We start from the raw sequence: 72,089 nt of genomic DNA on the forward strand, positions 1-72,089 counted from the left end.
ATAGTAAAGTTGGAAGGGGCCTACAAGGCCATCAAGTCCAACCCCCTGCTCAATGCAGGAATCCAAATCAAAGCATTCCCGACAGATGGCTGTCCAGCTGTCTCCTGAATGTCTCCAGTGTCAGAGAGCCCACTATCTCTCTAGGTAATTGGTTCCATTGTCATATGGCTCTAACAGTTAGGAAGTTTTTTCTGATGTCCAGTCAAAATCTGACTTCCTGCAACTTGAGCACATTATTCCATGTCCTGCACTCTGGGACGATCAAGAAGAGATCCCAGCCCTCCTCTATGTGACAACCTTTCATGTACTTGAAGAGTGCTAAGCCCCTTAAAGAGGGGGTTTCTTATTACCTTTTTACCACCATTTAGAAATGGTGTGGCACCAGTTGAATTCCCTCTCCCCTTGCTCTACTTTCAGTATCTCCTTAATTCAAGGGCCGTAGCTCACTGGTAGAGCATCTGCTTTGCATGCAGAAGGTCCCAGTTTCAATCCCTGGCATCTTCAGGTAGGGCTGGGAGAGACTCCTGCCTGAAACCCTGGAGGGCTGCTGCCCGTCAATGTAGCCAATACTGAGCTAGATGGACTGATGGTCTGATTCAATACCAGGCAGCTTCCTATGTTCCTGTACGGTGTATATTTTCAGGTGTCAACCCATTTTCATGGAGAGACATGTGGAGGTGATCTCAACAACATACACATTAGTGCTAAATTAATGTGCCTTTCTCTAGCCTGAAACCAAACAAAAAGCCAAAATAAAGCCATCAACCTGGCTTGTTAAACCAAAACTGTTCAATTGAAAACTAAGCCGCTGCCATCTCCTGCACTCAGTGAGAATGGACCACGAGCAGCGTACCTGAGATAGCCTGTTTCTATTGAGCCACGTTTAAGACCACTTCCTTGTTTTCCTGCCAACAGAAAAGCGAGGAAGGTGGATCACTCTCCTGTCAAGTCCACAAAACTTCTTGTGTGGCGCACTGACCTGAAGCTCCAGAGAACAGGGAGTTTGTTCTTGTCCATTACCCTGCGGTCATGTTAAAAAGCCATGCCACATGGCCAGGATTGTCTTGGACATGCTGCTGTACTTGCCCAAATGCTAATGGGCAGAGAGCATGCCTCCAAAACAGAAGCAGTGGGACTGGGAGCAGGGATGAGGGAGAAAGCTGATTCAGTTTGCATTTAAAGGCAAACCTAGCTAATTTACACTTTTTGAAACAACGTGCAAAATTGAAACACAGCCATTCTTCAAAATTAGCACTTCTCTGAATTTTACAGTGCAGTTCTCCAACCAAGTAATGTGTACAGAATGCATGTACTAGGGTAAATATGTATCTAAATGCATATATTAGAGAAAATAACAAACACAAATGCATTATATTGGGGGAAATCGCTTTGCAAAATGATGTACATTAGGCAAAATTGCATAGGCAAAGGTGTACATTAGGTAGGTATGGGCGAGAATTTTGATTCAATTTGCATTTCAAGCCAAATCTATCAAATTCTCACTTTCTTAAACAATATGAGAACCAAAACACAGCCATCCTTTGAAATTCGCACTTATTCAGTTTTTGTGATACAGCCAAACAATGTTTACAAAAATGTATATATTAGGAGAAAGTGCACATAAAAATGAATATATGAGTGAAAATGACATACAAAAATGTGTACGAGTCAAAACTGCCTATCAAAATGTGTTTATTAGGAGAAATTCACACTAAAATGCTGAAGAATTTTCAAGAGGATTTTTTTTAAATGCGAATTGCTGCAGAAATGTGGAGAACTGAATCTAAGACTGAAAAAAGGAGAAACGGAGAGAACTGAAACTGACTGATCTTTCCATCCCTAATATAGGTGAAATTTGTACTAAAATGCTGATGAATTTTCATAAGGACTTTCTTAAAAAAGCGCAAACTGCTATGGAAATTGAGAGAAGTGAACCGAACTGGGAGAAACCAAAATGGACAGATTTGCCCATCCCTAACTATGAGCCATGCGTACAAAGGCATGCCAGGGAAGCAGCCACCAACACTCGTGCACGCACACACTCCCAAGCTTCTGTGATTTGGCTTCCCTTCTAAGATCCTATTTTGGGTGATTTTCGTTCCCCAAAGAAAAGAAAAATCCAAAGAACTTGTTTATGTGTACAGTTTACTAGGGATTATAAAAGCAAGCTTGGGCAACAAAGCAATAAATGTAAGCCATGCATATTACAAGAGAGAACATGAATATTACCTTTGAAGATTGCATAAAGAGCCCCAAGGCTCTAACATTTAGCTGTTTACTTGGTTTGAGGACTCAATGAACAAAACTTTTTGATCACCTAAAAAAAGTGTGCCCGATTAATCAGACGGCATTTAAAAAAATAAACACCAGATCTATATACAAGAGCTTACAAAAAATGAGCAGGCACTATCAGAAGAGGACGCTGACACTTCACTCACATAAGCCAGACCATGACCTAGAATCCCCTGCGATACATAGGGTGGCAAACACTCAAGGCTTCCTTAGCAGACAAATCAATAAGAAATTGAGTGGCCATTGGCTAGATAGGCGGCCTATAAATTAAAGTTTATTATTATTATTATAAAAGTATTCCCTGAAGGGAGAAAGTCTGGTGCATTGTTTCCCAAGACCATACGTTGAAAGGACCCATTTCTGATGACAGTGCAATAGGGAGGAAACAGGACTCCTTCACTTCCTGAAAATAAAAGTCGTAAATCTGTTGCAGGAGTGGGAGAGCTGTGGGCCTCCAGGTATTGTTGGACGCCAACTCCCACCAGCTTCAGCCAGCATGGCCAATGACCAGGGATGATGGGAGTTGTAAGCCACTAACATCTGAAGAGCCACCAATTACACACTCTTGCTCTGACCAATGTATATAAACTGCAAAAGAGGTGAGACAAAGCAGCTATTTGTGTCAGAGGTAGGGATGGGTGAGAATTTTGATTCAGTTCACATTTCAAGCAGAATTTATCAAATTCGCAATTTCCAAAACAATATGAGAACCAAAACACAGCCATTCTTTGAAATTTTCGTTTATTAGAATTTTGGGATGCAGTTCACTAACTAAATAACATTTACAAAAATGCATATATTAGGAGAAAGTGTGCATTAAATGAATACATAAGTGAAAATAACATGCAAAAAGGCATTAAATAACAAGAAATGGCTTGCAAAAATGTGCACTTTTGTCAAAACTGCCTACAAGAATGTGTTTATTTGGAGAAATGTGCACTAAAATGGTGGAGGATTTTCATAAGGATTTTTTTTAAAAAAAATCACAGATCGCTGTACGAATGTAGAGAACTAAATTTAACATTTGAAAAATGAGAAACTGAAAGAACCAAAACAGACAGATCTTTCATCCCTAGTCAGAGGGGTATTATTATAAATTATGTCTGTACAGTGTGTAGCTTAACAGGAGCCTTACATTGTTACAATTTACGGGTGACACAATGAAATAAATGTTAAATAATATGACTATAACAATAATGGAAGCCATCCCATGAGAATATTTCTCCTGTGATTATTTAGCTGTTGTATTCCCCAGACACTGAAATCTTAAAAATGCCGAGCGTCACAGAGAGCATCAAGATTTATACAGCCACAAGAGTGGCTGCATACTATAGCCAGTGTGGATTTTTCGCATTCCGCAATGTTAAATTGAAAATACCCCCATGCCATTCTGATCCTTCCCATAAGCTCATTTCAAACAAGATCTTACAAAATTTACAGTCCTGAACTCAGAAACTCTTGCTTAACAACTCTCTAAATTTTCATTGTGATACACAAAACAGTCAGAGAGAATCGAGAGTTCAAAGCGTAAAAAGAGAGAGGGGAAAAACCAGACCCATTTTGGACTTTTCTGTCAGAGTTCTCATAATCTGTTGAAATTCATTAAAAACCAGACATGTTCACAGTAATCCTATTACTGACCTTGCCCCATACTCTGACCTTCATCTTCTGCAGTTTAAAAGTTTAAAAAAATGCCTGGCTGATTTTTAATTGATTTAAGAAATTTTGGCTTGAACTCAATGATAATGCCGGGCATGCTCAGTAAGAACCAACTCTCAGTGTTCTACAAGCCAGAGTCACAGCTGCTTGGCTTGGCTAATCAGGGGGCCACACCCGCACTAGACTTTGATTTCATGAGAGATAGTCATGGCTTCCCCGAAAGAATCCTGGGAAGTGTAGTTTGTGAAGGGTGCTGAGAGGAGACTCCTATTCCCCGACAGAGCTCCAGTGACCAGACTGGTTTAACAGTTAGCCACTCTGACTGAAGCTCTGTGAGTGGAACAGGGTGTCTCCTAGCAACTCTCAGCACCCTTCACTAACTACACTTCCCAGGATTCTTTGGGAGAAGCCATGACTGCCTACAGTGAAATAATAATCTGGTGTGGATGTGGCCAGGGACAGCTTTGGTTTAAATTTGGGTGGGAGGCTACATGTGGCTGCTGTAGAATAAAAAGGTGGGGAAAATGCTGAAAAGCAATGATACTGTTTGAAATGTTTTCCTTTTGGAAAGAAAAGGGGCTTCCCCTCTGCCCAGTGCCCACCCACCCACCCAAACTTCCCCTCCGCCTCCCCTCCCCTTCCTGCCCTCCCCCAGTTTCACCTATCCTAAGCATGATTGCACAGGAGTAAATCCCACTGAACTGAAAAAGCATGTAAATGATCAAACCTGCCCTCCCCTCATCCTCCCTCCTATCTCCTCCCTCTTGCCCCTTCCCTCCCCCTTCCTTCACTCCTCCCTCCCCCTCCCCCTCCCCTCCCCTCCCCTTCTTTCCCCCCCCTCCCCTCCCCCTCCCCCTCCCCCCCCTCCCCTCCACCCTCCCCCTCCTTCTCCCTCATGGTCAGTTTTACTTACCCTAGGACAACTAACCCTGGTAAACCAGGGTTCAAATCCCCACACAGCCATGAAGCTCACTGGGTGACCTTGGACCAGTCACTGCCTCTCAGCCTGAGAGGAAGGCAACAGTTAACCACCTCTGAATACCGCTTACCATGAAAACCCTATTCATAGGGTTGCCATAAGTTGGAATCAACTTAAAGGCAGTCCATTTCATTTTCAAGCATGATTGCACAGGAGTAAATCCCATTAAGCTCAATAAGTATGCAAATGATCAAAACTGCCCTCCCTTCCTTCTCCCTCCCATCACCTCTCTTTTGCCCCTTCCCTCCCCCGCCCTTCACTCCTCCCCCATCCCATTCCAATCCCCTCCTTTACCCTTCCATTCCTTCTGCTTCCCTCTCCCCCTGCACAGGAGTAAATCCCATTGAACTCAATAAGCATGCAAATGATCAGACTTGCCTTTCCTGTCCTTCCCCTCTCCTCTTCCTTGCTCCTCCCTTCTCCTCCCTTGCCCACTCCAGGCTTCCTTCCCCATGGTCAGTTTTACCTATCCTAGCTATGATTGCACAGGAGTGAATCCCACTGAACTCAATAAACATGCAAATGATCAAACCTGCCCTTCTCCTCCCCCTCTTGCCTGCTCCCCTCCCCCCCTCCCCTCCCCATCCCCTGTGGTCAGTTTCACCTATCCTAAGCATGGTTGCATGGGAGTAAATCCCACTCAACTCAATAAGCATGCAAATGATCAATCCATTCTCAGCAAACTTGCACAGAATCCCATTTCTTACCTGCCGGACTAAAAAGCAGGGAAATTCACTAATAGGCAAAAAACCTTGTGGTTTAAGAATGTACCTATAGCCAACAGATATTTCTATCAAACTTTAAAAAGCAGGGAAATTGTAGTGAATGCACCAGGGGAGCAGGAGACCTGACCTCCTCTCTGAGATATTGTACTACCCTACAAATTTGCCACCACTCACCGTATGCTCAGAGGCACATGTTACCAAATTCTTCCAAGCTACATAGCAAGTGGGTTGGACTGTGAAAGACTAAACCAAATTGTGTTTGCATTTTGACAACTTTGTAGGGCGGTCCAATATCTCAGAGAGGAGGTCAGGTCTCCTGTTCCCCTGGTGCATTCACTATAGCTGCCCAAATTCCCTGCTTTTTAAAGTTTGATAGAAATATCTGTGGGCTATAGGTTCATTCTTAAACTGCAAGGTTTTTTGCCTATTAGTGAATTATTTTATATTCAATGGTGGGTATTGTCATGGCCCCGTCAGAGGACTCCTCAGATAAGGACGACTCAGGAGTAACAGCAGCAGACCCAGGAGCAGCAGACTCAGAAGGAGACACGGACGAGCCTCCTGAGAATCCAGCTCCTTCTCCCCCTCAGCTGCAGAGCACCCCAGATACAGCAGAGACCCTGCAGCCAGACACAGACAGTGCACAGGATACTCCCCCCTCACCTGCAGAACGTAGACAGCAGAAGGTCAGGCAGAAGAGGGGCAGGCCTGTCTCCTTAAGGCCCAAACGCTGAGGGCTCACACCTGCTGTCAACCCTGCTCTTTATAAGGCACGCCTTGGCTGCAGCTTGTTGCTGACTGCAATGTCAGGCGTGGCTTGTGTGTTCCTAGTTACCTTGCAACCTCTTTTGGACTGACCCCTTGGCACTTGATCCCGGACCTCTACTGACCTTGCTTCTGGACTCCTGACTCGGCAAGTACGCTTTGGACAGGCCTGGCCCTTATCAGATCCCCACCTCCTAGACCTGGCAGATTTATGGCCAGACTGCCGGCTAAGGACTTTGCTTCCCTGCTAACCACCCAGGAATTTCCAGCCCCCACCGGCACTGCTGATGCAGTGTAGAGCTGACAGGTATCCAGAAGAGTTTAGGGAGAACTTCGATTTGTGCAAAGGAGCTGCTGTGGATTCTTTCAAATCCTCCTTGCGACACCTGGGAAGCCGGTCCTGACTACAGCATGATCTAAATGCAGAGGCTAAACTGATGTTATGCAGGGAACAGATGTACTGAAAGCCTGTATCCAAATCCCGGGGGGGGGGGTTGCTCACCTGGGATTTAACATTTTGTCTTCCCTTGCTCAATTCAATATCTGTTTATAACAGGGATACCCTACCCCACAAAAACTCTGAAATCCAACAGCATCCTCTGTTCCTGTCTATGAATAAAGTGGAACCTGCAGGAAAATGTTGTGGTGTATCCTCACCTCCTTGAGGGAGTGCTCAGGTTCAGAATTTTGGCCAGCTAGGCAAACCTTGCTGTTAGATACTATAAAACAGTGAGGCACTCAAGCAGGGCATTCTGCCAATACACCATGTTCACTTTTTCTTTTCCAGTTGTGATGGTCAACATTCTACAGCGATCAACACACTCAGTTCTCAAAGGTCTGCTTTTGGGGTGTGGGCTCTTGTTCTTTTTTGACTCCACGTGTTTCTAATGTTGCTTGTACTTTTGCAAACCTTCGGGGTCCCCTGAGCATGTTGATACTTCTCTCTTGATTCCCTGTGATCCCGTCTTCGCTACAATCCTGTTGGCAGCACTCACCATCTCAGTGCACTATTAAAGGGAGTGATAAGCTTAGTCTTTTTGCAAAGCCATTGAAATTAGGGGGGAGGAAAAATCCCGAATTTCCTCCAACATTTTGTTTAACCATAGCAGGTTTGAGAACCACACAGCACAGGTATGAAGACCATATCTCATTCTGACCCTTGTCAAATAGCCCCACTGGCCCAAACAGCATGTGAAAGGTTGAGCCCTGTGATTGGATCTTCTAATACTTTTTCTTTGGCTGAAAGCAGTCACTAGCAGGGGAGAGCAGGCAATGTGCATAAGGAAAGCCTTGCTGTTTCCCCAACTTAAATCCCCTCCCATCCCCAAATATGCTATTAGACAGGGCATCTGTCTTTTTCCCCCTGTGCAGGAGTTGGGCAGCTGAACTCAGAGAAATGTGAAATGGTACCCCAACTCCCACAGCACAGGGGCCCTCATCCGTATCACCTCCCCACAGCTGCTTTTACACAAAGAAAAAGACCCTGGGAGATCTGATCACAGATCTCTCTCTCTCATCATGTCCCATCTGGGACTTTGGCATATATATGTTATAATCCATTACCCAGTGATTCCCCTGGCCTCTTTCCCGATTCATTTATGTCTGGCCATTCTATTCCTTTTAAAATTATCTGAAGCCATACATCTTATATTTGTAATTAGAAACTAAGCACCAGATCTGTGCTTTTCTAACAGTGACACCTCAACAAATAAATAAATAAATAAAAATATACCATTTGGTGACATCTTATTCACTGAGCAACCACAGAAACAGTTCATTTACCTCATATTCAAATACGCAGGCAAACCGATATTATTGTGCAGAATTCTTTTTCCTCCCCTCCCCTCTTTCCCAGCTATTTAATTAAACTAATTTAGTGCATGAGGTGAGATTCTGGGGGTTTTCTCCACCCCCCTTTGGAAAATAATGAACGCATCTTTCTTTGGTGACAGCCTCTGTGGGGAATGTATTGCAGCACACGGATGGGGTTATTCATTAATACAGAATGCCTTCCTGAAGAAATCTCAGTCTACAAAATACTCAGCTGAAAGACTTCCCCGGCAATCATAAGGAGGGCTGACACCTAAAGGGGATGAGCTGCAAATTTTGTTGACTTGTGCTTGTTCTAGGTGATAAGAGTCGCAGAAGGCAGCATCAAAAACCAAAAGGAAGGGTGAAGAGTTTTCACTGTGTAAAGTTAACTCATTTCTCCATGTTTCCTGATCTTCACAGGAATGTGAATTGTCGTTGTTGCTGCTGCTGCTAATAACAATGACGATGATGTTATTCCTTATAGTAAAAAAACAAAAGGAGAAAATTCAGAAAAGGGATCCCAGATATATCCCTGATGAGACTGTCCCCCACATTGTCCACTCCCTACCCACCTCCATGATTATAATCAGGGATGAACTTTTTGATGGAGTTTTTAGTGTCCAAATTTAATATGAACTGCTTTATTTCTCCCTGCATCCTTCACTTTTCAACCTTCCTCTCCACTTACCCTCCTCGTTTACAAGCTCAGGATGGTATCACTTTATTCGGCTGTATGTGTGGATGACTTCTGCTAGCTCAAGTACTTTTGGCTGCACATTGAAACTTCCCCTCCCTCCCCCTTCTCTGTGGGCCTCCCGTGCCCCTTAAGTCTGTTCTGGGTTTCCCCCCAACCCTCCAGAAAAGAACAGGAGAGCGAGGGAAAGCCCTATCACTCAAGCAGAAATCCTTCTGCTAGCAGAAGTACTCCATTGGATGCCACCCACAATATTTAAATGTGGAGGTTGGTCAGGCATACATATGCCAGCCCTCCCCCCCCAACATCCCCATGCATGTTGGCCACCATGCACATTGGCCCCAAACTTCTTTGAGTGGGGAAGGTCTGCAGGGAGCTTTTATTTGTGTTTGCTCAAAGCCTACATGTGATTGGGGACCCTGATAATATGTGAATCGGAATGCAGCTATCCTTTTGTTTTTGTACTTTTCACTTTTTATGACAGTTCTCAGCTCAAAAGAGTACCAAAATCAGGATTTTAGGTTAAAATACGTTCAAAAATGTGTATTTTAATGTGTACTAAAAAGCACATTTTAAGGTGAAATGTGTACAAACGTGTCTTTTGTGGGGAGGGATGCATTCAACAATAAGGCAAACTTTCATGTTTCATTTTCTTTTTCAATTGCAGAATGGTATGGAAATGAGACAGAACAGACTAATGAATGAACTGAAGCAGATCACAAATAGACTGATCCATCTATCCCTGGTATAGTGAGAGCAGAGGGGTGCAGGGAGAAAAGGGGGAGAAAAACTGAGAGTTGGTTAAAAAAGAAAACATTGAATTAAAATGGCAAGATTTCCCCCTCTACAGTTAATGTATCAATGTGGCTCTCTTGAGTAAGGGAAAATATAACAGTGGCCCTCAGGAAGATTTCAGTTATACATCCATGACCAACTCCAGAATGGAGGGGAAAATTCCTTCCCAGTTGTCACAAACCAACATTCTCTTTGCTATCTGTCCTCAAAAATGCCAGAGATAAAAGTTAGCTCCTTTCTGGGTGAGTGCAGGCTGGGGAAAGTAGCAGAACATATTGCTGAATAGATTTTTTTTTGGCTTTTTGGAAGCCTGTTAAATAAATCCCACCTAGCTGCCCTCATTGAAAAGAGGCAGATAGACACTTGTTGTTATGTGCCTTCAAGTCGACCACGACTTATGGCGACCCTATGAATCAGCGACCTCCAAGAGCATCTGTCATGAACCACCCTGTTCAGATCTTGTAAGTTCAAGTCTGTGGCTTCCTTGATGGAATCAATCCATCGCTTCCTTGGCCTTCCTCTTTTTCTATTCCCTTCTGTTTTCCCAGCATTATTGTCTTTTCTAGTGAATCATGTCTTCTCATGATGTGTCCAAAGTATGATCACCTCAGTTTCATCATTTTAGCTTCTAGTGACAGTTCTGGTTTAATTTGTTCCAACACCCAATTATTTGTGTTTTTTGCAGTCCATTGTATGCGCAAAGCTCTCTTCGAACACCACATTTCAAATCAGTTGATTTTTCTCTTATCCGCCTTTTTCACTGTCCAACTTTCACATCCATACATAGAGATCAGGAATACCATGGTCTGAATGATCCTGACTTTCGTGTTCAGTGATACATCTTTGCATTTGAGGACCTTTTCTAGTTCTCTCACTAGGGACTCTAAAGAGAGTGTTCTTTTGCATAACACTTGAAGGAAGCAAAAAGAAGACTTCTTTCAAGACTAGAAGCTTTTGGAACCCTCTCGCAGATACTGCTAAAAGAGGTTTGTTTTTGGTTTTTTTTAAGGGAAAAAAAAAAGCAATTTAGTCAGAGATTAGCACCGCAATCTCCCACAGCCTAATGATCACCTCAGCCTCTGGGTGAACTCAAATTGTCACTCTGAAGAAATGACAGCAAAAGAAACAACAAAAGTTTCCGAAAACAAAGTTTTGCTCTCTTAAAAAAGAGAATTTGACGATTAGGATTAGCCCTGATCAATACCCACAGAGGCTGCTACCTTCAAAGAAGAGAAGAATGTGGTTTAGGCCTCATATAAAAGAGCCAATACCAACGGCTGAAAGAGAATAGCTGTAGTGATTGGTTTGGTAGTGGTGGTTCCGCCCACACCCACCCCAGGCCTCCAGCCCTATTCACTTATCATTTGATCTTGCATGTGCAGGGCCAGACCAGGATATTTTGCTGCCTGGGGCAAAGGTCAACATGGTGCCTACAAAGATCTACTAGACTGGCAGTGGAACCTTACTTCAATACTGGCCATGAGATAGCATAGCACCCTTTGCTGCACCTGAGAGCAGAAGGCTAGTTGAGAGGACCCAGGACAGGCCACGGGGTACACACATCTCTGTCCTACAGCAGAGAGGAATAACTAGGAAGGTCAGGAGAAACAGCCATGGGGGTTACAGCCTTTGCTTCCCAGCATCTGCCTCCTAAGGTGGCTGCTTTGCTCTGCTTAATGGTATGGCCAGCCCTGTGTCTATGCTTCTGAATTCCAGTTGCTGGAAACCACAGGTGTGGAGAGTGCTTTTGTGCTCAGGTCCAGTTTGGAGGCTTCCGTTGGCCACTGTGAGAACAGGATGCTGGACTAGATGAGCTGCTGGCCGTATCCAGCCACCTCTTCCTATGTTCTTTAGGGCTGAATTCCAATTCAGATGATGCGGGTGAGGGAATGCTCAAAGGAAGTCTCTCTCTGCACCCAGATCTGGGCTCTCTGACTTGTGAACCCTACCACTCCCGCCACAGTATTTTCTTGGCATCACTTCTTTAGTTTGTTTTTTTGACAGGGGATTTTTTGCACATTTAAGAAAAAGGGATTAGTATTAGCTCAAGCAAGGTGATAATTAGAAATACTGTTTGCTTCAGTGCTAAAGAAACAAAAATCATACGTTCAAATCTACCCACATTCAAAATTATTAAAAACTGAATATAGGAAACAGTCTGAATTTTCATTCTTATTAGATTGTAATGCAGAGGGGAAGGGTTTAAACTGTCCTTCCTCACCTCCTGCAGTGACACAGCTCAAGATTCCCTGTGGCTGCTATTTACATAACTAAAAGGGCAGGTGAATTGCATCCGCGCAATTAACATCACATCTGGATTGCCTCTCCAGAGCTGGTGTCATCATGAAGCAGATAACGAGTGTGAGCTGTGAAGTGACTAATTCAAATCTCACCCCAGCCATGCTCACTAGATGGCCTTGGGTAAACTCCCTTTCTTTCAGCTTCAGCCTCTCTTCTGCAATGGGCATTGGAGTGCTCCCAGACTGCAAAAGAAAGGAAAAGTTCTCAGCACTGTTTCTGCTCTTTCCTTTGTTTTGCAGTCTAATATGCAGTTTAATATTTTCCAATGGGTTCTTCTTCAGGGGAATAACATGAAACAAACCCTGTTCAGTAGGCATGTGAGTTCTGGCTCTGCTCCTAGTACCAAGCCTTTCTTCACAGTTGTTGTAAACATTACTAAGATAGCATAGGCCAGCTTTCCTCAACCTGACACCTTCTAGGGCCACAGTCGCACTATACATTTATTCCACTATGATTCCATTTTAAGCAGTCATGGTTTCCTCCAAAGAATCCTGGGAAGGGTAGTTTGCGAAGGATGCTGAGAGCTATTAAAAGACCCCTATTGCCCTTACAGAGCTACAAGTCCCCAAATGGTTTAACAGTCAGTCCATCTTCCCAGAGAACTCTGAGAACTGGAACTCTATGAGGGAAATAGGAAACGCCTCTCAGCACCCTTTGCAAACTGCACTTCCCGTGATTCTTTGAGGGAAGCCATGACTGTTTAAAGTGGAATAATAGTGAAATAACTGTATGGTGTGAATGTGCCCTAGATCTTTTAGACTCCAACTCAGGGTTAATCAGAGTCATAGTCCAACAACATGAGGGCACCGGATTTTGGGAAGGCTGGGGTACACAAAGCACTTGGAACACTTGTGGTGCACTCTATAAATGCTAAGTACAATTATTAACCTGTCTTTATTTTCAGACTCCCTGAGAGAGAGATCTTTTTTCACTGAAACAGCCTTGCTTGCAGCTAATAAAAAAGAGGAAATTCATTATTCTAGATAAACATTTTTAGTATCTCAAAAATCATTGATAAAAAACTGATATTGTCCATTATATGACTATTTGCCCTACCTTTCCTCCAAGGAATTCAGGTATGGTTCTCCCTCTTCATTTTACCCTCAGAACAGCCCTGTGAGATAGATTTAGGCTGAGAGAAAGTGACTGGCCCAAGGGCACCCAGTGAGGTGAATGGCTAAGCAGAGGATTTGAACCTGTGTCTGACCACACCATTACCTTTATGATAACTCTCAGTATGAAATCCCCAATAAGTCATGTGTAGCACAACCTTCCCCAGCCTGATGCCCTCCAGATGTTTTGAAGTGCAATTCCCATAAGCTTCAGTCAACATGGTGGCTGGGTTTGATGGAAGTTATAGTCCAAAGCATCTGGGGGGCACCAAGCAGGGGAAGGCTAGTCTAGGATAAGTGTCTGAGACAAGGGGATTCAGATGTACCCCCATGCCTTCAAAGATAGCAGGAGGGGATTGCAGGAGTGTATGGGCAAATCCTGCTCTTCACCAGGAGCAAGCCAAGCAGCCACAACAGCGTCATTCTGTCCACAAGTTTGGCATGTCTATTTCAATATTCATCTGTAATTTAAAAAATAATCTGCACAAAAATCATATTTAAATACATAAAATAGGCATTTCTGAATGTACTTTCTTTCAACAGAACACGTTTCTAAATTATATTTAATCAAAAAATATGCACTTTATATGTATTTTTTTAAGCCAAAAATTATATCACTACAGTTAGAGAAATGATATCCAATGAAGGATATTCAATGAAGTGGCTCTGTTACTGCAAGGACTTCCACTTGTGCAACGGAACTTCCCATCTCCCTCCTCTCCCCATGTGCCCAGTGTGCCCTCCCCAAATCTGCCCTGGGGTTTTCTGATCAACACAAATGGTGTGGATCACATCAGTTTGTATTGGAATGTGCAAGAATTAATTCCTTAAGCGTTTCTATTTGTACCTGGAAAGTCATCTAAGAAATGGGTCATCTTGGTTTATAAAAACATTAAGCAGAAACCCATGATTTCAGAAGAAAACATTATTGATACCGCCAAACATTGACAAATGGACTAATCTGCTACATGACAAGGTTGGTTGGGTTGTCAGGTGGCTCTGTTACTAGTGTGTTATCAAATCACTGTATTTAATTATTTATTTTTAATATTCATTTTTACTTAGGACAAGTGAGCCAAGCTGAGGCACCACAGGAAGTCTCCAGTTTGATTGACATCTTGTTTCTGAAACAGGACTAACAAGATAATAGCCTCATCACCCAAATCAGTTGGGTGCCTCTCTGATTGCTTTAAGGTGGTGCTGGGGATCCTGTGACCCTCCAAAATATTGAACCACAACTCCCATCTTCCCTGATCAGAGACCATGCTGACTGGAGCTGATAGGAGTTGGAATCCAATAACATCTGGAAAACCACAACATTTCCCCATCCCTGATTGAAGCAACGAGGACAATTTCAGCAAAGTTTACAGTGGAAATTAGCACAACATTCCCCAGCTTTTCAGGCTATGCACACTAAAGAAAATGGAGGTAACTGTGAGCAAAGAAAGAGAAGGGGGGACTTTGGTCCAGCCTGACAATGGGGCAGGATTTCATCCTTATTTTGAGCTAATTTGGATGGAAAATGTTACACTTCAGAGGAGCAAAGTTTGCTTCTGGAGGAGCCAGGAAGTATTTCCGTTCTCCCCCCCCCCATTGGTTGGAGACCTTTTTAGAATTCAGCCCTGCTGAAATGGCCTCTCATGTGTTTCCCGTAGGAGGAGATGACTGTGATTCCAAGCTCAGAGTCCCAAGGGTGAGTTTACAGAAAACTTTCTGACAGGAAAAAAGGCTTCAAACAGTGACTTTTCCCCTGCCAGTCTCCCCTCCACACAGTAACATTTATATTTAGTCTTTTTTTGAAGTATTTTGTAAGATAGATAGGGCAGTGGTGACAGAGGAGGAGGGAGTGTGATGAAGAAGGCACAAGAATGAGGTAAGGCTCGAGATCTCAAGACTGCCAACTGAAGGAGAGAAATAGACCTGCTTTGTTACTGTTTGGTCTTCTCTTTGCCATTGTGCAAGAATGGAGAATGTATCCCAGTTTCTGCATCTTTTTTTTTTCAAGCTGGGGTAACTGGCATAGCTGTTGTTGCACCCATCTGTGTGCAACATCATTCAGCAGCCTTCACATGGGGACATTGGCTGCAACATTAGAATTGGTTCTGAGAGTCCCTTGCAACTTATGCTGAGGTTCACACAAAGAGAATACATTGCAAAATGATTTCTTTAATTTTTTAGGTGAAGGAATTAATTGCATGGCTCTACATTTCTCAAATCAGTGACTGGTGGATTTGCAACTTGGCTGCAGGACAATCATTTTTTCACACTTCCCTAAAGCAAATGGGCAGTTCCACTGAGAGCAAATGATTCATCTGACATAATGTGCTCCTGAGCCAGCTTCTCAGCATTCACACTGCTTAGGAACAAAATAACTCAGTGTCCCAATGGGAAGGCTTCATTCTGGGGCAACCAAGCACAACAAAGCTGTTTACCAGGTGGCACTGGGCCCTGCAGCAATTAAGACAATGCCCTTTTTGAACTGACCGTGGGGCTGCATATGACAAGAGAAAAGTGGCCTAAATAAGAATGTGACACATTCCATAGATTTTATAATACTTTGGATTGATTGATTGATTGATTGATTATTTTGCATTCCTTTGAATGTGCCTCTCCCTTTGTTTGCTTTTCTTCTACTTTCTGGGAGCACCTGCTCCCTTCTATCCCCAACAACCCAGGTTTCTGAATCTCTCCTGGTTGCCTTCAGAAATCTCACCTGGTCCTAAACACTCAAGAGCAATTCACATTCAGCGAAGTCCTTGAATTTGCAGTCTTGGAAAGTCAAGCTCAAAATTATTTTCAGGTGTGCACATTTTGTAATCACTGATCACATGGCATACATGCTCACCATCACCACCGCTACTACTACCAGCTTGTAGTATTTGTGGCCATTTCAACACAGTTACCTTTAATTTCAATAAACTGAGTGCAATCACAGAGAAAGATTCCCTCAAGGGTGTTTTGAATGTGCATGCCCCATCGCTCTCACAGTATGCTGGGAGGCGTCTGCATCGTTATGGAGTGCCCAGGAAGCAAAATGGATAAGTCATGCTATCCCTATTGAAGGTGAACTGGAAAGGGTGGTGGTGGCAGAGACAGCCACGAGAGATGACAATGGTAGAAGCAATGCACCCCCTTTCCTCACCTTGTTCCTTTTCTGTACACTGCAATCACTTCAAATGTGAATCTGCATCTTAAGCTTTAGGACCAGAGGCTTCCACACCGTTTAGCTCAAAGGTTTAGTTTCCCTGGCCTTATGCCGAGAATGGAGGAGCCTTCTTTTTTAACTGGAAAGCTGCATTCCCTTCTGGGCAACCTGCTGAGAGCCTCATGCCAGTGGTGGGGCTGGTGGGGCAAAGACAAAAGTCTCCGGTGTAAATTTTACCTTTGTGCAATAGGCTACATACTCACACACACCCCTCTCCATACACCATTCAGGCAAGCTGTCATGAGTCTCCCTGTGGTAAGGTCCTGGAGCGATGAGGGTGAAGAGGAAGAGACAATGGGACTTCAGGGAGGGCCTCAGTGACTAGCCTTCAGAGGGAGTGGAGGCAGACGGCTCTCGTGCCACTGACAGTGACAGCTCTGCCCCCATAGCTTCCACTACAACCAATGACGTGCTGCCCAACCAGGAGGCTGCCTCTTCGCCTTCCCTTCACCCCACTTCCTTGCTCACCCCACCGTTGCTGCTGTGCACCTCTGCACCTGAGGAGGGGAACCTTGCCAAAGTGTCTTCTCTGCCTTTGCCTTGGACATGTAGGCTACTGTATCAGCAGGTTCAACAGGTTCCCATAGTTCCCCTGAGGTGGAAAGCTCATGTGTCCGCGTACTCCCAGAGCGACACTTTCTCACGCAAGCAGAAGGTGCCTGCCCATACTTACTTAAGGGTTGTAAGGGGGCGTCTCTAATTGCTGTGACAATGTCTTAGTGCAGTGTAGTCATGCCTAGCTATGCCTAGTAGAGATGCTGAATCCTGTGTAACCTGTAAGCTGATTCATGAAGTGCTCTAAACTGAAATTTTCCATTAAACCTACTGAAGAAAAGCACAGCTTTGTGTCTGTGTCTGACTTTACAAGCAAGAGACTTTATCAGAGTTCAAGGGCACATTCCAGCCAGGTAAAACTATTCAAGGATGGTGTGAAGCAGGACTTGTGAGGGGTGTGGCCTGGGGATAGGAGGTGCAGCTGGAGAGACTTCCAAGGGCCAAACAGAGAGCCTATAAGGCCACATTCAGCACCCAGCCCTGAGGTTCCCCATCCTGGCCTATGTCATCTCTGCACTTATGTGATCTTGGCTTATTACCAGCTTGTTAACCAGCCCAACTACGCCCCTATCTGGACAGTGACGATCTCGCCTCAGTTGTTCACGCTCTGGTAACCTCTAGACTGGACTACTGTAATGCGCTCTACGTAGGGCTGCCCTTGAAGACCGGAAACTTCAGCTAGTGCAAAATGCGGCAGCAAGGTTGTTGACGAGGACCCACTGGTCTGCGCATATAACACCTGTCCTGGCCCGCCTGCACTGGCTGCCTATTTGTTTCCGCGCCAGATTCAAGGTGCTGGTTTTGACCTATAAAGCCTTATACGGTGTGGGACCACAATACCTTGTGGAACGCCTCTCCCGCTATGAACCTACCCGTTCACTTCGTTCAGTATCCAAGGCCCTCCTCCGGGTACCAACTCATCAGGATGCCCGGAGGATTGTTATTAGATCTAGGGCCTTTTCTGTGGTGGCCCCCGAACTGTGGAACAGCCTACCTGAGGAGATACGCCTGGCGCCTTCGGTACTTTATTTTAGGCGCCAGGTTAAGACCTGGCTATACTCCCAGGCATTTTAATGTTCAATGTGTTTCATTTAATGTTTTTCATTTAACTTGTTGCTGATTTTATTGTAATTTTATTGTAATATTGTATTTTAATCTTGTTTTGTTCACCGCCCAGAGAGCTACTCGCTATGGGCGGTTTAAAAATGAAATAAAATAAATAAATCAAATAAAATAAATTAAGCCAAAGTTTCCTGATTTGGCTGTAATAGGGAACTCTGGCATAATACATGTGAGAACCTTAGCTCCAAAGTGCAAGGGAAGGGAGGGTGCTAGGGAGAAGCATTTTGCCCCAATGTTCATTCCTGGCTTCCTGAACTGCTCACCATCAAGTGCAAGGTTATACAAAAGCCCGCAAAGTGGTTGAGATGTTGCATGCCAAAAAGAGGGAGTTCCAGAATCTGGGTTGGATGGGTATACAGGTGCCCCCCAGATAAGTAGCTCTCCTCCTCCTTGCTAGACCCCTATGGTGATTGCTTGCAGAAAAGGCACTTGTCACAGACAGATTATAACTGAACTGTAAACCTTACATTTAAAATAAGACTGGAACCCCAAGCATGTGTACTTGAAAGTTAACTCCATCAAAGTCAGCACAACTTAGTACAGAGGAAAATATGTTTATGGAGGAAGCATTAAGGTGAAACCTAACTCTTTCAGAAATTTACCATGTGGGACAAAGCTCCCCCTCCCCTCCAAATGCACTTTCCCTCTTCTGTGCCCTTCTCTGATTTTTTTCTGATGCCACCATTGATACTCAAACAGCTTGGCATACAATAATACACCAACATAATTATTTTCTCTGGAAAAAGCAGGAAAAATTTATACAACGGATGGTATTCAATTCAGTGAAAGTAGACCGACTGAAGTTAATAGACATTACTAACATAGGTTCATTCGTTTCTACTCTCAGTAAGACTTAGTCAAATACCACTGAAAGTACTAGATTAAAAACTCCAGTTCCATCAAGATTCCAGGTCAACTGAATTAGTTCAAAAATTCAGTAGCTGAAAGTAGTTGTCATAGCTGCTGAGTGAACTAAATGTTAATTAAGTTCATTTGGGGGTAGAACTTTCAACTATTTCTAGTTGATCTTCAAGTTTATTGTTTTACATGTGTTTTTTACACTTTGTTTGAGCATTTAAGTTTAAAGAACACAATTATTGGGGAAAATAAATTCAACAATTCACATTCCACTGTGTGTTTGTTTTGATGTCTTCTTAGTCATCTTAAGCACAGCAGCTTGTAACATTCTGAATCCTGAAAACAAATGCCATGGATCATTTGGATCAATTGGAATCAAACTGTGAACTAAACCTGAACAGAACTAGTTTATTTTGTAAAGGAACAAATGTGAAATGGAATTAATTCCTTTTGGAACATGTTGAACTTGAACTACAACAAGTTCCTTTTTAAGATGAACTGTCCAAGCTCTAGCTCAGAGGCAGTAAGTTTCATTCTTATCCTTACAGGAACAATGCCCTAGCTTTACACGCATTGTGTTACAGCTAGATATAGGCGGACCCACCTGATTCCATGAATCCAAGCCAAACAAGATCTGATGAACCTGCATTCCACCTGTAAGGTGGCTCTCTTTGCCTTAACAGCAGAAAAGATTAGGAAGAGAGAGTCAGACAAAATTGTCATAAACTGTCTTGGAGATTTAGAGTTTTAAGATGAAGCTAAATTTGCCTATGGTAATTTATCTGTATTACTCTGTAATGTTTGAAATATTACTTTCTGTACTCTTGTATATTTTAATATATTTGTCATGGTCTTCGGCTAGTACAATAAACTGATAATGATGATGATGATGATGTGAAGTTCACTAAAACTTCTCCCTGTTGTAGGAATAGCCCACACAATGCCCTCCAGAGGTTGCTGGACCACAATCCCATCATCTTTGACCATTGGCCATGCAGGCTGAGGGGAGCTGCCCCTTGGCTATCTCTGGTACAACAGACCCTCCAGTTCTTCTGACAAATTTACCAAAATCTGGCATTTTTCACAAAGAAGAGAGTCCAGCATTTTCAAAGGCTTTCCCAATGTTGTGGGCCAGTGCTGAGAATATGCAGGAGTCCCTACCTTGCATGGCACAATGACATCAATGCATCATGCTAGCATTGGGCACTGGTGTGTATTTCTGGCACAGTTTACATAACTGGGAAGCCTTCTGGACACACAACAAGACCCACCATAATCTAATGAACCAGGAATATAACCCAGTTTGTTCCTGCAATGGGTGATATATCAACCTTCACATTCCACCACAAGTTGAACTTTTGGATCGGAGAGTATTTTGGTCTCCAGTCCAAGAGTCCAACATTTCACAGGGGTCATCCATGATAACAGGGAGCTGTTCACCTAGCTCAGTTAACTACATTGACTGACAGCAGCTCTCCTGTTGTTCCCCACCCTACCTGAAATTGGCCAAGGATTGAACTTCAGACCTCTTTCAGGCAAAACATGTGCTCTACCACTGAACGACAGTCCTACCAAATTGGCTGGGTGCATCTTTTGATGGAGATGATCATCCCCACTGGGGATCACCAGCTATATATGTATTAGTTACTAGGGACTAGAACTGCATTGGAGTCTCAGATGAGCCTGGACTTCTATCCTAGAGAGAAAGAATAATAAAAAGATAACATCTGTATTGTAAGAAGTGCCATCCAAGACAATTCCCCTCAAACGGATGTGTCCCAGTGGCAAGAGAAAAGAGGCCCCTCTAACCTATAATCTACATCGGTTCACACCAAAAAATGCTTGTATGAATGGAGAATCCATAATTGACTGACTTCATAGGCAGCTCCTGTGCTGTTTTCTGTAGCAAACATGCAGCATGTGGACATCACATATGAGTGTTCATTTCTGTTTAAATACATGTAACTGCATACATGTGAAGCCTGGCTGATCGAAGTTTTCCTGAAACGTAAAGGGTGATGTTTAAAGATGTGTGTATACCTCTGTGTGATATTCACACATTATGTATTTGCTATGGGAAACAGCATTGTATCACTCGTGTTTCCTGTAGCAAACATAATGTGTGGAGCTGCCCTTGATCATGTTTGGCATGATGGGAAACCCAGTCCTCCTGAGATGTGTATTCGGCCATGCCTTTCAAGTGGTGGCTAGATCAGACAGGTAGCATCTTTGCCACTCTAGGTCTAAATCATCTAATTCTTTCCCTGATATTGTTTATAGGTGGAGTAGGCAGGCATAGGTACGTTTTCTTCACTTTTACATAAAGGGCATATGACATCTGGGATCACCTCTGAATACAAGTCTACCTATCCTTATTGCCAAGAATTCCACACACACACCAAATGGCAAAACAAAGAAATCTAAGCTGAGTCACAGAAGGAGCTGGCCATCTAGTACCCTTTTTATATTATGTTGACAGCTACTGGCAAAGTTGCCAGCAACCTAGTACACAAAATAAAACCACGTTCAATCACAAGGTCTGTTGGAAGTACATTGACTCAAGTAATGTTTGGCAAAAGGAGAAGTTGACAGACTTGGTACCAAGGAATGTTATTTCAAAGCAATCTGTGTTGTGATTTGCAAAGAAGTGGACATTAATGAAAAAGTAGTTGACAAGTTCATTTCAACGCAACTAAAATGCTTTGTAATTTTCTTTCTCTGCATTTTTTAAGTGAGCAATTAGTGTCAGAGAGAGAGAGAGGCATTGGTTATTGAAAACTCAAGGGGTGGTTGTAACGGGCTTTCATGCAGATGAAGTGAAAGATGATCAAGGGAGACAAATTTTGTGTATTTATTTTTGACACTTATTGACTGACCATTAACAACATCCTCTAGACAGTTTTCATGAAATGCAAAATAATAAAATAAATGACAGGGTTTTTAAAAAAACATTATATGTACATATTATTATTATTATTTTAATATATATATATATATATGTACATGTGTGTGTGTGTGTGTGTGTCATATGTATGTAGCACTGGCAGCATAAAAGCATTCTAAAACAGCATTTAAAACCCAGATAAGAAAAATAATTTGTTCCAAAAACTAAAATACACAGGCAGGGCAATCCTAACTGGGTTCAGGGGAAGGGAGCAACATGGTGGAACTGTCTCCACAACCTAACCCTGCCAGCTCATGCCAGCCAGGGCAGAAAGTGGGGACCTAATTCTTTTCTATCTTTTTTCAGTACTCCACTTCCAGGCTGACACAGCTGAGGGGCTGGGGGATTGGGTCCTTAGGGGGATTGGGCCATTAGGGGGATTGAAAGCCACTGCTGTCCCATTCCAAAACTCCCTTTTTTGCCTGCTACCAATGGTGTGAGAGGTGTTAGTGGTACTTTTCTGGATAAAGCTGGAGGCCTCCAGTGTGACAACCTTCCCGTTTCTGATGCTCCTCTCTGCTGGCAGAAGCTGGCAGCAAGGCACCTAAGTGCTACCCTAACCAGCACCAGTAGAGTAGTGGCAAATTCAGAAGTGCAGGGTCCTTTCATGTTAGTCACAGCCATGCCCCCTCCCCCCTTTTTGCTCCAGGGTTGAGAATAAGATCCTTGTGAATGCCTTTTCTCACAACAGCAGACACTCTTAGGAACCAATAAGCAGGAAAGAGGAGAGTGTTAGCTACTGAGAAGGATCTTTCACTCTGATTGGCTCCAATCAGCAGGAAAAAATAAGGAAGCATGTTAGAAGACTCTTCGCAGTGGCTAACACACTCCCCTTTCATGCTGATTGGCTCGTAGCATGCTGGAGATGTAGGGACCCTGCTGCGACCCTGCTCCTAAAAAAGTAAAGGGTCTAAGACCCCCTGATGAATACATCCCTGACCACTACCCTAGCCATCACATTGGGAAGGGTTAGTATTGTGCTCCAGACCAGGGGTTCCCTAACTGTAATCCATGCACCACTGCTGGTCCACAAGCTTCATTCAGCTTGATCACTGCCATATCTGTGGATTTGTGATTGAAGACAGGAGATGGCACATCCATTGCATTAAATGCTCATATTGGTTTTTGATTGCATTTTAAATGCTTCTTTTATTTCTTATATTGCATTGTATTGCAGTTTGAATTCTATGGAACACATAAAATACAATATATAAGAAATAAAAGAAACAAAAATACAATTTTTACTCAAACAGCATCTAGCACAGCACATTAGAATTGATACAACAGGCAGAAAAATCATTAATTGGTCCACCAAGACGACCAGCAATTTCCCAATGGTCTGTGGGGAAGAAAAAATTGGGAAGCACTGCTCTAGACATCTGTGGCTGGTGCCCTCTGGGACTGCTAGGGCGGAAGGCAGAGAGGCCGACAGCAGATGGCGCCAGAGCCAACCGCAGGCAGAGCTGACGGATTCTAGCTTTGTCCCCATCCTATTCCTTTCAGAGTCCTATAACAGCAACACTGAGAGTAAGGAGAAGGCAGATGACAGCCAGTGCCACATACTGGACTGGTTGTGAGTTGGAAGGCAGGAAGGTGGGAGCTGGCTCAAAGCAGACTGAGGTTGGTGGAGCTGTGCCCCATTTGCCCTAATGGACCAGCCTCCCACACCTCCAGAACGCGATGCTAAAGGGACTTGGGGAATAAGAAAGTCTGTACCCAGTGCTGTTGATGTTTGGCGGTTTCTTGCGTGAAACAACACGTTACGTTGGATGTAAGATGGTAAAGAAGCATCACAGAGGCTTGAGAAAGTTTTAAGAGTCTTTACTAAGACATTATGGCCAAAGGCATTTAAAGTAGATACATGTAGAGTTTCACCCCCCTTCAAGTTAGAACTAGGTAGAACTGCTTGCTTCAAAGACACACACAGAAGAAGGAAGAACTAACAGCATGCTGTCACAACTTTCCCAGCTATCTCCCGTTACCATGACAACCTGTCTGGCCTTGAATGTCTGCTCTCTCAGGCCAGGCATAGCTGATAACACAGAACCATTCCCATACATCTTGAAACATTTCAGACTTGATGAAAAAACACATTGGTAGTACGGCCTAGTAAGCCAACAGGTGCTGCCAAGCAGATCTCATGGTAAGTACAAAGTGAGTCTCTTTGCGGATGGCATTCCATAATCTGGACACCTTCACCGAAAAGGCCTTCTCCCTAGTTGCCATCCACATCACCTTTTTAGGCAGAGGAACATGAAGAAGAACCTCTGCGGACGTTCTTAAGTATGTATGCATATATGGGAACCTCCTAGCAAAAGGAAGATGTTTACTAGCGATAGTGAAAATGCAGAAACCGGTGGTGCCCAAATATTTCCTTTAGAGGCCATTCTATTCTCTTCCTCCTTGTCGCCAACTTAGCATGGAGCCTGCCCTTTAAGCTTCGCTCCCTTACAAGAGGCGGGCGCAATACCAGTGCAGGCAATTATCTCTTACTGCAGGCCAGGGGGAGGGGTCTGATCATAAGTGTCCTCATTAAACTGGCTGTGCTTACATGGGTACGGAGCCCAGAGCTGCCATTCAACAGGTTTTCCTCAGCCTCCTTCATCCCTTTGATCCCGCAGGGCTTTCTCTGGGCAGTAAAGGCTGAATTCAATCACAAACCTCCTGCTGGCTCTGGAAAGCTTTGGCAAAGAAGGAAGCTAAGATGGATGGCCTGCCTGGGGGGAGGGGGAGGGGGAGGGGGGAGAGAAGTTAAGAGTGGGAATGATGATTTCCTGGGTGATTGATTTAGCTAATTAGCACAAGTGTTTAAGAGGAGCGCAGAGTGAAGGTAGAGTGAAGGTGTGGGCTGGGAGAAAGAAGAGTACTTGTTTTTAGTGAAAGAGTGCAATGTTACGGGAGGGAGTTTATTGTTGCCTCAACTACTCTCCTTTCTATTAACTCTTAAGCTCTTTTGCCATTCAGTAGCTACGGTCATGAAGTCAGGAGTGGTGGATATGAAGAGATTGGTTATTGCATTATGCATTTATTAGCATCACTGATGTGCTGCCCCATAATTCTCTGAGCAGCTTACAATCAAAATGCTAAAATACAATCCAAACCATTCCTGGTTATTACAGGAATGATGACTACACAACTATCACTAGGCCCAGGCTAATTTAGAGAGGGCTTTCAGGTGAATTACTTGGTTCTTTGTCCAGTACCTCTCTTTCTAAGGGGTTTAAGCCAGACTCCATGGCAGACCACACACTCTGTATGCAAAAGGTCCCCAGTTCAATCCCTGGGATCTCCAAATAGAGCTGCGAGAGACTCCTGTCTGAAAACCTGAAGAGTTGCTGCCAGTCAGTGTAGATAATAATTAAATGGATGGACCAATGGTCTGACTTGCTATAAGGCAGCTTCCAATGTTCCTATGAAATGTACAGTGTGGTGTAGTGGTTAGAGTGTTGGACTATGACCTGGGAGACCAGGGTTCAAATCCCCACACAGTCATGAAGCTCACTGGGTGACCTTGGGCCAGTCACTGGCTTTCAGCCTCAGAGGAAGGCAACGGTAAAACCACCTCTGAATACCGCTTACCATGAAAACCTTATTCATACGGTTGCCATAAGTTGAGATCGACTTGAAGGCAGTCCACTTCCATTTTTCACATCCCATGCAATCAAAATGTGCCTTTTCCATTCCAGGGCAAAGTTCTTAGAAAACCAGATCAGGACATTTACAGCAAAAGCCCCCTGATATCACAAAAGCTGTTTCCACTCTCTACCCCCAATCTGGCATGGTTTTGCAACTGTTTTGAAAATGTGTCCCATTTAAAAATGGAAGTATAAACATATAAGTCAGGCACTTCAATACCTTGTATAAAGGTGAACAGTTCATCTGAAGCATGGGTGTGATAACTGACCCAGATTTCAGCTTGATGGGATGCATATCTGTCATACAAATTGTGAAGCTGAGCTCATATACAGGTGTGGGAGGGACAGATCCTGCTCTGACTTCTCTTTAATGTTACATCTTTCTTCACTCATTGTCTGTCATGGATAGTTTATGGTCTGGGAAAGACTGTCCAGAAGCTGACTGGCATCTCAGTGGCAGCTGTGGCAGGAAACAGATTTGACCCTGTTTTATACTAATCTTACACTGACGACAGCAGCAGCAGTATCTGCTGCCACATATTCCTCTGTCCATAAAACTCCAAAGCTCATCAACTGCCATTTAGAAAAGCTTATTTTCCAGAATCTCACAGTCACAGCCACAGCAAGATCTATTGCCATGAGTTCTACTAAGAAATCCCATAGGCCTTAGTTCAATGCCACACTGTGGCCTGTGGGTGCTCCTTCTCTCCAGGTTAGGATGGAAGGATCTGTCAATTTCTGTTCTTTTCATTTCTCATTTTTCCAACCTTAAATTCTGTTCTCTAGATTTCTGCAGCAATTTTCTATTAAAAAAAATCCTCATGAAAATTCATCAGAATTTTGACGTGAATCTCTCCTAATAAACACATCTTTGTATGCAGTTTTGACTAATGTACACATTTATGCAAGCCCTTTTCCGAATATAATGCATTTTTCTATGCTGTTTTTGTGGGTGGCAGCTATGAAAAAGACAAACTCCATGCTAGGGATCATTTGGAAAGGAACTGAAAATAAACTGGCTGATATACAAATCTATGCCATTATACAAATCTACGGTGTGACTGCATTTGGAATACAGTTCTGCATTGGTGTAGTTCTGGTCGCTTCACCTCAAAAATATATATTGTTGAGTTGGAAAAGGTTTAGAAAAGGGCAACCAAAATGATCAAGGGGATGGAGCGACTCTCTTATGAGGAGAGATTGCAACTTTTTTTTACAATAATTTTTATTCAAATTTTCATAAAACATAGAAAACAAAATCATAAAACATTCAAAGACAAAAAACAAAACAAAACAAAAATGATTAAACAAAAAAAATAAAATGTTGACTTCCCATTTGTCACATATCAAATCAGTTGTAGGTCTACAATATATAACAATCCTGTCTCTTAAATCATATTATAAAATCACTTTCCTCCAGTAGTTATCTTAATTAATCATCAAATCTCATAAACATTACTTTATTCTTTCCACAAAAAGTCAAAGAGAGGTTTCAATTCTTTAAGAAATATATCTATCAATTTTTCTCAAAATAAACATGTCAATTAATCCATCTCGTTAATAATTATAATAATCTTATTGTCATAACCATAGTCCAAATAAACATTTCGATTAATCCATCTCATCATAATCTGTTAGGTCCAATAATTTCAATAGCCATTATTCCATTATCCCTATTAGTTCCATCTTCCATCTTCAATAGTCCTGTTAAGTCCAGTAATTTCAGTGTCCAATCTTCCATTATCAGTATTCCATAATAATCTTGCTGTTGTAACCATAGTCATATAATAAGAGTCTGATGGGAATTTCCTGTATCCCAAATATTTTCTTGCCATCCATTCTGAATAAGTTGCTGAAATACTGTTGTAAAGTCATATCTGTGTTCTTCTTTTTTACAAAATGCACTGGCTCATCTCTTAAGAGTTTTTCCATTGTCACATGGCTGCAGTTAATTCCATAGATTTTCTCTATATCAAGCTCCATCACATCATTCCAGTCCAGAAGATTATCCAAGCCATTGATAACTTTATCTCTAATATCTTCATTAATTTCTTCAGAGATAACGTTAAATTCCAAACAGTAGATTTTATTTCCAAAATCCATAAATTCCAGATCTTTTTCCAATTCCACATTTGTTCCAATCTCCAGGGCTTGTATCTTCCCTTTATTTTTTCTTTTCTCATCTCTGATCTCATTCTCCTCTCTCACAGGATCCCCTATTTCTTTAAGCTCCTGCGTCATTTTGCTCAGTTCAATTTTCAGCTCCTTACTACCCTGTCGCAGGGTTTGTTGTCGTTATCTCAATCTCATCCATTATTTTCTGAAACATAGTTACTTCCAGATTCTCAGCCACTTTCTTGATTGCCATTTTTAAAACCACGAAAACAAAGCAAAACAAAAATAAAGAAGAACCACTTCTTATTTCAGCAACAATTGGGTTAATATTCCAGGCTTGATGACATCACAGTATAAACAGAGCAACCTGCCTTATCTCTCTATGTTCAAGAATGCAAAACAAATTTAGTTCCCAGCATCAAAACAGTTAGTGGCGTCGTGAAGAAGCAGATTCATCAAAATAAAATAGACCAAAAAGAGAATAGTCCCAGACAATATAATATTCCTCGGAGTAGAAATCAGGAATAGAAATCCCTCTTCTGTTTATTATCTTTAGAATGCACTTCCAGGACAGCTTTTTGCGACAGAAACAGAGATAAGCTGTTAATTTCGTGAATAACAGAAAAGAGTTATATCTCACCCAGAAGTTGTCCAAAGCCGATCAATCTGACAAATCTCCTTTTGCTGTAACAATTTAAACCAAGTAAAAAAAAATAATAGAAAGAAGGGTGCTTGCCTGTTAGTCCGTTCTCTCTTTAAAGAAAAGATAAACGTATCGCTTAAGCAGATAGAGCTTGTTAGGAAGTCCGTCCGGCATTGTTGGCTGGACCTTATCTCATAAATTAATGAAATCCAGTCCTCCCAACAAAAACAGGCTTTGAGGTTGATCTCTACGTTTCTCCCTGCCCGGGAGAAATTTCATCAGTCAAAAAAAAAAATGTTCTGACTGATTTATATCTGAATAAGCTTCTTTTGAGGCGGGAGCCCGTCCCAAAAGCAGGCACAAGCGAAGTCACCCTTCCCGGAAGTCCGAGAGATTGCAACATTTGAGGCTCTTTAGTTTAGACAAAAAAGCAAGAAAGGGGTGACCTGATAGAAGTGGATAAAATTATGTATGGCATGGAGAAAGTGGGTAGAGAAAAGATTTTCTCCCTCTCTCATAACACCAGAACTGGTGGACATCTAGTGAAGCTGAATGCTGGAAGGTTCAGGACCGACAAAAGAAAACACTACTTCACTCAGCACGTACTTAAACTATGAAATTCATTCTGACAAGATATAGTGATGACCACCAACTTGGATCGCTTTAACAGAGGATTAGACAAGTTCATGAAGAATAAGGCTATCAACGGCTACTGGTCATCATGGCTATGTTCTACTTGTACTGTTGGAGACAGTATGCCTGTGAACACCATTCCTGGAATTACAAGTAGGGAGAGTGCTATTGCACTCAGGTTCTCCTTGAGGGCTTCCCGTAGGCATCCAGTTGGCTACTGTGAGAACAGAAAGCTGCACTGGATGGTCCTTTGGCCTGAACCAGCAGGGCTCTTCTTGTGTTCTTTTGTCAGAAATCAGAAATTCAAAAAGGAGGGGTTTTTTCTCAAAAGTGGCAGCTAAGAAGATTTATTACAGCTGAACCTCTTTTGGAATATAGATTCCTTCTTCAGGAGCAATCTGAAGCATTCGAATTATGCAGAATAACTGAAGCAGCTTGCACAGATACTGGTATTTATCTGCCACCATGAGGAAGACACGAGTGTTCTTCTTTATAACAGATCACAACCTTTGAGAGCAATGTCCTCCTTCTTTTGCATTCTTTTGTCCAGGTTGGGCCTAAGGATGGGTAAGAATTTCACTAAAATCAAAGTTGGCACCGACTCCCCAATAGCCCACATGTTGTAGACTGATCCTGAAAGCTACGAGCTTCTGCATGTTTTCCTGTCAGCATTTTTTAAAAACAAACACCCACATACAATATACAGTAAAACACCATCCTGCTTTTTGCTTTGCTATCATGAAACTGACTAGCATTGTGTTTGCTTTGCTAATGAAATTGATTAGTCTGGCCTTTGCTTTGCTAAGGTGAAAGGGAGAGAGGGGGAGGACAGCAATCTCCAAGGAAAGGATTCTCAGGATGATGGGGAAAGGGTAGAAGAAGGGGAGAGAGAGAAAAGCCAAGGAATTCTCACTGTTCTGAAACAAGTGGGGGAGTTGTGGACAAAAGGAAAATGAGCCATAATGTTTTCATAAGGAAACAGCCCATTGTTTTTCTGCCCTTTCTGCAAAAGTTTGGCCTACCACAGAGGGAACCTGAGGCGCAGACAACTAACTGGTCTCACTAATTGTCCAACACAAGAAACCGCAGAGAAGAGCAGACAAGTTCAAGTTTCACGTGCTACCCTACATGGGCACAGGGTTGTCCCAGTAAGGGAGAACTAGGCTCCAGGAGGGATTAAGAGATTAATGCAAGGGTCAGGCTTTATTGCACTGGGCACAGGATGCAGACAAGGAGGAGAAACTGACTTAGCCTGGTCTTTACTTTGCTAACATGAAACTGACCAGACAGGCGATCTATAGCTTTACTCCCATGGCTAGGTGGGAGGGATAGGGGGGAGGATCTAGTACAATTCAGGAGGAGGAAAAGGCGAAGGGGGGGTAGCCACTTTCCTCTCCTTTGCTAGAAATAAAAATAAAAATATTGTTTGTGGGGAGGAAAAAATTGAACTGGTAAAAGCAGAAGACAGCAGAAAACAAATGAACACGGAAAGGAACCACCTGGCAATTTGACAGAATGCAATCGAAGCAGCACCAACAAGTAGATACCATGCCTAGCTGGGCCAGAATAGCCCACTGCTTGTGTCACTTATGGCCCAGATTTAAAGAACAACACCTGATTTAAAGACAACAACTGTATGTGTGTGTGTGTGTACGTGTGTGTGTGTATGATAGACAGAAAAATATAGATATCCTAGAAACTAATTAGCCAAACATTACAGCTGAAATACTGCCTGTCTATCAATGGGAAATGGAAGTGTCAGAGGATAGATATTAAAGGTGAAACTAGAAGCCATCTGAATTCTATGGCTTTTTGTACAATAATTTCACTTCCCTGCTAGACGAGTAAAATAGCTGTAAAATCCCTTAGAGTGACTCTCACACTTTCCTATATCTTGATGTTGGGTCCTTTCAATATATAGGGCAGGTTGCTTTTGCTTTCCCACCAAATCAGCCACATTCTTCACTTTGATGGCAAATAAATAGGCACTTGGCTTAATATGACAGCTTTTCTCCTGTGAACTCCCTACTGGCATTCCCCACATCAGCTGGAACTCTCCAGGGTCTGACAGTCTCTCAAAAAAACCCTCCACTCTGTTGACTATTTTTCATCCTGGCATATTACCACTGCAAGCCCATTCCACCGGTTTCTAGCTTGTGAAGTGATATGTGTTTATAATTGGGTGTGTATATAGGTCAGCTCTAACTTTTTGGACCCAGAAAAATGTTGCTCACGCAAGAAAGCAGTTGGTCTCCTTCCTTCACCCCAAGTTGACCACCTGTTTGGGTTCAATGACACAGTGGCTGTTTCTGAGGCTGGCATCTGCAAGACTTTAAAAATCTCAAAAGTATGCACAGGTTAGTTGCCTGAAGGAAATACGAACAGCCTGTTTAACTGATGGTTTCAGTAGCATCAAATAAAATATTAAAAAATTGGGGACAGGGAATTGCTACTTTGCTGTTGCAAGGAATCAAAAATTAGCTTTCCTACAAATTGTGTAGATGTGGTGGGAAAATCCAGGTGTCTTCCTTCACTAGCACTTTTTTTTTGTAAGCAGAGTATGTTTTCTCAGAGGTAGAGGTCGTGGAATGCGAATATCATAGCATGGAAGAACCAAGAATTGCCTGCTGCAGTATACATGAAGAGATCCAATATTTCAGAATTTTTCCTGGGGCTAGGGAAGGGGAAGAAATTCAGTTTGGTTCACATTTAATGCAAACCTACCTAATTTGCCCTTCCTGAAACACAATGCAAATCAAAACACAGCTATCCTTCGAAATTTGCACTTCTCCAAATTTTGACATGCAGTTCTCCAACCAAATAATGTGCATAAACATATGTATATTACGGGAAAGTGTACATAAAAATTTATGTGTTAGTGAAAATACCATGCAAAACTGCATATAATAGGGGAAATTCCTTGCAAAAAATGTGTATTTTAGGAGAAATATACATGCTTTTTGTTAGGACTTTAAAAAAAATCACAAATTGATGCAGAAATGTGAACTGAACATGACTGGGAAAATGAGAGATTGAATAGATTGAGATACACCAAAATTGAGAGACTTGTTTATCCCTCCTTGGGCATAATCTTTGCTACAATTCAACTATAGCTATCCAGTTCATCCTTTCTGTTTCAGTGTGCGGCTATGTTTTGTTTTGGAAAGTGTGAATTAGATAGGTTTGCCTTTAAATGCAAACTGAACTGAATATCTCCCCAATCCTTATCTACAATTTGGGAGGGACTCGGGTTCAAATCCCCCACTCAGCCATGAAGTTCATTGGGTGGCCAGTCATTCTCTCTCAGCCTATCTTACCTCTAAGTGGTGGTGGTGGGGATATAAATGTAAATCAATTTTTAAAAAAATCCTGATCAAAGGAAAACATATTTGGGTAAGTGTTTTGTAAATCTTCATCTTTTGCGTGCAAATATTTTCTGTTTTTCATTATTTCCAGTGACCCCATTGTTGGCATCCTGTTTATTTTGCTTCCTTTGTTGCAAAGTTCTCAGGCACCGTTGCAGGAAATAAAGGGAAACAAGGCAGGAGAGGGATGGAGGGTTAGGGTTGCATTCTCTGACAGTTCAATTTTAGCAGAACATGAATGAGGGAGTAAGCTTTTCTGTCTCCACTCCTTTGTTCCCCCTTTCCACACCAATTGCTTCTCCTGTATTGCCTCTGTAGTATTTCAACACAAAGCACGATCATTTTGTTTACTAATAGCGAACTCATTCCATCCTTGTGCAACCAAAACTAGCCAAAATAGCACAATCTTTGCACAACAGCAAGATAACCACATGCTCAGGGGACATCCAAGGCTTGCAAACTAATAATAATAATAATAATAATAATAATAATAATAATAATAATAATAAACAACCTTAGAGATGCTGGATGGGGGAGAAATCCCACAAACAGCCCAGTGAGGATTTTCCATAGGCAACTGGTTGGCTACTGTGGGAACAAGATGCTGGACTAGATGGGCCTTTCATCTGATCTAGCAGGGCTTTTCTTATGATCATATGACTGACCATGGGATGCTGACCAACTGTTGTGGGTGAAATGGAGAACTGGGGTGGGCAGAGAACTGGAATGGAGTGGCTGGAAACCTGAGCAGAAGCCCTCCATACTGCAACATTTTGTTGCAGGGCCCACTTATTCTTTTCTCTCTCAGTCACTCTCACTTGCAAACAGTGATATGGCAAAAACCTAGCCAAAGGGGAATCCATCTTTTAAGATACCAGGAAAGGACTGGCAACATCCTTCTTGCCCAGACACTGAAGCAATACAAGTCCTCTTAGCTAGCAAGGAAACCTCTGAGAGTTGTTAGGAAACTCCTATTCCTCTCACAGAGTTACAATTCCAAGGATTCCATGGGAAGTCAGATTGATTGTTAAACTACTCTGGGAATTGTAGATCTGTGAGGGCAATACTATAGGCATCCCCTAACAATGCTCAGAACCCTTAGCTAACAACAAGTTCCCAGAATACTTTGGAGGAATCCATGACTGTTAAAGTGGTATAATGCTACTTTAAATGTAAGTGCAGGTATGGCCTAAATGTCCTGAGCAAAAAACGTATATCTTTTCATAGAATCATGGAGGGTGCCTTTTGGGTCATCTAGTCAAACCCGCAGCTTGATGCAGGAACTCCAGAGGTGTCATGGCTCCCAAACCGAGCCGCTTCCACTAACCTGTGGATGACACAGAAATACAGGCTGCTTCACTCGAGGCAGGAGTAATCCTCGCCACCTCCCCCTGCGCCCTCCTGGCCTGAGGATATAGTTCTCCTGTTTTTTTCAGATTTGGAGAACAAGTCCCCAGTTATATCCCCATCCCTTCCACAGAGTAGAAGTGAGTGCCTACAGAAATGTATAAGGCCCCTTTGGATCAGCACAGGGGCAGGGGCAACTACAGTATAGGACTTGCCAGTCTTGATAAGGCCTCAAATGGCCCCAGCTCTTGGTTGAGAAAGCATATTCCAAACCTTAGGCAACAGGGGCCACTAGAAATTACCTAGGGTTCTAATCTCCTTAGGGAGCCTTGACTTGACCTGTTTATTGCCTTCACGTCTCCTGTGAGCCCCAAACCTCAGCAGAACAAGATAGGAGTGAGAGAATCCCAAATATTTTATGTATGTATTTATTTATTTATTAGATTTATAACCTGCCCTTTCTCCCAGTAGGAACCCTATATATGGACTGTTCAGCCTCTGCCTGAAGGCCTCCCATGAGGAAGAACATATTAGGTAATGGGTTCCACTGCTGAATTGCTCTTATTATCATGAAGGCTCCCCTAATGTTCAACCAAACTCTACCCTCCTATAACTGAAGCCCACTAGACCTACGGGCGGCTGGTGGCTCCATGTCAGTGGGGCAGTAGAATCCACTCCAGGTTTTAGTCCAAACTTTCAAGGAGCTGTGCAAGGTGCAGAGAACAAGTCTTTCTCTCTTCAATGTGACAGCCCTTCAGGTATTTGCACAGTACTCTGAATACTGCAGTAAGCAATGGAAGCCAGCTCCAGAGACCTGCACAACCCATGACAGATGCTTTGAGCCACAAGGATCAGTGGGAGCTGGACTGGCTCACATATCTCAACTATGGAAATTGGAAGCACTGAAATAGATCCCAATTCTCAAAATTAAAGCAGTTTGCACATGCCCACGAAGAGAGACCAAAGGCCACAAAATGTGGAACAACCAAAGCTGGATTATGAATTGCAATCTTGCTCTGTGAAGGTTAATTTGTGGAAGTAGCATGCCGGTCATCAGGTGTGACAAATGTATACATGTGCAATTTGCTGCAAGTATGCATAGTGACTATGCAGCCTAACAGCAATTTATGTACAATTGTCACCCATGATTATCTACATGCAGGTTTCAGATGATTCTTGAGACATCCTTTCTTTCCATGGCAGGAAAATTGAAACGTGAAGTGTTCCTTAGTGACAAAATACGTTGAAATGAAGGGTTTGAGGAACAAAATGGAGCAATGCTTTATGGAGAAGAATGGGTCTTTGTGAAAGGGATCTTTGTATGAATTGGGGGAGGGGAAAATCTCTTGGAGTCATAGTGTTTGTTCCTTTGCACTTTGTGGAACTGGGGGATTCTATTACATAGAAAAAGAAATAATCTGAAAGAGTTGCCTTTCCTAGCAATCAAGCATTCTATAGAAAGCATGGGACTTGACACCTCTACCTGCTGTCCAACTCACACTTACTTTTTGAACTTGGCTATTTTAAAAATGCCTAAATTTAAATAGAAACATACACATACATGCACTAAAGGTAGTGGTCAGCTTCTCCTTTCCTGATAGCTGCTTCTTTTGTTTACTAAAGGGAAGCCCAGTTATTTAAAAGCTCCTGTGTCATTCACAATTGAAGATTGGACATGGATTCTGCTAAGACAAGTAGACAACGCTAAGATGTTCATGCAGGCACAGCTGGCAGGGAAATTCCAATATTAGGCACAACTCGTCCCACATCCCTCAGGATATGACGCACTGAGGTTGGAAACTGTATTTATTAAAGAGGTATATACATGGAAGATGTGAAAGAAGGCTCTGTTCCTTTCCACTTGCTTAGTGCACTCTTTTGTTAACTTTTTTAGATAGTGTGGAATGATATAAGAAGCAAGGGTCTGACAGCAAAAGTGACAATGGTGAAAGATCTGCACTGGCTGAGTATTAGCTACTAGGCAAGTTCAGTGTTTTGTTGTTGGCATTTACAGCCTCATACAACTTTGGTTCAAGACACCTGCTGAATGCCTCCTCCCGGTACACCGGACCTAGTAGATAATGCCACAACCAGGGAATTGTCACTTGGTAACAAATGTGGAAGCTGGCCTTCTCGGTGATAGCGCTACCCTTTGGAATGCCCTCCCTTGTGGAGGCAGCAATGGCCTTAAATGCCTCAGAAAAACTTTGATGTTAACCCAAGCTTCTCTCGACTCTGACTTTTAATTTTAATTTTTGTTTTGTACACTGCTCAGTTTTCAATTGTGATATACAGTTGAGTTTGTTTTTAATCTGTGTTTTAGGAACTGTTGTTGAATGTTGTTCATTTTATTATTGTTTTTATGTTAACTGTGTACAGAAGTTATATTATTATTATTATTATTATTATTATTATTATTATTATTGATATAATGTTATGAATGACACGGAAAAATAAGCCAACAAAAATGGCATTCCCATGTCAAATTATCACCCTATCCCCCATGGAAGAACAATTAATTTGGATTGTGATGGTGTCATGGTGCATGTTTCCCTGACTGTGCCAATGAGAGGTAAATCAGGCAAATCATACTTGTGTGGGCCTCTCCAGTGCCTTCAGCTCACACCTGCCTCTACCACCCCTCCTGGTCTGCATGGTGATGATGGAGGCAACCCCTCTTCCTTCCCCCATATTACTTTTTACCATTGTTTTGCCACTGCTCTAGAGGTGGCAGGCTCTCTCTCCTCTCCTCTTATGTTTTTCTTTTGCCTCTGCTTTAGCGGTGGCAGTGCCTGTGAGACCCTCCCTGCTTGTCCTGCTCTAGGAAGGGAGGAGGTGGAGAGCCTCACACAGGTTGGGTGGGAGGTGGCAAGGTCATCTAGGGGGTGGGGCTGCCAGTCATAGCTGCTGGTGCCAGGTGCAGGGCCCCCAAAGTGCAGGCCTGAAGTGGTCGCCCCTATTACTTCCCTCCTCAGGACATAAGGATGGCAGTCCATCTAGTCCAGCATTCTGTTCTCACAATGGCTGGTCAGGTGCCCACAGGAAGCCCACAAGCAGGACCTGAGTGGAAGAGCACTCTCCCCTCCTGCAGCCTCTGTCAACTGGTTTTTAATAGCATACTGCCTCTGACTATGGTGGCAGCAATCATGGCTACTAGTCATTGATAGCCTCATCAGGGCCAGTTCCAAAGGGCGGCCAGGTGGGGCCCTGGCTGAGGGCCCCTGGGGCTACAGCCTCCACCATTGCCTCACTCAACCTACCTTTCTTGGCTGTGTTGCATGCATGAGTCATCAGCCAAGATGGTGGCAGAGGCTTCAGCCCCTTAGGGAAACCTCGGCTGCCATCCTGGTTAAGGGTAGCCCTGCATGTGCTTCGTGCACAGCCACACAACACAGTCAGGAAAGGTAGGTTGAGCGAGACAATGGCGGGGGCTGCAAAGCTCCCACCCTGTGATGCGTGGCAGCGATCCTACGAATTGCGGAAGGGGAGCACCAGGGCCTGGAGCAGGCTTGTGCCCAAGGGCCCTGGCATGCCTGGGGCCAGCCCTGGCCTCATCCTCCATGAATTTAACTAATCCTCTTTTAAAGCTATCCAAGTTGGTTACTGTCTCCTGTGGAACAAATTCCATAGTTTCATTATGTGCTATGTGAAGAAGTACTTTCTTTTGTCTGAATCTTCCAGCATTTGGCTTCATTATTTATTTATTTATTTATTTATAGAATTTATTAGTCGCCCATCTGGCTGGCTGTCCAGCCACTCTGGGCGACGTACAACATAGGCATATAATACCTAGACATTGAAAATCTAAAAGCAATGAAGATAAAATCTAGCCCACCCCAAAAGCCTGCCTGAAGAGCCAGGTCTTCAAGGCCCGGCGGAAAGTCATCATAGAAGGGACATTGAATGTCCATGAGTTTTAGTGTTATGAGAGAGGGAGAAAAGCTTTTCTCTATCCACTTCCTCCATGCCATGCATAACTTTATACATAATTTTTTATATCATGTCACCACTGATTCTCCTTTTCTCTAAACTAAAAAGCCCCAAATGCTGCAACGTTTCCTGATAGGGGAGTCGCTCCATCCCCTTGATCACTTGAACCTTTTCTTACTCTACAATATCCTTTTTGAGGCGAGGTGACCAGAACTGTACACAGTATTCCAAATGCAGTTGCACCATAGATTTATACAATGGCATTATGATATCAGCAGTTTTTTTTAATACATATCCTAATGATCCCTAGCATGAAATTTGCCTTTGTCACAGCTGCCGCACACTGGCTTGGCATCTTCATCAAGCTATCCGCTACAACCCCAAGGTCTCGTTCCTGGTCAGTCCCTGCCAGTTCAGACCCTATGAGCATATATGTGAAATTAAGATTTTTAATTTTTTTTGTTCCAATATGCATAACTTTACACTTGTTTACATTGAATTGCCTTTGCCATTTTAATGGCCATTCACTCAAAGGGGCATCCCTGGAAGCATTATCAAGAAACTTGCAAGGTAGGGTAGGTGCTGCTGAAGTCAGGGATGCCATTTTTAGCACTATCCATGTGTTGTTGAAATATCTACTTCTGCCCTGAAATGAGTGGAAGAAAGCTAAATGAATGCTGATGCCTACGGAGGAAAATACTATAGTCACAAAGACTTCATGACTTTTGTTTGAACTCATATAGAAAATCCTTTGTTTCAATTAACAAACAATTGTAGAGCCTGAATGCATCTTCATCAACTTTCTGCCAGACCTCTCTCATTATCCCAGATCAAGTTGTATGGTGCTGGTCCCGAACAGTTGGATCAATTATTCCCCACCCCTCCTAAACTAAAAAGATGGCCTCTTTCCTGAAGCTTTTTAAAAGGACCATCATCTTGTTTTTGCCAACACTTGTTGTTTGGGTGTGATCCAGAGCAGAACCTGGCCTGGAGTAGAGCAGACAGGGCTCGCAGCTTTCCCCATCCTTCTTGACATTGTAAACCTGTCTTGTAAAAGCAAAATTAAAGGCCTGAGTCCCAGCCCTGGATCTCTTGCTCTGGACGTGTTTTCAGCTATGAACAACTCCAGCCCACAATTGCAAGGGGAAATCAGCCAGCAATAAATTCCTTTATATAAATCTGTTGATGGTATTTTATCATTTCCTGACAGTCTTCTATAAAAACCACTCAGCTACATTTACACATTATAAAATTAGTTTTATGAGAAAGATCCAGCTAATGGGGTAACTAAATCTAGTGAGCAGAAAGACTAGATACTTTTTTCCTTTCCACTGCAAGAAATTTATTAGGTAACATCTTTGCAGGGTTGGGGTGGGGCGGGGGAATGAATCGAAACAAAGAAGTCGTTCCTGCCCAGAGCCTGCTGTTGAATGGCACTTCTCAGGGGTCAGCAATGCACCAACTATAGGCTTCTTTGCAGTCATGAAGCATGATGGGTTAGGGATGTACTTACATTTTATAGATTGTGAAAATACTGCCTATAAATAAATGAGTGTGGAACTGGAGAAGGAGCTTAAGTGCACAGAACAGTGGACTGAATGTTATGAGAAAAAAGAGAGGAGTGAGCAGGGGCGGGAGAGGAGAGAGAGAGAGATTTAGGTGAAGGACATGAAAGCAGTCTCAGCTTCAGATGTGGGATGGAGGAGTGGTTGGACAAGATGCCCTCAATGGAACCACCTTTGTTGCCACTGTCTGCCATGGCCCTGGGGTCACATTCCACTTCTTCAGGGGATTGGGCAAGGACAGAGTCAGCTGGGGAACTGGGCATAGGACCAGCTCCAAAGGCAGCCCCACAAGGTGAGCCTGTGGTGCCAGTGTCTCTCCAGCCCTAGGATGTCACCTTGCCATCCTCTGTGTCATGAGCCCCCTTGGAGCATTCCTTGAGTGATCAAGAAGAAGAAGAAGAAGATACATAATGGGACCCAGGAGAGGATCCCAGTGGCTCGCAACAAGGAGGTACTGAAGCAGAAGGCTTCAGCACTTTTGACAGTGACAGCTCCTCCTCATTAGCTCTAGTTACAACAGAAGGAACGTCGGCTTGCAGCGCTTGCCGACTAAGTCTGTACAGATCAGTAAATTCTGTTCCATTCTGTTTCACTCATTTCCCAGTCGTGGATATGTTCCACTATTTTCGACAACCAACAGCGTTTTGTTTGTTTGTTTTTTAAAGCACTTTACTACATTTTTAAATGAGCATTTTAATGTATTTTTGGCTGCATTGTATACACATTTGGCTGGAGTTTGCATTTTTTTATATTTGCATATTTGCATATATTTTGCATTTTTTTAAAAAGCGTATGTTTTTTGAGTGGATATCCACATCCACGTTACAAAACCCGGGAAAAATGACTGACAGGTGTGCTCAATTCTGTCTGGTGGTTTGGGAGAAGGTGCAAACACTGACCAGACAAAATTTTCAAACATCCCTTTTGCCACCTTCTCTCCCCAGGCCCCAATGTGCAATGCTACATTTTATTTATTATTAAATTTCTATCCCGCCCTTCCTCCCAAAGGAGCCCAGGGTGACATCTGCTTCTCCTGGGAATAACCTGTAGCGTGTATTTATTCTATTTTATTTCTTCCATTTTAATTCTTATAAACCAGTAGGGGCATATTGTTAAAGCTGACAAGGTGGTGGTGAGTGGGGAAAGGGTCCCTCCTTGGAATGAATGACCTGGCCATGATACTCCCCTGCAGAGCAGTGTCCCAGTAGTGAGGTGCAAAGGTGTTCCCCGAGGGTGTTTCCATACTGTAACTATTTTGTGGGAGGGACTCAAACACATGCCAGAACTTTATATTTGCATACTTAGGCCACAGTCACACCATATGTTTACTCCACGATTATTCCACCTTAAACACTCATGGCTTTCTCCAAAAAATCATGGGAAGTGTAATTTGTGAGGGGAGTTGTTAGGAGACTTGTTTCTCCTCCCAGAGCTGCAGTTCCCAAAGTGGTTTAACGGTCAGCCTCTCTTCCCAGAGAACTCTGGGAATTGGAACTCCATGAGGGGAACAGAAGTCTCCTAACAGGTCCCAGCACCCTTCACAAACTGAACTTCCCTGGATTCTCTGGGGGAAGCCATGACTATTTAAAGTGGGGAAATAGTGGACTAAAAGTATGGTATGAATGTGGCCTTAAAGTGGATTAAAGCCCTCTGGTGCCAGGGATGGAAGGATCTGGCGATTTGGGTCCTCTCAGTTTCTCACTGATCCAATCCTAAATTCAGTTCTCCACATTTCTGCAGCAATTTGAGTTTTTTTTAAATCTCCCTGAAATTCTTCAGCACTTTAATGCAAATTTCTCTTAACTAATGTACACATTTTTGCAAACAATTGTTCCTAATAAAGTTTTGTATGTTATTTTCACTAAGATAATCATTTTTATGCACACTTTCCCCTAACATATGCATAATTGTAAACATTCTTTGGTTGGAGAATTGTATTGCAAAATTTAGACAGATGCAAATTTGGAAAAATGGCAGTGTTTTGGTTTTCATATTGTTCTGGAAAGTAGAATTTGACAGATTCAGCTTTAAATGCGAACTGCATCAAATTCCCCCCCCCAACTGTTGCCCCAGTACAACAAATCCACTTTTTAAAAAGCATCAAATTTTTTGCAGTTTGGAAAGTGTTGGGGAAATGCATTGAAAAGTGTGGAGTACAAGTATGTCTAATTTGAAGGTGTGTAAACATCTCACAAGCAAATCAGGATAAATGTTTGTTGTCATATAACCATCCTGCAAGCAAATCAGGATGCATACTCAATATATAGATCGTCTGTAGGAAGCCTAAACAAGAAGTGGGCTGTGCAGATTCCCATAGGGCAGCTCCACATGCTGTTGTCTGTAGGATCGCACCCACAGGAGGATGAGGAGGTCTGCCCCCACAGACTTGTGTTACTTTCTTTTCTTTTCTTTTTAACAATCTGCTTGTTTTTGTTCACTTAGCCAAGGAGAGCAGCAGCAAATTATACGGACTAGAATCCATGAATCACAAAATCAAACCTCCACAAAGTCAAGTGAGTTTCTCACAGTTATGAGCACCACCTGAAGAGTTTGTTTTAAATATCTGAACCTTTAGAAAGCACTCATTCAAGCCTATGAATGTGCCGCCTACATTTCTGTGGGCGTAGAAGCAAATGCAACATATCTAATCCTTCTGCCTCACCGTACATATCTATTTCCCATTATTCAGATGGGAAGATAATGACAGAGTAGTTTAACTCTTTTTAGAAGTACCTATAATTGCTAATCACTATTTATTATTTATTTCATCTGCATCCCACAATGCATCCAAGGAGGTCAAGGTAGCATACATTAATCTTCTCCTGCCTCCATTTTATCCTCACAACTGTAAGAAAATGACTGACCCAAGGCCACCCAGTGAGCTTCATGGCTGAGTAGGCCTTTCAGCCTGGTCTCCCCAGACCTAGTCTGGCACTCTAACCACTACAGCAGACTGCACACCAGTATTAATTGCAGTTCCTATTGTGGTTGTGTGTGTGTGTTAACTTTGTAAAGGGGGAATGCACAATTTGGGTTTGGCCCAATATGCCTATAAGGCAGAGCTGAGGGATCTGTGGCCCTTTGGATGTTGTTGGACTACAACTCTTATCATCCCTGACCATTGGCCATGCTGGCCATTGGCCATGCTGGGTGGGGCTGATGGGAGGTGGACTCCAACAACATCTGCAATGCCACAAGCTCCCCAGCCCTGCTGTAAGGAATGCAACTGCTGCTTCTAGAACAGCTGCCATACCTGCTATCATATATCATTATAGTGAGATGACAGATAGATAGATAGATAGATAGATAGATAGATAGATAGATAGATAGATAGATAGATAGATAGATAGATAGTCTATCTACACTATGCTAGATAATAGATAGACAGTATTCTGCCTAACTGTATGAGATATGATTGACCTTGATAGATAGGTCAACCATATGTCTTATGGTCTTCTAAGCATATAGGCCACAACCAAGAGAGTTGAATAGCTAGTTCTGTTCATGATTTGTTTGACTCCATTCTTAATAGCTTTAAACCAGTAGTGGCTAACCTCCAGCCCCCTAATCACATTTTTCTGGATTCCCAAGACCCCGCCAATTTAGGCGCTGGCAGCAAAATTTTAAAGATGTAGTAAATGCTGCACTGGGGTGTGCAGAGAGATTTAAGCCTCTCCACCAAACCCAGCGCCCCGATGGAGATGCAACCTGTCCCCTCCCAGGTCATCAGACTGATAGCCCCCTTCTTTGTTCCCCTTTTCAGCCGATCTATACAAATCAGCCAAGGAGGGGAGGGGTTCCTGTGTGTGTCCTTTGTGTGTGTGTGCACATGAAAGAGTGTGGGGTAACCACACCCATGTTTGCCCATACCTGCCACTGCCATGTGGACCCCAGACAACTTGGCCAAAGGTGAATGCGGCCTTCGCCCCCCCCCCAAAAAAAGATTAGTCACCTCTGTTTTAAATGCAACAAGGGGCTTGCTTGTCAGGAGAAAAAGAGGTGTGTGGGGTTTTTTCAAGTCAGTCTTTACATGCAGTTGTTATCAGAATTGTACCAGTGGACCTCTACAGGTTTCTCTTTCCCAGTAATTTCCTTTCCAATGGCAGATCCTAAGGACGTAAGAACATAAGAAGAGCCTGCTGGATCAGGCCAGTGGCCCATCTAGTCCAGCATCCTGTTCTCACAGTGGCCAACCAGGTGCCTGGGGGAAGCCCACCATCCACATTGTCTCTTCCCCCTGCCCTCTTCTGCTGGGTTTTCAGTGCTGAGTCCACTGTTTAGGGCTCAGCTGACATTTTTCACATAAGAATTTTCTGAGAATATTATGGAAAAAAATTGAAGCTCTTTCAGAACTGTTGTAGAATTTCGTGCATCTCCTGGGAAATATCTGGCAAAATGACCCCACCCTAATTTTACCACCCACAAATAATGTGAAGAATTTTCCAAGGCCATTTTTGCTTAGCCCTACAACTTTTCCCCAAGGAACTCTACCCCAAAAATGCAGCTTTCATTTGTAAGTTGACTTGCCAGCTAAGGCGATATTAATCTGCTTTCTAGGTTCTAGAGCATCTATAGGGTTGGTGCAGCATCTTCACTCAAGCTGTGTGCATGAAGTCTCAGCTGTTACTGAGGAGCTCAGTTCAGTTGGCACTCTGCACATGCCCTAGAACTACATGATTCTTTTATTCTTTTCAAGTGTAGCAAGAAGTATAAACTGGTTGCCCTCATTGACAGAAGTTTCCTTGTCCTCATAGGACTGAGTCCTCATAGGACTGAGACATAGGATATGAATGCTAATGTCTAATTATGCACCTGAGCTATTTGCTAACTGCCAACACAGGCATCAGCCTCTATTTGGTTTTAGCCCTGATAAGAAGAAAATTCTCCTTCTGAATGACACTGCCCCTCTGATGACTTAATAGCTATTTACATCTCCTATGGCTAAGCCTCCGTGGCCTCCATTTCCTCATCGGGCACATCTGCCACTCAAGTCCATGGCATGGACTTGGGACACCTTGGCCACATCCACACTAGACATTTACTCCGTATTAAATGGCCATGGCTTCCCCAAAGAATCCTGGGAAGTATAGGTTGCGAAGGGTGCTAAGAGCTGTTAGGGGACCATTATTCCCCCCACAGTGCTCCAATTCCCAGAATTCTCTGAAAAGAGGGGCTCACTGTTAAACCATTCTGGCCACTGGAGCTCTGTCAGGGGAATAGGAGTCCTTGCCATCTAGCCTCACCCTTAATCTAATCACCTTTTGCCTCAGGTATCTCCTCCCTTCAGGAAGCCAAGTCTTGAACTATCATCCCCCAAGGAACCACACTGTTCAGTCTCCACAGCAGCAGATTGCTTCAATCCCAGCCAACTCCCTTCTCTCTTCTCTGGATTTCTTATTTCCTCAGAACTTTACAGGGGCACAAGCCTTGTGTTTTCCTTCAAGGAGACTCTTCTAACTGTTGGAACAATATTGTGAGAAACCCAGGCTGCCAGTAGAAATTCTCTAGCTTTAAAACTAGATATGAGAGGTAGATGCAGTCTGCAAATATTGAGAAGCAGATGGTGATTCCCGTCCACAAGACTTGTGCCTACCTGTTCTAAGAGCTCAGCTATATGGCCATGGCCCTGTACCTTTGGGTCACATGGTAAAACTCAGCAAACATGCTCCTTCCTTCATCTTCCTCTCCTTGGAACAGTTAATTGATAGCATTTTGGTACATCGTTTTCTCTCTATCATCTCCGTTTCCTAAATGCTATTGATCTGCCCTGGTGTGGTCCAACCTATGCCATTTGCCTCTGAGCATCCCCGCACCTCCCCCACCAGCACATTTAGGCCACCAGTTCAGCCTGCCAAAGCTCTAGTGCCGTTCTCTACTCCTTATGTGGCAGCCACTACATACTCCCACACCTCGGTCCGCTTCTGTCACAGAAACAAATGAAGGCCACATTCACATGCATTTCTTACATTTTTATTCCATTTTAAACAGTCATGGCTTCCTCCAAAGAAGTATAGTTTATGAAGGATACGGAGAGTTGTTAAGAGATCCCTATTCCCCGCACAGAGCTACAATTCCCAGAGAGGTTTAACAACCAATCCCTCTTCCCAGGAAACTCTGACTGTTAAATTGGAATAATGGTGGAATAAATGGATGGTGTCAGTGTGGCCTAAGTGTAAGCTGTCCAGGTGCATGGTTTGGGGTGGCATGTGTATAATTCTGAAAACAGCATAAGCCCAAAATATCCGAAAGACCACCTCTTTCCCTACAGACCCTCTTGGGTGTTAAGATTGGCAGAGGGGACCATCTTGAAAGTTCCGCCACCCTCAGAAGTTCAAGGGCTGGGAGTCCAGAAGAGGGAAATCTCTGTGGCAGTCCTAAGCTGTGGAATTCCCTCCCCACAGATGTTAATCTGGCCCCTTTGTTATGTAGTTTTTGTCATATGTGGAAGACACACCTCATTACTTCGGTAGAACCATCTGAGGCCCGCTGTAATGAATTTGCTAAGCACTTCCAGGATAAAATCTTTAGCATCCGCCAGGACTTAGACTCCAGTGTTATAGCAGGTGGATCCAGTGGGGTATCCAGAGCACAGCCTTGTCCCAATTTCTTGGATGAGTTTCAGTTGGTACAGCGTGAGGACATTGAGAAGGTGCTTGGACAGGTTTGTGCAACCTTCTTGGCTAATAAAAGCTAGCAGGGATGGAACAGCTGGCTGGGCCAGGAAGTGATTAATGCCTCTCTGTGAGAGGGGGTGGTCCCTGGCGGCCTGAAAGAGGCGGTAGTGAGACCACTCCTGAAGAGACCCTCCCTGGACCCAGAAAATCTTAATAACTATAGGCCGGTAGCAAATGTTCCAAGGCAAGGTCCTTGAATGAGTGGTGGCAGGACAGCTCCAGACACTCTTGGATGAAACCAATTATCTGGATCCATTTCAGTTGGGTTTCAGGCCTGGTTTTGGCACAGAAACAGCCTTGGTTGCCCTGTATGATGACCTCTGTCGTGAGAGAGACGGGGGGAGTGTGACTCTGTTGATTGTCCTTGATCTCTCAGTGGGTTTCAACACCATTGCCCATGGTATCCTTCTGGGAAGACGGCTGAGTTGGGAGTGGGAGGGACTGTATGGCAGTGGTTCCGTTCCTACTTGGTGGGTTGGCTCCAGAAGGTGGTGCTTGGGGAACATTGCTCGACACCCTGGTCTCTCCAGTATGGGGTTCCACAGGGGTCAGTTCTGTCCCCCATGCTGTTCAACATCTACATGAAACCGTTGGGTGCAGTCATCCAGAGCTTTGGAGTACGTTGCCATCAGTATGCTGATGACAAGCAGGTCTATTTCTCCTTTTCATCTTCTTCAGGTGAGGCTGTCAATGTGCTGAACCGGTGCCTGGCTGTGACAATGGACTGGATGAGGGCTAATAAACTGAGGCTCAATCCAGACAAGACTGGGATGCTGCTAGTGGGTGGTTCTTCTGACCGGATGGTGGATATCCAACCTGTCCTGGGTGGGGTTGCACTCCCCCTAAAGGAGCAGGTTCGTAACTGCCTTTCTTGTTACTGCAGTAGGTTCGTTGTCTGTGGTCAACAACCTAATCAACAACTTTCCCAGTTTGTTTCTATACAAACAGAAGGAGCAGGTTCGTAGCTTGGAGGTTCTCCTAGAACCATCTCTGTCACTTGAGGCTCAGGTAGCCTCGGTGGCATGGAGTGCCTTCTACCAACTTTGGTTGGTGGCCCAGTGTGATGACCTTCCCTGGTTCTCCCTGTCAGGTTCCCACCTGCTTGTGGCTACTGCCTTTCACTAGGCACCACCAGGGACACCACCAGTCCGGACCATCCTTTATATGGTTTCTCACTCCGCTCTAGCACAGATCTCACTAGATCCCACTGCTAGGCAGCACCACCAGTCACGTCCTATTACCAATACTCCTAGAGACTTTGCCTGAGTCTCTCTCTGGCTGGTTACTTTTGTGACTGCATGCTTATGCTGTTCCCAACCCCCTTGTATCTTTACATATAAAGCATACAACTCTGGGTTGTTCTGGATACTTGACTTGTTACTATTTCTCCCTTCACCGCTGCCAGAAATTAGATACTGCTTCTGTTCAGCCTTGGTAATTACCTTGCCCTCCCTTCTGGTCTGTATATTCCCCAGCCAAGGATCAGGCCTTTGGTAAACCAAAGGAGTATTTATTTACTAATAACAGGAAATAACAAGATTACTTTAGGAATGTTTCACAAGCGTATGGTTTCATATATGGTTACTCTTTATGTTTCTGTTCATATATATCCTCTTTAAATATCAGCCAAATCCAATCCAAACTTCCCTCAGAACTCTGCCAACCAACTCAACAACCTCTCTCTAACCGACTCTCTCTCCCACCTTCCAACCGACCCCCCTTCATCACTCACAAACCTCCATTTATACCTTCAGCCAGCCAGCCACTCAGCCAATCATCATCCAGCACACTTCAGCTTCTCACCCATGTATTCCCCTTTCTCTCTCAGTCAATTACCATACATCACCCAATAGACCCGCACTTACCATATTTACAGATGCTAACTTACAGGAACATCACACCCAGCTATGCCCCTATGTGGACAGGGATAACCTGGCTTCAGTTGTCCATGCTCTGGTAACCTTCAAGTTAGATTACTGCAATGTGCTCTATGTTGGGCTGCCTTTGAAGATGGTTCGGAAACTGCAGCTTGTGCAAAATGCAGCAGCCAGATTGGTAACAGGGACCAGATGGTTCGAACATATAAAACCGATTCTGGCCCTCTTACATTGGCTGCCTCTATGTTTCCGAGCTTGATTCAAGGTGCTGGTTTTAACCTATAAAGCCTTACACGGCTTAGGACCACAATACCTGATGGAACGTCTCTCCCGACACAAACCCACCCGTACACTACGCTCAACATCCAAAGCACTCCTCCAGGTGCCTACTCAGAGGGAAGCTGGAAGGCTGACAACAAGGGAGAGGGCCTTCTCAGTGGTGGCCCCCAAATTATGGAATGATCTCCTTGACGAGGTGCACCTGGCACCAACACTGTTATCTTTTTGGTGCCGGGTCAAGACTTTCCTCTTCTCCCAGGCATTTTAGCCTGTGTTTTTAAATTGCTTTTTAAAAATGTGTTTTTAAATTTGTATATTTGTTTTTAATGCTTTTAATTGTTGTAAACTGCCCAGAGAGCTTTGGCTATGGGGCAGTATACAAATGCAATCAATCAGTCAATCAGTCAATCAATCAAATACTTTTTAAGAGTTTGATTGTAAATTGTTTCAATTGATTCTAATCTCGTATTTTTAAATCATTGTAATTAGGGATGGAAAGATGTGTTGATTTTGGTTCTCTCCCTTTCTCATTTTTCCAATCTTAAATTCAGCAGTCCACATCTTTGCAGAAATCTGTGATTTAAAAAAAAATCATGAAACTTCAGCGTTTTAGTGTGTTTCCCCTAACAAACACATTTCTGCAAGCAATTTCCCCTAATATAATTCATTTGTGTATGTTATTTTCACTAATATATTCATTTTAATGCACATTTCCCCCTAATACATGCATTTTTGTAAATATTGTTTGGTTGGAGAACTGCATTGCAAAATTTGGATAAGTGCATATTGCAAAAGATCGCTGTGTTTTGGTTCTCATATTGTTTTGGAAAGTGCAAATTTGATAGATTCAAGTTTAGATGTTAATTGAATCAAATTTCTCTCCCATCCATAGTTATAATCCACCCTAGGACCTTGCAGTGAAAGGTATAAAACAACAGTATAAAAACAACAACAGGAACAACAACAGCCCATCATGTTAACCTGAAACGTTGCATTTGGTGCTTCAAGCCTCTAAGCTACTGTTCTCTTGTTGACCACCATTTTGTCTATGTACATATACAAGCCAATTTATTTAACCCAAGTGGGGACTTGTTGTTTGGCTAATTTCTCCCAAAGTAATTAAAGGGTATCGAGTTTCAGTGCAATATCCCCCATGGCAGGAAACAGTTCCAGAATCCAGATCTCAAATATCATACTTCCATGAGCACATATGTAACTCATGAATTCACATAATACACAAATAGAGAGGCATGCAGACTTGACAAGTCGGCAGGAGAGCCAACTTCACCTTCAAAGCAAATATATTGATACAGAGAACTCATTGCAACTTTCCAGAGAACAAATCGCCTCTCCTGCCTCTTAAGCCACTGTGATATCTGAGGATGGCCCAAAACAACATCTCCCATCTGCAGATTTTATTACAGTGGAGAATGTGGTCCAGATTGTGGCAAAGAATCAAAATTGTCAGAGGGGCTCTTACAAGGGTGCTTCGGAAAAGAAGCTGAAACAGCAACACTCACAGCAACATCTTTTTGGGGGGGATCATCCACTATGATACTGCAAACATCTGCACGAAAACAAAATTACATATGCTTATTTCTTAGTTTATTCCATAAAAGCTTAATCTTTCCAATTGCAGTCTTTAAAGATTACTCTGGGATGGAGAGAAAAAATAATACTGTGTAATGAATCAAGGCCTTAAGAGGCAGATAAGCAGCGGGTGGCTGGGTGGAGGAAAGTGCTTCTCCTGATTTAATTAAAAGCTTTAAAAGATACTCCAAGAAACAAAATCCATTCAAGCCAACAATGTGATAAAAAGACTGCAAGTTTCCATCTACTCACCTGCCTGCCTCATGAATCTCCTTGCTAGGAAAAGTAAAGCAAAGATGTGGTCTTCTTTCATTTAATTCTTCAAACCAGCAATTTTCTTGCAAGCATTACAGTTTTACTGCTCCCTGGAAACACTAATGGGAGCTACGCCTGAGCAGCGAGAGGAGGAAAATGCTTCAAAGCAATGCCAAGGCCAAGGTGCATCAAAGCCCTGAGAGGTAATTGAAGACATGCTGTTCACTGGAGGACAAGGCATGTGTTCTGATCTTCAGCTTCAGAGATGGGGGGAGACTACTGAAGGCAATGGTGCCCTGCCAGCCAAGTTCACTCCAGCGTAACCGAGAACAGATATACGCACTATGCATCTAGCACAACTTTGAGCATAAGCTTGAGGCTGATGTCTCTGGACTACATCCCTCCTAAACATCTATTTGGCTGGATGCCTAGGAAGTGTCAACAGTCTGTTCTCTAGGCTCAGAATATACAGGTTCTTTCAGCTTTCACCCAAGAGTGGTTTTGTTCAAATGATCATATTCCACAAGCAATTAAAAAGGGGGGTATGGATCCTTCCCCCACCCCCTGCAATCCCAGAAGGTAAGAGGTATAATGTGGGAAGGCTGCAATCCAAGGCATCACTGAAGTTTACAAGACTGACCGTTGCTTTTTGGCCAGCCTGCATCATATCATGAAAATTCAATAGTAACAATGCAAATCTAACCATGCCTACTGACTATGTTAGGACTTACTTTTCAATAGGCATGGTTAGGATTGTGCTGAAAATCGATTTTATCTAATGACCTAACATTTCTCTATGCCTTGTTGATCATATGAACAACATGATCATATCTATACAAGCCAGCTCCTGGCGTCTTTCTCTTGGCCACATGATCAAGAAATTGAATCTAGAGCAGATCCATCCAGAACAGATGACTGGGCAGTGCTACACAGACAGAGGTTGGCTTGGTTCCCAGTTGCTTCCACTGAATTCTAAAGAATGTACAGAGAGGAGCAAGATTTGTCTTCCTTCTCAGACAGTTCAGCCAAGAATCCCCGATATATGCATGGACCAAGGATGGTCCAAATTTGGCCAGCCAGACCTCCTCATTTAGCCCATGCCACTTTGGGGAAGCCACACCCATTCAACCTACACCTGACATCATACATGAAGTCATACATGATGTCAGGTGTGGATGGGTAAGGGCAGGGCTTTAAAGGAATGATCAGGAGCTTAAAGTGGGCTCTCGGTTGTTCCTTTGCTGGAGCAAGGCATGCTTCCAACCACCCCTCAGCTGATGGGTGGTAGAAGCGCACCTTACTCAAAAAGGGGGAGGTGAATGGAAACCACTCCTCCCTCCCAGCACTGCTCTTTGAATCCTTTGTAAGCCTTTCTACGCTTTATAAGGCTGGCAAGGGCCCTTTGTTCCCAAGCTTGACAACGCCATATCAGAGATTTTGACAGCTGGGCAGGACAACCCATGTGTCAATCATGCAGTATCATAAAGGTGTCATAATGCCATAGATGTATCATTCACCCTCATCTCATAGGCGCTTCACTAAGCTTGTACTAAACAGCATTTTCACATATCTATGTGTGCTTATCTGATGAATTAAGCCATTGAGAGAAATGGGATTCAATTATCCTGTGGTTCACAATAGGAACAGTGGTGTAAGTCCCTGCTTGGCAGGTTATGCAAAGGGATTCATGTCACCTGATCATTAAAGTATTCAATGATCATTTTTATATAAAATTCAACTGCAAAAAATAAATAAATCACAAGTTACCTGTGACCAATTAATTCATATATAGCCAAGTAAATTATTCAGCGCAAATTATTCACTCAATTTTAGCTCTATTTGTTTACCTGTTTCAAGCTTGGGGAAGACTAAAGTGGGATAGATTATTATGTGTGTATTTTCTTTTTACCTGTGTTGTTTATTGCTGGGCCACCCAATACTATGCGTGTTCAATCAGATGTAAGTCCCATTAGGCCTACAACCCTATGCACAGTTACATACGAATAAGTCCCAATGACCTTAGGGAGGCTTCCTTCTGAACAGGCATGTGTAGAATTGCACTGTAAGTGTGCAGCCTCGTAGCTTAGTCCTATGCATATTTACACAGGTGTGAATTCCACTTCACAATGATAACTTAATGGCTTCATGCTAGGGATAAGCAAGAAATTCAGTTCAATTCACATTTTATTTCAATCAAATTTTCACTTTCTGAAACAATATGAGAACCAAAACACAGCCATCCTTCAAAAACACTTATTTGAATTTTGTAATGCAGTTGACCAACCAAACAATGTTTTAAAAAATTCATATAAGGGGAAAGTGTGCATAAAAATGAATACAAGTAAAAATAACACCAAAATGCATTAGATGAGGAGAAATTGCTTGAAAGATGTGTACATTAGTCAAAACTGCCTACAAAAATGTGCTTACTTGGGGAAATTCACACTAAATTCTGAAGAATTTTCATGAGGAATAGCAAATTGCTGCAGAAATGTGGAGAACTGAAGTTAAGATTGGAGAAATGAGAGGACTGAAATTGACAAATCTTTCCATCCCTACTTAATGGCTACTTTCCCCCATTCCTTTATACAAATCTAGCCATGCTCATTTCAGTCAGGTGTAACATGTTTATGTTTTTATATTTTCCTCTTGCTTACTTTCTTGCTTTCTAAAGTTTCCCTGAGATGTAAATTGACAAGACTGGAAGCTCCATAACATCTGATGTAGACAATTTCATCACAATTTATGAAATGTGAGGAGGAAGCTGAAATTAGGACTTGGGATATTCAAAAATACATTTTTACTAGGGGCTCTGCCCCTGCTTGCTTCACTCACCAACCTCTCCTGCTATCACCAGCACATGGCTCACCAGCACTCCCCTCCCTCCCCCTGCACACTGATTGCCAGTGCTCCTCTCCCCATAGGTCGCCAGCGCTCCCACTTCCCTCCATGCATACAGGTCACCAGCACTCCCCCTCCCTCCCCCATGGGTCACCAGCACTCCCCTCCCTCCCCATGGGTCACCAGGGCTCCTCCTCCCCCCTAGGTCAGCAGCCCTTTCTCATCACAGGTCCCTCTCCCTCTATCCCCCATCGCATCTCCCTCCCTCCCCCCACAGGTCTCCCCCATGGGTCCCCATCCCTCCCCATGCCTCCCTCCCTCATGGGTCTCTCCCGGCTGGTCCCCTTCCCCTCATCCACTGAATGACGGACCCACCAAGGTCCAAGTCCAGCTATCACTGAGTGCCTCTCACCTCCACACCACTTGCTCACTCACCTGCTTGCCACAGATGCCAATATCACCGGGTGCCTCACAGATAGTCACCGCCACTTGGGTGACTTGCACACAGCTGCCACCACCAGACGACTTGCACAACTCATACGCCGCTGCCACCTGTGCAGAAGCGTGTAGTGTGACACTTACAAAAACAATATATAGGAAGAATGTTTCCTCATTTTTTCCCTGAGTCAGACAAAATATTGACAAAGTCAATGTTCAAGCTTCCACAAATGCTAGAAGTCTGGGTTTGTTTTTCTCTCTCCCTCACCCACACCTACCCAGAGATTAATTCCAAAAAAGAAAATGTAATATGTAAAATGGCACTTGGAATCCTTACAGTTTGAAATCCATCTGCAATACAGTCATTATCATGAATCCACCGCCATGGTTTTCAGTGGCAGTTCTGGATAACAAAATGAATCAAATGCCATCTCATGTCATTATAATATGGCGGACTCTAGCAGTTTGAATCAAAATGTCTAAACCTGTTTCAGTTCTGCAGATTTGCCAGTAAACTGAGATATAAGAAAAATGCCACTCATTCTGTTCAGAAATTCTATGCAATAAAAGCAATGATTGAGAACAATTTCTTTCAATATACATGCAGTTAATACATCCACTACAGACTTTTTCCACAACCAGCTCTGTAAATTGCTGTCAGCCCTCTGTTGTTGAGTTTGAATGTGGTAGTTTTACCAGTTCTGAAGAACAGTCAACATTGGTTTGATACCTGCTGCCACCTAGAGGTAAAATGTATTGAAACCATCTTGCCTTAATTAACAGAACAAATCAGAAAACATTAGCAAGATGAGAAGAACTCAGCAGGAAAGAGGCAAATTATACTATTTAGTAGTTGGGCCAATATGCTGTTTTCTAGATTGTAAGCCCCTCGGGACTGAGATAGTTCTCTCATTCTTTATAAAGAGTCATGCACATGGGTGGTGGTGATCACAGTCATAATAATTCACAAAGATTACTACCATTAAGAGGATTCATATTCTATTTGATTAAATCATAATGTAGACAAAATGGATCTGTGATATTAATGTTGACATATAATCTATACTGCTTGCTGTGGTGGTGAATAGGGATTGGAGGGAAACTGGACTAATTCAAAGCCAAATCTATCAAATGTTTACTTTCTGAAACAATATGAGAGCCAAACCACAGCCATTCTTCAAAATTCATACTTATCTGAATTTTGCAATGCAGTTCTCCAAATAACAACTGTTTACAAAAAAGCATATATTGGGGGGAAACTGCACAAACATAAATATATTAGTAAAAATAACATACAAAAATGCATTATATTAGGAGGAATTGCTTGCAGAAATGTGTGCATTAGTCAAAACTGCATACAAAAATGTTTAGGAAGAGAAATTCACACTCACACCCTTAAGAATGTTCATGCATTAAAAATACCCACAAATTGCTGCAAAAATGTGGATAATTGAATCTAAGATTGGAAAAATGAGAAATTGAGAGAACCAAAATTGGCAGGCCCTTCCATCCCTATGTACTGCCTGCTCCTTCCCCCCACCCCTGGCCAAGAGGAAAACTTCAGCAGAGTTTAGTTTCATTTTCCATGCAACTTGGCTCGTCCTGGTATATGAACCAAAAGTTATGGTTTAAAACAAACAGGCAGTTACTAAACAAGACAACTTCAAACTATGGGTTCTGAAGCTGCCTCGCTTAACAGTCAGGGTTTGTTTTAAACTACAATCTCTTGCAATTCACATGCAAGGACAAGCCAGACTTCATGGGAAAATGAAATTAAACTCTGCCAAACTCCTCCTCCCTGCCGTGTAGGAGGAGTGGGGCATGCAAGCCCAAAGCACATCGTGCCTCTTTCTTGCTTATGTATGACATTCTAAACCAGGGGTGGCTAACTTTTATTGGCTCAGGGTCTCCAATCAGTCTTGGCCAAGCCTCTGGGGACTGCATGCCTGCGGGAAGTGTTATCAGAAGTGTGTGTGCTGCCCCCCACAGTCACATAGACACAAACACACACTTCAGGAAGTACACATGTACAGGACACAAACCACCCACCCTGTTCCTCAGCTGATATGTGCAGATCAGCTGAAATGATGGATTATCCCCACTCATCAAATGATCAGTCTCATGAGGATGTGGATATTTGCAACCCCATCAGGCCACTGGACTGGGTGAAAAGGTTTACATTCAGTGTGATGTCTCCTTTATTTTTCCGCCTTTTGCCACCATTTGCAAAATTGATGAAGGCTTTAGAGGCCAGAAAAATGTGCTTGGGGGCCAGCGATTAGCCACCCTTATTCTAAACTATGGTGTAGCGTTAGATGCAAATGTTGCAAGATGGTTGGGAACAGATAGGCTGAGGATTCTGTGCTGTTTTGATCCCAGAGAGAGGTGTGATAGCCAGAAAGAAACGTCAAGGAAATAGGGAACTAGGACAAGATAAAATAGGCGTTTAGAAAAGCAGAATGCCAAGGAAAGTGTGGACTATGCAAAAGGAGGTGGGGATGAAGAATAGAAGGCCAAAAAAGTGTGGAAAGAGAAGGCAAAAAGTCTTGTTCACACTTAACACTGATCGTAGGTACAAGCTGTCTCTATACATGTACAAAGCTTTGGGTGAAAGAGTGTACACTTGTTGATTTGTACATCTCAGTTGTGTATACAGGTACACAGATTGTACGTATCTTGGACATTGCATGTGAATACATGTATGAGGGCACTGCTCAAGTCTTGGTGTACACAGATTGTACACTTGTCAAATGTAACATGTGGGATACCCCTAGAGAGAAAGGAGAAAGGGAAGCTCTACATGTCCAGGAGCTGCAAAGATGAGAGAGGCTGAAGTTCACATGCTGATTTGAAGTAACTAGTCAAATCTTTGGCTGTTGAACTATTGTACCAATATATGTCATTGATGACTTGCTGATCTGAAAAGGCTAGGAATGAGTCATTAGTTGGTGCAAGACAGCAGGCAAGCCCTATTCATGATTTGTATGATGTCTTACTTTTTAAAGTGCAGTGAAATGATCCCCTATAAAATGTGACACCAAGAAGGGCCATGATAAAGCACTGCAAGTAACTTTCCCTTTACTCTTTCAAGTGCCATCTCTCTGAGCTGAAGTCAAATAGGTGGGAAAATAGGACATTTTAGAAAGCGCCTTCCATGTAGTGGAATATCTAAGATTAAATCTTGCAAGAGAACCATAATCTTGTGTAGCTCTCCAGTGTGGGTTCCTGACACAGATGGAACATTGGATGGTATTCATTGTTAGGCCTACTCAGAGTAGACCTATTGAACTTAATAGACATGACTAACTTAGGTTTATTAATTTCAGTGCGTAGACTCTGAGAAGGATTTAGTTGAATGCTACCCTTGATGTCTACTGATTTTAGGGTAACCCTGCCCTGGCTCAAAGACCGAGATCCCATGTTCTTTATTTTGTCATTCAAGCCGGACTGAACACTCATAGAGCCTTGACATAGCTTCAGTTGGCTGCTCGGCTGCTCTTAGCAGTTTGGCCATAGCGCTTTTATCAGATGCATGCTTGGAAAGGGGGGAGATGGCTGCCTCCCATTTGCCAATGACACAGCATCTTTTCATTTTATTTATTTATTTACAAAGGGTTTTCAAGAGACACCTAAAAGTTAACAGCAAGGGTGCCTGCCAAATCTCTGCTGGAAGGGGATTCTATAGCATGGGACTACAGACATTAAATGTGGGTTGAAGTTCTAGCTGAAGCCAGTCAGGCCTCTTTAACATGGGGGACAAATAATAGCACATCTCTGAATTATGTTAGTGACTGAGCTGGGATATAAGACCTCAGGTGGTCCTTAGGGTATCCTGGATCCAAGCTGTTCAGGGCTTTTAACACAAAAGCAGAGCTTGGAAAAGTTACTTTTTTGAACTACAACTCCCATCAGCCCCAGCCAGCATGGCTACTGGATTGGGCTGATGGGAGTTGTAGTTCAAAAAAGTAACTTTTCCAAGCTCTGCACAAAAGCTATGACCCAGTAGGTTATGGGCAGCCAGAGCAGATGTTTTAGCAGAAGTGTTGCATGCTGTCAGCTGATTGCCCCCATCAGCTATCTAGCTGCTGCATTCTGTACTAGCTAGAGCTTCCGAACCGAGCCCCAGGACAGTCCCACTGCAGCACATTGCAGTAATCCAGTCTCAAGGTTATCAATTATTAACTACAGTGACCAGGCTATCCTGATCCAGATATGCCCATAGCTGGCATGCCAGACACAGCTGACAAAAGGAACTCTCAGTCACAGAGGTCACCTGGGCCTCTAACAACAAAGATGTACCCAGAGTGCACATGGGGCATTCTGTCCCAGGAATATGGCTGGGCTCCTAACAGCAGCCAAGCTACCACTTGAACAGGTGGCAAGGCTGTTGGTAGGTTGGTTATTGAAAAGCCATTTCATGTTTAAAAGTATGATGAAAATTTTTAAAAATTGTCATCTGCCCAAAGATGAATCCAATCTTTGTGGTTATTGTTATATGCCTTCAAGTTGATTACGACTTATGGCGATCCTATGAATCAGCGACCTCCAATAGCATCTGTCATGAACCACCCTGTTCAGATCTTGTAAGTTCAGGTCTGTGGCTTCCTTTATGGAATCAATTCATCTCCTGTTTGGTCTTCCTCTTTTTCGACTCCTGTTTTTCCCAGCATTATTGTCTTTTCTAGTGAATCATGTCTTCTCATTATGTGTCCAAAGTATGCTAACCTCAGTTTCATCATTTTAGCTTCTAGCGATAGTTCTGATTTAATTTGTTCTAACACCCAATTATTTGTCTTTTTCGCAGTCCATGGTATGCATAAAGCTCTCCTCCAACACCACATTTCAAATGAGTTGATTTTTCTCTTATCTGCTTTTTTCACTGTCCAACTTTCACATTCATACATAGAGATGGGGAATACCATGGTCTGAATGATCCTGACTTTAGTGTTTAGTGATACATCTTTGCATCTGAGGACCTTTTCTAGTTCTCTCATAGCTGCCCTCCCCAGTCCTAACCGTCTTCTGATTTTTTGACTATTGTCTCCACTTTGGTTAATTATATTTGCATTAGGTATTAATAATCCTTGACAAGTTCAATGTCCTCGTTGTCAACTTCAAAGTTGCATAAATCTTCTGTTGTCATTACTTTAGTCTTTTTGATGTTCAGCTGTAGTCCTGCTTTTGTGCTTTCCTCTTTAACTTTCACCAGCATTCATTTCAAATCATTACTGGTTTCTGCTAGTAGTATGGTATCGTCTGCATATCTTAAATTATTGATATTTCTCCCTCCAATTTTCACACCTCCTTCATCTTGGTCCAATCCCACTTTCCGTATGATATGTTTTGCATACAGATGAAACAAATAGGGTGATAAAATACACCCCTGCCTCACAACCTTTCCAACTGGAAATCAATCGGTTTCTCCACATTCTGTCCTTACAGTAGCCTCTTGTCCAGAGTATAGGTTGTGCATCAGGACAATCAGATGCTGTGGCACCCCCATTTCTTTTAAAGCATTCCATAGTTTTTTCATGATTTATGCAGTCAAAGGCTTTGCACAGGGTGATTTCCTTCTGAAATTCCTTGGTCTGTTCCATTATCCAACGTATGTTTGCAATATGATCTCTGGTACCTCTTCCCTTTCTAAATCCAGCTTGGCCTGGCATTTCTCGTTTCATATACGGTAAGAGCCTTTGTTGGAGAATCTTAAGCATTACTTTACTTGCATGGGATATTAAGGCAACAATTTCATAATTACTGCATTCCCTGGGATCCCCTTTCTTTGGAATTGGGATGTATATTGAACATTTCCAGTCTGTGGGCAATTGTTTAGTTTTCCATATTTGTTGACCAATTTTTGTCAAAATTTGGACAAATTCAGTCTCAATAGCTTGTAGCAACTCTATTGGTATGCCATCTGTTCCTGGTGATTTGTTTCTTCCAAGTATTTTAAGAGCAGCTTTCACCTCACATTCTAAAATTTCTGGTTCTTCATCATACGGTTCCTCCACGAATGAATCTGTCATCCTTGCATCTCATTTATAGAATTATTTAGTATATTGCTTCCATTTTCCTTTTATTTTATCTTGGTCAGTCAGTGTGTTCCCCTGTTGATTATTCAACATCCCTACTCTTGGTTTAAATTTCCCTTTCATTTCTCTAATCTTTTGGAACAGGGCTCTTGTTCTACCCTTTTTGTTGTCCTCTTCTATTTCTGTACAGTAACTATTGTATTAGTTCCCTAGTCGCTGTATTGTTGCATGTAGGGTTCTGACCGTGTTTCTATCGCCTTTTGTTTTTGCTTTCCTTCTCTCTTTAACCATTTTCAGTTTCTTCAGTCATCCATTGAGGTCTTTCTCTCTTTTTAACTAGAGGTATTGTCTTTTTGCATTCTTCCCTGATAATGTCTCTGACTTCACTCCATAGTTCTTCTGGTTCTCTGTCAACAAAGTTTAAAGCCTCAAACCTGTTCCTTATTTGATCTTTATATTCTTCTGGGATGTCATTTATGATGTTATCATGATGAAATGCTTTATTTATGATGTTATCATGATAAAATGCTCGCTCAATTCGATGAGTCATTGCCCACCCCAGTTTAATAGTCTGCAGAGGAGAATCTGGCCCAGTCAGGCAAGGGTGCTAGGGATTCAGCAGGGTTACTTGCCTCATTTCACTGAACCCCACAAGCCTTGTGCCCTTCTGCCATTAAGGAAGGGATCATTGAATCATAGAGTTGGAAGGGGACTATAAGGCCATCGAGTCCAACCCTGAAAGATACCTGAAAGATCATCTTACCCCTTATATACCCAGTCGATCACTGTGCTCTGCAGGTGCAGGCCTCCTGCAAACACCATCTTATCAGGAGATCCGTTCTGCACAACATAGGAAGCTGACCTTTAGTGTAGTGGCACCGACCCTTTGGAATTCCCTCCCCTTAAATATTAGATAGGAGCCATCTCTGTTATCTTTTTGGTGCCTACTGAAGACCTTTCTCTTTCAACAAGTATTTTAAGTAGGCACCTTATCCCAGTCTGCATCTGTGTTGGAATTGCTTTTTAAGATGTTTTTAAAGATGTTTTGTTTTAATATATTTTAAAGTCTGTTTTTATGATGTTGCTGTTTGCTGCCCTAGGCTCCTACTTGGAGGAAGGGTGGGATATAAATTTATTAAATGAATAAAGAATAAATAAACCCCCTGCTCAATGCAGGAATCCAAATTAAAGCATACCTGCGAAGTGCCTGTTCAGCTGCCTCTTGAATGCCTCCAGTGTTGGAGACCCCACCGCCTCCTTAGGCAATTGGTTCTACTTTCATACTGCTCTAAAAGTTAGGATTTTTTTCCTGATGTTCAGTCGAGATCTGGCTTCCTGCAACTTGAGCCCATTATTCCGTGTCCTGCACTCTGGGACGATCAAAAAGATATCCCGGCCCTCCTCTGTGTGACAACCCTTCAAGAACTTGAAGAGTGCTATCATATCTCATTCTTCTCTTCTCAAGGCTAAACATGCCCAGTTCTTTCAGTCTCCCCTCATATGGCTTTTTTTCTAGTCCCCTGATCATCCTTGTTGCTCTCCTGTGAACCTGTTCCAGTTTGTCTGCATCCTTCTTAAAATGCAGTGTCCTGAACTGAATGCAGCACTCAAGATGAGGCCTAACCAGTGCCAAATAGAGGGGAACCAATACTTCCCAGGATTTGGAAACTATACTTCTGTTAATGCAGTCTAAAATAGCATTTGCCTTTTTTATAACTATATCACATTGTTCGCTCGTATTCAGCATGTGATCAATAACAATCATCACATGTCGTATTACTGAGCCAAGTATCCCCCAACCTCTAACTATGCATTTGGTTTCTTTTTCCTAGGTGTAGAACTTTGCACTTATCCTTGGTAGATTTCATTCTGTTGTTTTCAGCCCAATGCTCCAGCCTATCAAGATCACTTTGAATTTTGTTTCTGTCTTCCAGGGTATTAGCTATCCCTCCCAATTTTGTATCATTTGCAAATCTGATAAACATTCTCTGCACCACCTCATCCAAGTCATAAATAAAAATGTTGAAGAGCAGCTCAGGACCGAGCCCTGTAGTACCCTGCTTGTTACCAGAGCCAGCTCCAAAGGGCAGTCAGGTGGGGCCCTGGCCGAGGGTCCCGTGGCCCACAGGGGCCCCTGAAGGACCCCTCATTATGGTGGTGGAGTAATGCTTCCCTTCCGCAGCAGGGAGGATCACAGGGAGGGAGCTGCCTGCCCGCTCACCGGCTCGCGCCCACTTGCTCACTCGCTCACTCACCCCTGCCCACCCTCTACCCCCGCTCGCCCTTCCCCCACTCGCCCATTTCCCCCACTCACTTACTCGCCCGCTGTTCCGCCCCCACTGGTCGCCCTCCCCCCACCTGCTCACTCACTTGCCCACCCTCTACCCCCACTCACTCGCCCTCCCCTGTGCCCCCCACTTGCTCACCCACCATCCCGCCCACCTCAACCGCCTGACCTACCACTTCTCCACCCACCTGGTAGGTAGGTGGGGTGTGAGGGTTCCAGGGCCCAGGGCAGGCTGGTGCCCAAGGGCCCTGGCATGCTTGGGGCTGGCCCTGCTCATTACCTCCCCCCATTTTTTAGAAGGAGCCATTGATAAGCACTCTTTGCGTACAATTCTGTAACATTTAGCTAGCTTGCTAATCAGATTATAATGGAACAGTTTGTCAAAAGCTTTGCTGAAGTTAAGATAGATTGCGTCCACAGCATTCTCACAGTCTATCAGGGAGATTACCCAATCAAAAAATGAGATAAGATTGGTCTGGTAGGATTTATTCTTGATAAAATCCATGTTGGCTTCTAGTGGACTGCCTTCAAGTTGATTCCGACTTATAGCAACCCTATGAATAGGGTTTTCATGGTAAGCAGTATTCAGATGAGGTTTACCATTGTCTTCCTCTGAAGCTGAGAGGCAGTGACTGGCCCAAGGTCACCGAGTTTCATGGCTGTGTGTGGATTCGAACCCTGGTCTCCCAGGTCATAATCCAACACCACACTGGCTCTCTTCTAGTAATCACTGCTAAAATCAACCTGTGGCTCTGCAGGTGCTGTTGGTCTACAGCTCCCATCCTTGACCACTGACTATGCTGACTGGCACAGATAGGAGCTGGGCTCCAACAACATCTGGAGGGCCACAGATGTCCCTATCCCTGCACTAAGAGGGCCCACTTGCACCATTTGCAAGCAAGGAAGAATACCATTCAGGTTACCAATGCTTGACTTCAAACTTCCTGGTGTTTGAAGAGGGTCTAAGAGTGGAACTCAGAGCAGGTTCACAGATTGAGCCAGAGAAATAGCCCACTTTTGTGTAGGTCTGGAGGTGGACCCCAGCAGGGTGACATCAGGGCGGTACTCTAGGGCAGAAGCCTTTGATCCCACTCCGTAGAATGAACAGGAGGAGCCCTCAAACACAGCAGGACTGACTTGCCACGTTTTAGAGTAAGAGAACTGATGCACATTACCATCTAAAGAACACACGTGCCCCTCATAAGAAAATGAAGTCCAGAGTTTAAAATCCCCCAACTGCACCACTGGAATCCAGGGCAAAACAAATCTATTTATTTAATGAACACAGCTTTATTTTGAAAAATCCAGCTTGGGGGGGGGGAGAGAAGAGCTTTGCCCTAGTTTCTTTGGCAACTGGCCTCAATATTCTGATCACTTCCCTACAGATGCTACTTTTTGTATATTTTTAATGTTAACATCTTAATAAACTATATTAAAGGGCAAGACACCTGTATGTGCCTGTTTTTCTCCTGTCATTTTGGAGTAGGGAATGCTGATTTGATGTGGTTTGGCACTGCTTTTTAAATGTATTTTAAAGTTACTGTCTCATTTTGTTAATTTTGCTTTAAATAGAGTTTAGGTGTAATCCCCAGGTGGGAAGGTGCATGGAACATTACAATGGATTATGATGTGGCAAAATGTGGACCACTGAGATAACTGCCACTGTTAATTTCCTGCCTTCTCTATGTAAACCTCACCCTTGACCCTCCTGTCTGAGTATGGACTGTTTCCTGTGCTTGAGTGTGCCTAACCGATTAGGTTATTCTCCCCCTTCCTCTGCCGTCCCAAAAAACTCATTGGAAATATACTCCAAAAAAAGCATCCAGCATATGGAGGCATGATTTAGATCTTCAGTTCTGGCTTTGCAGAAGAGATGTCACATTAAAGATGGTTCAAACTGGCACCTTTACAGGCCAACGCACCTGTTTCCAAATATTAATAATCAAGCGCTTCCCATTCTTCTAGTCCTCTGCACATGCTTTGCATTCAACAGACTTCCTTTCTGAGGAGGAATTTATCCCATGCTAGATCTTGGGAAGGAAAAAAATAATCCCTGAATAAATTATTCAGTGAAAAGTTGTCATTTTTATCCCCTCCAGGAACATGCTGGATGAATAAGATTTGATCTGTTTTACAAGCAGCTTGAATGTTGCAAACATTTTTTTTCTCCTCATCAAACAAATTATTTGACAAATCTCAGCATCATTCACCCAGGGTATTCACTGAGTATTATTTGACCTGCTATGTTTTGCATTGGAATTAGACTGTGAGGCTTTCACAACTCCCTGGGAATAATTCAGTGAACCTGCTTCCATGTTTCCCTCCTGACCCAGTTTTTTAAAAAACCAATTATAATTGTGATGCTGCAACACAACACCTGCAGCTAGTGGACCAGCCACAGTGACAGCAGCAGAGAGATATTAATAAGGAGGAGCCTCTCTGCCCCTATTCCTCATCTGAGAAAGTTCAACTGGCAGAAAGCAAAGAGAATGATACATGATGTTTTCCTTTCTTTTGTCATGTGGAACTGTGCTACATGTTTGACCCAGTTTTGTGTTGCAATCCTTCCTGGACTTGGACCCACCACTTCAGATTGCATGTGCTTGCATGCTGCCAAGCATACAAGTCCTGCCTATAGAAATCTAGTACGTCAAGGAGATCTCTAGCCTAGACCTTTCCCTGATGTTTTTTCTACATGAAGGAAAGGAGTGCCTTAAAAATTCAGTGACCACCCCCCCCATACAGAATGTACAGAAGCACTTTACCTAATGATTTCAAAGAACATGTAGAGCTTGTTTTATGGTTCATTGGCATAGTGATCTCATAAATCCTGCAAGACACACACAGGGCAGGCAGTGCGTTAGCCTATACTGGGGAGGATGTGGCCTAAGAAGAGGGGATGCAACTGAAAAGGGTGTAACTGGCCCCCAGACCTGAGATTCCATATCTCTGTCCTAGATGCTGATGTGCATGTCAGCTGAACCCTTCTGCTTGATATGCAATCTGCCTCAATCTGAAGGGGACCCCACCATGATATCAATGTATGTACATGGGAGTCCCTTCATGGGGATGGGAACCCTTACTGACCAGGTTTCTCACCCCTGGAGAGGGAGCCCAATGCATATATATCACGCATGCATGGGGTCCCCTTCAGACTAACACCAATTGTGCAGTTGTGCATTGGTTGTGGGCAATATGCACATCTGCCTCTAAGGGCCAGTACAAGCCCAGGCATCCATGGGAACCCCTTCATGGATTTGTTACTGAACACGTGAAAAGTACTGGTATTTTGGTATGGGTTCAAACATACCCTGGGAACTGTGTGGCAGAGAGAGTTTTGGCACTATGTGGCTTTGCTCACAACAATGCTCCCATGATAGAAAGGAAGGAGCGCCAACTGAACAATGTGCCTTTTGACAGTCAGGAAGGATGCAAGTGGTTCTATTCTGCTTCCCTGCATTATATATTGCTGTTGGACATTATTTTAAAAGTCTTTCCTCTTTGAAGAACAGCTTTTAATATTCCAATAGTCCTGCTGCAAAGACCTTCATTATAGAAATTCAGAATCAGAATCATCATCTCTGGTATCATTGCACTCTCCCCACTTCTCGAGATGGAGTGGAATTCTAGGGGGAATGCAACACAGGTTTGGTTCCCTTCGGAGGAGAGACGATTTTGTAAGCTTTGCTTTATTTACCAATGTACAAGTAGATCATAAGTGGAGGCAAACAACTTGCACTCGTATGAAGCAGCATATATCTACTATATCTCACATAAGATTCCCAGAGTGAGTTCCTGCACCTCTTAGCTCACTCACTCTTTGCCCCTTTCTCTGTCTCACTCTGCCCCCTTCTCCCCAATTACCAACCTGCTGTTTCATCACAAAGGGATAAGGCAAATTCATGGAGGATAAGGCCATCATCAAGTCATTTTGGCTAAATACTACCTCTAGGATCAGAAGAAGCATGCCTCTGAATATCAGTTGCTGAGGAACAATAGTGGGAGAGGGCTATTGTGCTCGTGTCTTGCTTGTGGGCTTCCCATGGGCATCTGTTTGGCCTCTGTGAGAACAGGATGTTAAACTAGATGGGTCTTTGGTCTGATCCAGCAGATCTCCTATTATTTTGGTTGTGCTCTCTCTCTCTCTCTCTCTCACACACACACACACACACACACACACAAAATTGTCAATGGGGAGGGACAATAGGTAAGTGGTAGAGTATATCTAACCCTTGGCATCTCCAGGTAGAGCAGGGAAAGACTCTTGCCTAAAACCCTGGAGACGCACTTCAAATCAGCATTGACAATACAGTAGGGCCCCGCTTTACAGAGCTTCGCTTTACAGCGTTCCGCTAATACAGTGGTTGTGAATTGCAGAAAGGCCCTGCTTTACAGCGCTTGTTCTGCTTTTATGGCGGTTTTTTGCCGCTGGGCGCCATTTTTGTCAAAGTAAGTTAATGGGATCAGCTTTACAGCGGTTTTCGCTTTACAGCGGGGGTCTGGAACATAACCCGCTGTATGAGCGGGGCCCTACTGTACTGAGCTAGATGGACCAATGGTCTGATGTGGCATAAGGCAGCTTCCTATGTTCCTATGACCCCTTTGCTTAGCTGGGATGGGATTGCCTCCTGTGATAACTAAGAAAGATCTCTAGACATCAAGACACCATCTTCTAGCAATTAGTTTCTTTTGAAGAGACATCCATCAACCACCCTAGGCCATTAACAAGCAAATTCCCTGACAAAAGAATGATCCCAGGGGCCAGAAATGTATTTATAAAGCATTTCTCCTAAGTTCTCAAGGCTCCTGTCATATATTATCTTGGTAATCCTTACATCAACCCTGGAAATACATTCAAAATTCAGCCTCTCCTAGTTTCAGTGTAGGACAAAAGAGGCCTGAAGGCTGGCAACCAAGGGGGCAAGACATGATTAATGGATCACTGTCTTTAATGGCTATCAATATAGGGTGAGAGAAAGTTTTAAAAAGCAGCTTTTATTTTTTTGTAAGGCAATCAGCGGGCTACATTTGGCACAATCAGAGCACCTGGGAGTCCAGAGGCAAGTTAGCAAAATGACAGTAGAGATTAATAAGAGTTTAGAGAAATGTCAACATCTGGGGCAAAGGAAGTACTCTAAGGTCTCACAGAACACCCTCAAAGCTTGGCTATGGTTTATTAAGATTCAATGAGCCAAGGGTTTATTACACAACATTTTCAATCTCTGAATCTACAAGCATCATCAAATTTCATTGGAGCAAAATATCATTGGCTAATGCCAAGGGTACATTACTGTTTCTAGGAAAGTATTTAGGTTCCAAATTAACCTTTTCACAGCTGCCAGGCACAACAGAAAGGCAGTGTTTATGTATGTGTATGTTCAGTAAATTACAGGCACAGCTTTGCCTCCTGTGAGCCTCAATGTGCAAGGACCCTTGGAAATCAGTGTGTCCATTACTGCAACATCACAGGCACTGTTCACAAGTTTCTGGCTGATTGTTTTCATGGCTATAGGCTGCACCTGAGAGAAAGATCAGGGTGGAGTGGGATGGGATGGGATGGGATGGGATGGAGTATTTATCTATTCATTCTCAGGGTGGCTTGTCTCTTGATTGACAAGTTGGCATGCCCAGCTGAAAGACCCATCAGTGACTGTCAGAGCAGCAATAGTGGCATCTAGCTAAACACCTTCAGTGCATCATCCATCTGCCTTCAAAGCTTCTGAGTCTTACAGGCCAAATCCTGAGAAAATATAGTAGATATTCCGGAATAGTCATCCTTCCTTCTCAACTGCTATTTATTTTTATTTGCATCAATGTTGTTAGCTGACTAAAGAATTTTTTTGTTGTTGATTAGCACCTTGCCTGCAGTGAACTGCGGGCTTTGGGCCACTATCAAATCCAGCTTTTAGTTCTGCCTCCTCCCCTTATTGCTTTGTTTAACATCCAAGGTGATGGAGGGGTCATAATCATCTACCATCAGTTCCCATTACGGATACCATATCTATCGGTACATCCACCTTAAGTTAAACATATAAATTAATACAAGCTCTCCAGATGTTCAAATAGTATCCACACAAAATTGATGTCTGTGTGAAATATGTAGCCGGAGCAGTGGGGCCCTCAGACCTTTGTGTGATAGACGATGGATGTTTACCCTTCCAGACTTGAAGTATAAGTCTCTTAGCAACCATAAGGGCTCGCAAAATCCCCTTTTGTTGTCTTGCCGCTAATCTCCTTACTACATGAATATAATTTAAAAACTGATGGAGAGTTCTGGCAAACTCAAAAGCTTGCTCATGACTTTGTGACATGTTGGTTAATACCAGACAAGGTATTATCATTCCATGGCTTTGGGGCTTGTTGTAATGGACCACCACATCTACCTTACAATTTTTGTGCGCCTTGGAGAATATTGCATTTAACCATCCAGTAGAGGCGGAACTTAATCAGGATGGAAATTTTCTTCAGCAACTTGAAGACAGCACAACTTGGGGGTGGGGAGTACATGCACACTAAGCACTAGGTAAGACTACCATCTATTGATTCTAGTGCACTGCCTAAAATTAATCTCCAGTTTTGCTAATATAAAGTCTACTGTGTTTCTCTTTACCTCCACTCTCTGTGCATTCCAATCTGGACAGAACAGAGTAGCAACAACGAGTGCATATATACATAAAAAAAGGAGCAGCCATCATTCCTTCTTTGTCAGACATTCACACACTTTTCAGTTATATTCCTGAGATGTGGGGATTAGCAGATGGACAATGAAAGCGGATCCTGTGAGCCCTTGTGGTTACAAAGAGACTTCAAGGCTGGAGAGATAAACGCTAGGACTGCGTACCAGATTCAGCTGAGTCTCAAGCCAAATTGGACTCAGTTGAATGTGTTGAGGACTGGCCAAAGTCAGGGTGAGACAGCCATGGATCACTATAGGTCCGATTGTATGGCCCAGAGTGACTCGGGGCTGTCAGAAGATGAGGGATTAGGCAGGAAGGATTTTTTTTTGTTAGAAGGGGTTGTATTGTTATTTTTCTTTTCTTCACTGTTATATGTCTACTAAGGAATATAAAATAAAGATTCTTTTTTTAAAAGTCAATTTGGCTATGGTAACACATAGCTTTGTTACACCTAGGTTGGATTGCTGCAATGCTCTCCTACCTGGGACTAACTCTGAAGAGTCTTTACTCCAGAATGAGGCAGCAATGACATTAGTAGGCACTTGCTCAGGGGATCATGCTATACCTATCCAGCAACAGCTACAGGATAGGTTACCAATTTAGATTGGTTACCAATTTGTTTTCGGCTACAGTTCAAAGTGTTGGTGATGACCTTTAAAGCCCTAAATGGTTTTTGTCCAAGATACTAAGGGACTTCCTTCTCCCACACTAGCCTGACTGTTGCCTAGAGGATAGGCCCTTCTCTGTGTCCTGCTTATGGTAGCAAAGAAGGACTTCCATACACCTGGCCGTACCAGACAAAACATCTTCTCATTGGCTGCACCTAAATTGTGGAAGACCTTCTCCCATGAAGCTCAGGTCGCCCCCTCTGTTGCTGAAGAGCTATTTTTTTCCATTCCAGCAAATCTTTGCTTTGCTGAGAAGTTGATACATTATCTGAAATAGAGTTTGCTTTTCTGTGCTGCCTGCTTGAGTTACACAAAGTCTTCTCCATAGCCCACAGCCTCCCCATCTGCTCTGAAGGGTTGAGGGAATGTCGTAAACAGATTTGGGGGTGTGCAGGAGATGGAGGGGGATGAGAAATTTAATTGTGCAAGGACAAGTCTTTGCACAAATGGAACACATCAGTATTTTTAATTGCATTGTTTGTGGGATCATTTGGGAGGAAGGGAGGGATAGAAGTGCAATAACTAAATAAATCCATCATCATAGCTTATTTGTATGGCGTGTTTCAGTGTTAATCCGCACTCCAAAGTGGCTCACATCATCAGGAAGGTTACATACAATAATTCATTAACCATTACAAGACATAACCAAATTTAAATATGCCTATAAACAGTAGGCTGATAAAAACACCTCATCCTCTCAGACAGGTAGATGGTGGAATGCAACTTTTAAGGGCACTTCTAGACTGTCACTATTTTTGAGAGGGATTCAGTGACATACCAGCACATTCAGGTTGCACAATTACTTGCACCGCAAACCCACTTGCACCACAAACCCACTTCCTCAAAAGGTCAGACTTTTCGCAATAAGGAAAAGAGGTGGGAAAATCCACTAAAAAGTGTGGGATAGCACTTGCTTTGATGCAGTGTCATCTAACCTCCCCACAAACAAATCAGAATGAATGCTCATTAAATTGCCAGTGTAGTCTCAACTTCCTGCAAACAACTCAGGATGAATGCTGAATAAACAGGTCATGTGGAAGTGCCCCAGGATTGTGCCATTCACCAGCATTTTTTTTGTATTTGTACTAAAAGAGTTCAAATAATAAACATTGGACAGCTAATTAACCGGGGTTATTTTTCTAAAACTGACATTGATCCAAAGATCTTGACCAATTAATCTGACTGATTAACTGACAAAGCACTGCAGCTTGAGAAGCTGCTGCAGAAACTTTCAGAGCAGCATCACAGACGGTTTATGGAATACAGGAAAGCTGGAAAGGTAAATCAAATCTGTCTTGCCAAAGGGAAGTTATGTTCTGTTGAAATATCAATCGACATGTGCCAAAGCTAGCAGACCCCATTGTACCTAAGCAGTACATGCTGCCTCCTTCCTACCATCCAAGGAATGCCAAGCTCCTGATCCCCCTGTACAACAAACAAACAAATAGACCTCTCAGGCACCTTCGTCGATATAACAGGCATCTCACTCCTCCATATTTAATTGCATTTGTTTTGATGAAGCAACACATAAAGCATTTTGCCTTCCCTGCACCTCTGTTCTGTGGTCTCCCCTTTCTGTCCCCGCTGCCAGGTATTTACAAACTCTTCTCTCCTATGACTCTTACAAGACTTGATTTTCAGAGAATTTAAAACATGACACACTGACACACCCACCCAGTTTTCCTCTTGTGTTCAGAAGCAATGAGAATCAGTTCACTTGAGGAAATTTGCTGAGCAGAAGAAAAGGAAGCCCGTCAGTCCCTAGATTCTTTGATTCAAATCTAGCCGGGGCTCAAAGTCAAAAGGCACTTGTGTGACAGGGCAACAATAGGTCACCTTCATTCCAATAAACATAATATGGTGAGTGGGGACTGAGGACACATCCATATGTGACAGTTAACATTTTTCTCATTTTACGATGACAGGCTAAGATGTTCCTGTCCTCTCAGGCCTTTTGGCTACTGCTTCTTTGATCTATTTAAAAAGAACAAATTATATTGCTGTTAGCTTTTTGACTCTTTATAAGTACTTTTGTTGTTGTTAATGCTATTAAAGTATTTGTGTTTTTGTTATTGATTTTGTGATTGTTTTATGATTTTTAATCTTCTTCATCTCAGGCGTGCTTGGGGCAAGGTGGTTGATAAATCTTAAGATAATATTTTTTTAAATGATCTGGTCCCTTCAGATAGGAACCTACCAAGGATAACCCTAGTTAAGGAGTAGATATGCCCCCGCTCCCAGAAAAACAGGACACACAGATATTTATTTACTTGTTTGCAAAAATGTCAGTACTACCAAGATTAAGAAAATAGATTGTGGCAAGGAACAGCATGAAATCAACAATAAAATGACATTCATAAAACAAGTTCGAAATACATCACAAAGCAGTAGATCAGCTTAATGCATCAACATAGCTGGATTACCCTTCAGGGTGAACTGATGACTTTTTAGCAGGCACCTAAAAAGCCATTACTGCCCCATGTTCATTGGGAGTACATTCCAAAAGGTGGGTGGCACCAAACTTGAGGCCCTAGCCTTACTGGGCATAAGATGAACCTTGGGAAATATGGCATGATGAATACTGTCTGTCCCAAGAACTGAGGTGATCTACAGAGATCCAAGTCCTACCTATATGCTCAGCATTGCTTCATGCAAGACATTTTTTTCATACTGCTAAAATGTGGAAAGCTGCCATGTTGGATAGCGATGGGCAAATTAGATTATTTCTAGTCTGTGACACTTTTCCATACATTCATGCCTAAATCCATTCTATTCCACTTCTGCATTAATCTGCATCTTTTTTAAAAAGAATCCACACAAAAAAATCTTATTGAAAACACATTTTCAATATGTTTTTTCATAGAATATGCATTTTAAGCATATTTCCTATCCTAAAATATGCATCTTTATGTGCTGTTGAGCTGAGAACCGCATCACAAATTTAAGAGAAGTGTGAAGTCTGAAGCATAACTGCACATTTGTCTGAGAAGTTCAGATCAGGTCAGTTTGTATGAGCCATGTGTGAGCCATGCAGAAGATTGGTAACCTCTAAGGTTACAAGGAAACTGAGCTGAAAAAAATCAATTCCAAAGTAATTCTAGATCCTAGCACTGGGGGACTAGAGAAGACCTGCCCTGGGAGTGACTACCTGAGAATTTGGGTGCTTGCTTGCTCACTCCTCTAGGTTGCTATCTCTTGAGACAGCTGAGATCCCAGGCAAACAAACATGCTTCTTTATTGCTGGCTGGGAAGAGAGCATAACGGAAACAGAAACTGAAAAGCAGAGCAACAGGAACAGAAAGTTCGAAACGAGAGCTCCATCTTTTTCAGGGTGGATTTTCAACGGTGTTTCCGGCCAGCGGGGACTGGATTTGCGAGCTGTGAGCTGCTGTGAGCTGCGGGCAGGAATTCCAACTTGGT

The sequence above is a fragment of the Rhineura floridana genome, chromosome 7 (genome assembly GCF_030035675.1).
Source record: "Rhineura floridana isolate rRhiFlo1 chromosome 7, rRhiFlo1.hap2, whole genome shotgun sequence".
NCBI lineage: Eukaryota > Metazoa > Chordata > Lepidosauria > Squamata > Rhineuridae > Rhineura > Rhineura floridana.